The sequence below is a fragment of the Phyllostomus hastatus genome, unplaced genomic scaffold (assembly GCF_019186645.2).
Source record: "Phyllostomus hastatus isolate PE091 unplaced genomic scaffold, TTU_PhHast_1.1 phas_scaffold_78, whole genome shotgun sequence".
Taxonomy (NCBI): Eukaryota; Metazoa; Chordata; class Mammalia; order Chiroptera; family Phyllostomidae; genus Phyllostomus; species Phyllostomus hastatus.
The window spans coordinates 68,694,772-68,766,860 of NW_025334041.1; the positions used below are offsets into that span (position 1 = coordinate 68,694,772).

General features: G+C 46.3%; 1 protein-coding gene and 1 pseudogene across 1 annotated transcript; both read left to right on the forward strand.

Moving 5' to 3' along the window:
* The first annotated feature begins 17,586 nt into the window (after positions 1-17,586).
* On the forward strand, positions 17,587-45,976 carry MALL (mal, T cell differentiation protein like). The gene is made up of 4 exons (XM_045828515.1): positions 17,587-17,793; positions 39,468-39,635; positions 42,214-42,336; positions 44,559-45,976. Exons 1-4 carry the CDS (start codon positions 17,689-17,691, stop codon positions 44,619-44,621), a joined length of 459 nt encoding a protein of 152 aa, XP_045684471.1. The 5' UTR covers positions 17,587-17,688; the 3' UTR covers positions 44,622-45,976.
* LOC123812092 lies at positions 35,376-36,167 on the forward strand (annotated as a pseudogene).
* Positions 45,977-72,089: the final 26,113 nt, after the last annotated feature.

Genomic DNA, 72,089 nt, shown 5'->3' on the forward strand with positions numbered 1-72,089 from the left:
CTCTCAGGGGAGAGTCAGAGCATGCCTATCATTTTTGTTTAATTTGGTATATACTGTCTGCTGCATAAATAGCAGCTGGTTGAACCAGATGAAATCTCCAATTTTCAGTCATTTTTTGATCTTCAAAATGTCAGTTTTATAAAAAGTTCAACTTGCTCTATCAAGGTCAACAACTATTATGAAAACTTCCATGCCTACCAGGCAGATGCTCAGATACCATGGTAGGGGGCTCAGGGGAAGTATGACCCAGGTCCTTGGAGACATGAAGAAGGCAGCAAATGAGGACCAGGAATTGTTTCATTAAAGAGGTCCTGGCTGATACCTGGATGGGGCCACGTCAGATTTTGACAGGCTGAGATGGAAGTGGAAGACACTGCAGGTAGAGGGCTCAGCATGAATGAACAGTTTGTGGCCGGAAGGACTACAGAGTGTTCTTGAGCAGAGCAGTGACCCTGTGGGGCAGGTTGAGTGTTGCTGGTAGATGGGCATGGCCTGTGTGAGTCTCATGTCCAGGTGGGGAGGGTGGTTAGGGGTGTGACCCGTGAAGGTTTTGTCAGGAAAACTCCCGACAGCACAGAGAGGTGAGGAGCATGCTTGCAGGAGGAAGTGAGCTGTGTTGGGAGGTGACTCCTATTGAAAAGGAAGGAGGTCATATGAACCTGACAGACAAATGGAGATTTTTAAGAGATTTTGAAACTGATTTCATGTGCTGATGTGGCTGATGTGGAGGTGTCAACAGTAACAATGCAGTTTTCAAAAAAAATCACTTCAAATGTGCAAGGCATATGATTACCCATGATTTCAGACAAATTCATTTGGCACTGTAGTTAGATGATGCAGAATTTCTCCTTCCCTTATAAAGTCATTAGTATCATAGTGTGTATTCATTATATAGAACATACATACATCGATTCATTTGATAAAGATTTCACGAGAGCCCACTGTGGCTGAGGCACTGTGCTGGCACTGGGAGGTTTCTCTAAGTGTGTAACAGTCAGAGTCTGGGTGTTGGTGTTAGCAGGAACGGAAGGGCTGGTCTAGTCCAAATGCTGCACTTCCTGATGAGCAGACGGCTCAGAGAAGGGCCGTGACCTGGCTGGCCATGCCACACAGCTCTGGGTGAGTCCAGAAATGCCACAGGCTTTTCAAGTAGTGTGAAGCTGTTCACATATACTATTATGTGGAAAACAATGAAGTCCATTTGTTGTATAAGTCAATTTAAGTATATACATTTATATTTATATAGCTGCCCGTGAACAGATCGGGAGAATAGACTCTAGAAAGGCAACAGTGACTACCTGTGTATATTCTTAATTTTTCCACTGCAAATTAGTTGTATAATAAAGGATAAAACAAAAGAGTAGTCTGTTCCCACAGTCGGTCTTGTGCCTTCTCTTGGTGGCACCCTGTATGACTTGGTAGAAGCCAGGCTGTGTGTGGTCACTAGCTCAGGTTCTGCTCCCACTCATGGTGCCTTCCAGCCTGGATCTGTGGAAGGTCCCTCTACACAGTCACCCGTGGGTGCAGGCCAATAGCATCATCTGCATGAGTGGCTCCCTGTGTTCCCAGCTGCCCCTCAGGAAGAGAGAATGGGGACTTGTCCATGGGCTTCCCTCTGCCTGTGCCCCACGGTGGCATGAGCAGCTCTGCTGGCATTTTATTGACCAGAACCAATCGGACCCACTGAACTGGAAGGGAGCTGGGAGGTGGTCTCCTGTTTGCTCCAGAGGAGAGGGGAGCTATCCTGCCCTCCCCCGTGCTTTCCCTGTTCCTGCTGAGTTACAGCATGTGACACACCGGCTGCTTGCTTGTAACTCAGTGAAAAGTGAGCTGGGGCCTTGACTCTTAAAGAACAATGGGCAAATGTCACCAGCGGGTAATAGGTCTAAAGATGCTGAGTGCTATTCGTGTTAAGCCAGATTCCTCACAAAGTTCACACTGTGCCATGTGTGAGCTTCCTACTATTAACTCAGCGAAGTCCAGTTTGTTGTTGGCACTTGGATGCTGATGATGGCACCTGGCTTATTGAGTGAAGCACTCTGGGCTCTAAGGGTCCTCTTCATACTCTCCAGGACCCCAGGTGCAGCATCAGCAGGTTTAGGAGAATACCCCAGAATGTGGCTCCTCCAGGGAGTCACAGAACTTTCTAGGGAAGGCCTCCCTACCGAGGAGGAGCTGATGCATCCACGGAACCCATGCAATCAGGCGCCAGCAAGAGGACACGTACCCGTGAGCCCAGGACCCAGCAGCTTGGAGCCAGGTGACACCTTGCTTACCATGTGTGGAGCTGGCTTGGGAAGCTCGATCCGGACATCTGTGGGGCTAGTGGAACTCTGAGAGGGATTTTATTTCTTAAAAAAGCATTGATGAAGCCTCATGAACAGATTGAAAATATTTGCTTGCAAAGCTGTGCTGCATTTATGTTACCTGACCATTGTCATCCTCCCAGCAGACAGAATTGTAGACAAATGAATTTCCTACCATCTTTACTGTCTCACCTTCAAATACTTCAAATTAAATACTTGCTAGTATTTAATTGTTCGGGTGCCATGTTTGTGCAGTTTGAATACATGTGTTAGTGTTTCACTGATTCTGCTCTTAAACTAGTTTTAACTTGTAAGGCATCTCTCCCTCCCTGGCCAGTATGGTTTCAGGTCATCAGCAATAGGTACTCATAGATTCAGTTCTTTTTTTTTTTTTTAATTTTCACCCAAGGACATTTTTCATTGCTTTTAAAGAGAGGGTGGGGAGAGAGAGAATGAAAGAGAGGCATAGATGTGTGAGAGAAACATTGATCGATTGCCTCCTGTACATGCCCTGTCCTGGGATCCAATCTGCAACCTACATATGTGCCCTGACCAGGAACTGAATCCTCCACCTATCGGTGTATGAGAATCATCTCCAACCAACTGAGCCACCCATCCAGGCCACAGATTCAATTCTGATGTGTATCATTTCTCTGTAACATTTTAAGCCCCATGCATAGGTTCACTTACAGTAAAGTTACAGGTGTGTGGCAAAGACTTGTGAATCCTCAGATTAATATAACATTTCTATTTTTTTAGAGTCCATGGGATGAGAAAGAAAGTACATTAAAAAGATCAGAGAAGGTAATATGCTTTTCCATGAGAATATCATATATACACTGTCAGTGTGTGCTTGTACATTCTAATAATGGCTCTTTTTTTTTAAGCAAAAGTAGCTTTAGTCATAACCCCTCTTAATCTCTTAAAACTGTGTCATTATGCTTGCAAAGATACATTACAGAAAGGGTCTGGGTGACAGATTCCTAATGTGAAAAGACACTTGATCAGGTGACATTTCAGATCAATGCATTCATTTAGCTGAGGGGAAGTTTGTAAACCAGTCTCCCAGTTGACCATCAAATTTTTCTTATTTAAAAAAAATCCCTCTAGCTCTTAAAGTCTATATCAGAAAGAGAAGGAAAAATAAAATTGGCTTCTGACATGTTGTACTTTGATAAAAACACATGTCGGAGACCCAAGATGCTAGAGGAGTAAATAGAAGCTACACTAACCTCTTCCCAGGACCAAATTGGAATTACAACTAAATTATAGAAAAATCATTCTTAATAATCAACTGAACACTAGCTTGAGAGAAGCCTTATTATAACCACAGACAGACAGAAGAAGCCACATCACCACAAGGAGACTGAAAGGGAGTGCAGAAGAAGCAAGAGGGCTGGCTGGACTCCCATGGGTGGAAGCTGAAGCCCTGGAAAGATATTTCAGTGACTGGAGGGTTCCCCCTCAGAAGTGTGGGGTCTAAACCCAAGCTGGGCTCCCCAGCCTACAGCACCAGATCCAGGAAAGCAAAATAGATAACATCCAGCTGTGAAAAGCAGCAAGGTTTCTGTCTAGGGAGAGACAGCTGGAGACACAGCCTCCTAAAGGGCCACAACACAAAATTTTGTTTGCAGCCACTTACCTTGGGCTCTGACAGAGGGAGGGCAGAGTGGACTGGAGACACATGAGGAGAGTCTAGGGCTGGTGGCTCTGGGGAGAGAACTGATGGAACAGCTGCCAGAATCCCTGTGCTGAGTCATTCCCCATACTGCAGGAACCATCTTTTTAGGCAAAGCACTCCCTTCCAAGTAGCATCAGCCTGAGGAGAGTAGCCCCCCACAGGAATTACTCTCACCCACCCAGTGGTGTCTAAGCCCTGTTGCTGAGGAATACAACTAGAAAAATTTCACTCTTTAAGCCTAACATAAACCCTGCAGGCAGAGGAAGACCTTTGGGAGCTCTGAGACTTTAGCTGAGCTCCCCTCAGCTGTGGCATTGGTAAAAGCCAGCCCTGGTGCACAGCCTGATTCTTTCTGCACACAAACAGGCCCAGCAGAGGGAGCCACAAGCTGTGGATTGCTGGTAGCTCCAAACAGGTTGTCCAGGGCCAGTCACATGCAGCATTTGACATAGGGTGGAACCAGAGTTTTTGTACATCTACCTAATATGTAGAAACAAACACAAAGAGACAGCCAAAGTGGAAAGAAAAACAAACAGGTCCCAAATGAAAGAACAAGAGATTCTCCAGAAGAAAAACTAGATGAAATGGAGGCAAGCAATTCATCAAAAAAAGAGTTTAGAGTAATTATTACATGGGTACTCAACAGCATGAAAAAAGACATAGAAACCATAAAAAAAGGACCAGCCAGAAATAAAGAATGCAATATCTGCAATAAATAATACACTGGAAGAAACAAACAGTAGATTAGATGAAGCAGAGGATCAAATCAGTAATTTGGAAGACAAGGTAGAAAAAAACATTTAATCAGAGCAGCAAAAAGAAAAAAGAATTTTAAAAAACAAGGAGAGCTTAAGAAACCTTTGGGACAGTATGAAGTCTAATAATATCTGCATCACGGAAATACCAGGAGAAGAGAGCCAGAGCGTGACCAAGGAATCAAGAACCTACTTGAAGAAATAATCTGGTGACCAAAAACTTCCCTAATCTGGTGAAGGAAGAAGACACACAAGTCCAGGAAGCATAGAGAATCCCAAACAAGCTGGGCCCAAAGAGGCCTGCACTAAGACACATCATAATTAAAATGGCAAGGCTTAAAGATGAAGAGAGAATCTTAAAAATTACAAGAGAAAAGCAAGTAGTTACACACAAGTGAACACCAATTAAACTGTCATCTGATTTCTCAACAGAAACATTTCAGGTGAGAAAGGAGTGGCATGATATATTCACGGTGATGAAAAGCAAGGATGTACAACCAAGGCTACTTTACCTAGCAAAGCTATCATTTAAAATCAAAGGAGAAATAAGGAGCTTCCCAGAGATGAAAAAAGTAAAAGAGTTTGTTAAACCAAACCAGTATTGCAACAGATGTTAAAGGGCTTGTTAGAAGAAGAAGAAGGACAAGAAGGAGGAGGAGGAGGAGGAAGAGGGGAAGGAAATAAAAAAACAGAGGAAAGTAGTCTAACAATGATAAAATGGTACTAAAATGTACCTATCAATAATCACCTTAATTTTAAATGGCTTAAATGCTCCAACCAAAAAACATAGTGTAGATGAATGAATGGATAAGAAAACAAGATCTATATATATGGTGTCTCCAAGAGACCTGAAGAAAGAAATTGAGGAAGATACAAATAACTAGAAGCACATACTGTGTTCACAGATAGGAAGAATTAAGATCATTGAAATGTCCATACTACCCAAAGCAATCTGTAGATTCAATGCAATTCCTATAAATATTCCAATGACATATTTCACAGAACTAGAAAAAATATTTCAAAAATTTTCACAAAAGGTGTTGCATAGCAACAGTGATCCTGAGAAAGAAGAACAAAGTTGGAGGACTCGTGCTACCTAATAACAAACTATATTATGAGGCCATAGTAATCAAAACAGCATGGTACTGGTATAGAAACAGACACACAGATCAATGAAACAGAACAGAGAGCCCAGAAATAAACCCACACAATTATAGCCATTTAGTATTTGACAGAAGCAGCAAACACATACAATGAGCAAAAGATAGTCTAGTCAATAAATGGTGTTGGGAAAATTGGACAGATACACACAGAAAAATGAATCTAGACTACCTTTTTACAGCACACACAAGAGTAAATTCAAAATGGATGAAACACTTAAATGTCAGACCTGAAATCATAAAAATCATAGAAGGAAAGATAGACAGCAAAATCTTGGGCATTGCTTGTAGCAATATTTTATTAGATATATCTCCTCAGGTAAGGGAAACAAATAAAAAACAAACAAATGGGATTACATCAAACTAGTTTTTGCACAGCAAAGGAAAACATCAACAAAATAAAAAGGCAACCCACAGAATTGGAGAACATATTAGCCAATACATCTGATAAGGGGTTAATATCTAAAATTTATAAATAACTTACACAAAAACCCCAAACAATCCAGTTGAAAAATGGGCAAAGGACATGAATAGACACGTCTCCAAAGAGGACATACAGATGGCCAGCAGACATATGAAAAGATGCCCAATGTCACTAATCATCAGAGAAATGCAAATTAAAAGCACAATGAGATACCATCTCACACCTGTCAGAATGACTATCATCAATAAACCAACAAACAACAAGTCCTGGTGAGGATGTGGAGAAAGGGGAACCCTTGTGCACTGTTGGTGGGAATGCAGATTTGTTGCAGCCACTGTGGAAAGCGGTATGGAGATACCTCAAAAAATTAGAAATGGATCTGCCTTTTGACCCAGAGATCCCACTTCTGGGAATATATCCAAAGCAACCCAAAACACTAATTTGAAAGAACATAAGCACCCCTATGTTCATTGCAGTGTTATTTACAATCACCAAGATATGAAAGCAGCCCAAGTGTCCATCAATAGATGAATGGTTAATAGATAAGACATTTACACAATGGAATTCTACTCAGCCATAAAAACAGAAGAACATTTTACCCTTTGCAACAGTATGGATGGGCCTGGAGAACATTATGCTAAGTGAAATAGGCCAATCAGAGAAAGACAAATCCCATAGGATTTCGCTCATGTAGAATCTAATGAACAACCTGAACTAATAAGGAAAATGGGGACGGACTCATAGAGAGCAGGATGACAGCTAAGGGGTAAGGGGAGGGTAGGAGGTAGAGGAAAGGAGCAAAAAGGGAAAAGGACTCATGGACATAATAGTGTGGTGATTGAGGGAGGAAAGAGGATATAGGGGACTAAATGGTAATGGGAAAAATACAATTAAAAAAAAGAGAAAAGGAATAAAAAGAAAGAAGGAAAAAAACACATGGCTCGTGCTCATATTCCTCAGAAGCATGGCCATTGCAAACCGACAGCACCTGCACTGCCAGTGAGCCTCAGCTTGTCTGCTCCAGTCTAGGATTCAACAAACGTTTTCTGTGAAGGGCCACATAGTAAACATTTTTGGCTTTGCAGGCCTTGCAGTCTCTGTCACAGTGACTCAACATTGCCATGGTAACCCAGAAGCAGTGATAGGCAGTATGTAAACGTCTGCGCATGGCCGTCTCTATAGAATGTTGTTTATAAAAAGAGGCAGTGGGCCACAATGGACCCATGGCCCATGGTTTTTGGACTTCTAATCTAAAGTGTTCATTGTCTACAAACTAAAAACCCTGAAAGTTAAAAATATATATACATGAGTACATATAAGGGGGACCCCCAAAAAACCAGAATTTATTTATAAAAAATTGTATGTTTATTCTTACATGTTTAAACTTCAGTCACCTTCAAAGTACTCTCCATCTGATGCAATACACCTATCGAGATGTTTTTTCCACTGCTCAGAACAATTTTTTATCTTGTCGATTTTCAGACCTTTTAGTGCTTCTGCCATTTTTTGTTTCACCTCTTCTGCATTTGCAAAACATTTCCCTTTGAGGGCTTGTTTTCATCCAGGGAAACAAACAAACAAAAAAACTCACTCGGGGTGAGATCTGGTGAATAGGGAGGATAGGGTACAGGGGTCATGCTGTTTTGGGTCAGAAACTGCCAAACACTCAGCGTGGTATGGGCAGGTGCATTGGTAAATCACCCATCATGAATGGGGCAACTAAGTCCAAAGAGTCTTTCAAAAAATTCACTGAAGCCTAATGCAGCCTCTCACAACGACACCAGTTGGTACACTGATACAGATGGGTTCCTAGAACACTCACCTAACAAGGGAAGCCTGTACCACAAGGGGCCCACCCTCCAGAAGATAATTCTGGTTTGGGGGAAGTTTCCCTTTGTACTGTACCCTTACTTGAGCTTCCCTCTGACCAGCACTTCTACATTGACCTTTGCTAGAATTGGCAGAGTTAAGGCTATCCTGGAACAGCTGTGAATGAGTTGTGGGATATGAGCCTGTGGAAATTGCCCTGTACACAGGTGTGCTGGAAGGGGCGGCATCTGTGTGCAGACTCCGCTGTGTCTGGATGCCTCCACCTTCGGGCTGCATGCTCTGTGATTCCCTCTCAGCCTTTCAGTGCCAGGGGCTGAGTGACAGTGTATATACTGCAGACTCTTGTTATCTGTGGAGAGTCTCACAGCAGATCTTACTCCTGGGGTCTGCTTTCTCTGAATTACATGCAGAACACTTGCTGCCTTTCCCTTACAAAAACGTGACAATTCTCTGATGTGCTGTAATCAAACTGTGCAGTTACAGCTGACTTCACATTGTTGCATTTACTTTGACGCATACCCCTGTCATCAGGATTAGACTTCAGCACCCCACTCTCTTTGATGGAAGTGGTGAGACACCCTCAGTGGGGCTCAGGAGAGCCGGGCCTTGAGGAGTCCCCTGTAGACTGAGGGAGAACTGCTGCTCTCTGCTCCACTGTGACTTGGGGTCTCATTTCCACTGAGAGGGGCTGCTTCCTGACTGAGTCCCTGGTGCAGAGCCCATGACCTGCCAGGCACTGTGTCACCTCCACCCCACCCCTAATGGCTTTTAGTTAACAGAGTTCATTGATTTAACACTTAACAAATAATGATGCAGATCCATTCACAATTATTTGTGGTGGTGTTTTTCCAGAGACAGTTCCTGAAGACTGTTTCTCCTGGTTGACCACAACTGCCAGCCCCCATTTCCTCTGCCCAAGGCCCTCCTGAGGCTCCTGCTCCTGCTGGGCAGGAGGCAGGGAAGGTATACCCTCTCTGGGTATACCCAGGGTTAAAGGACTTTAACCCTCTCTGTCATGGAGTTGCTGAGTTGCTTCCACTTAGTCCCCTGCAGTCCTGTCTAAAGGAAAGTGAAACCATGTCATCCCCATTGTGAAGTTATTTTTCTGTAGAATCTTTAATTTCTAAGTTCCATCTTTAAACAAACATCATTTAGCTTATTCTTAGCATTAAGCCAGAACTGGGCATTTTGAATGAAAGAAACTATTGCTGGTGAAGGCCTTGCAATGAATGAAGGGAGAGAGCTTTTTTGGATGTGTTTTTACAGACTGTCTTCCATGTTCATTGAAGGTATTGTGATTGACGAGTGTGGGCCAAAAAGTGCGGCACTTCGGCAGTTAGTGTAAAAGAAGGGGACAGACACGGGGGTGAGAGTTGCTCTGCCATCGAGACTCGAGACTTGTGTTCTCTCCTCAGTCAATGAAATCTTTCTTTTTAACAAGGAAAACTCTCTGGCTTTGAAATGCTACTTTTTAGCTTCCAAAACAGGAAGAGGTTGTCAAGAGCCAAAAACATCCTGGAAATGAGCCCTGGGGGCTGTGTCATTGAGCGAGGCTCAGCGACATGGAATTAATCACAACAGCCATGCTGCGGGCTGCAGCAGGGAGCCCAGGAACACAGGGTCCACCTGCAGGGTCTGGGATGCCCCTCATCAGAACCACCTGGGGCAGTCAGGGCTGGGATTCTAACAGTAAATGATGCGACCACTCTCTCCAAACTCCCAGGCTGTTCTTACTGCCTGACTGCTGTATCCATCAGCCCTGGAGGTGAAAATGCTGCCATAAAATAGCCATTCCCTCACCTGGGTGCTTGGGTGGCAAAGGGACAGGCATGTGCTACAGAGCAGGTACAATCTCTGTCTTTAACAGTTTTATGGTCTAAGGTGTGAGTGAGGCAGAACATCTCACAAGAAACCAGTTGAGATACATAATACACCACATACACACAGAGCAGGGGTGACCTGCAAACCCAGTAGCACTTGGGAGACCTGTCATGTAACACAGGAGGGAGCGGGAAGTCATCCACTGGCTGAGGTCTTTGTCGGTCTGCAGTGCCACAGGTGACCCTTAGCCACGGACTGGCTTGGCTTCGTCTGGGGAAGTATTCAAGCAGGGTGGGCAGGTGAGCTAGGTGGCTGTCACCTAGCTGCTATGTGTTGCTTTCTCAAAAAGAGTCCTAGGCAGAACCCCACTTCCTAAGGCACTGATTATCAGAGCTTTGTAGATGTCCCCCATTCATTCTCCTATTCAATGTGTATCATGCAGCCCCTGGCACAGCATCAGGCCCAGGGAATACAGTGGGAACAGCCCTTACATGATCTCTGTCCTAACTCACGATGCACAAGGTGGTCGGTAATCCCACAAAGGAACCATAAAGGGAGGGTGCAGACTGCTAGAGAGCACGTCATTGTGTCTATTTATTGCTGCTATCATATTTAAATCTGGAATGTACCTAGCACTGAGCCAGCACAAAGAAAGCCGTCGTATACTAAATATGGACATTCATTCCTGTCCACACTCTCCCTCTCTGCACCTTGTTACCTGACTTTGGGGACCTAATCATAGAGACCAGTTTCTGGAGGGGTCCCTTGCTGCCTGAACTCCCAACACTTGCTGTCTCTGAAACTTTGAATGGAGTAGATAACCTGGTACCTCTCCACCCCAGACTTGCTGTCTGAACTCTCAGTGTTTGAGTGCAGGACTCAATAGATTTGGAGAGACAGGGAGGGCTGGGTGGAGCCAGGAATGAGAGCCAGTGAAGGGCTGTGCCTCTCATGTAGGAAACTGGGGCCTCGGGCGCTGTGACTCAGTGGTGACTGACACTGAGCGAAGGCCTGCAGGACTGTTGGCAGAAATATAAAACGGAAATCATTAATGGAATACAGCTCAATCTCAGGACTTTGGTCATGTGGCTGTCATGTAGTCCATTTTGCAGGCTCTAGAGGCAGGATGGACCTTAACCTGCTCGTTTGTGCCTGGCTTTGCCAGCAAAGATAAATTTGCAGGACTTTGTCCTTTTGAAGAGGCCACCTTGGGGGAGACAGAAAAGGCTCCTAAGTTTCTGAGCTCTTCTACAGGTAGCTATGTCTGGATGGCCTTACCCATTGAGTCTTCCTTCTTTCTAGGCAGTTCTGTGTGCATGGGGGTAGCACTGAGCGAGCTTAAAAGTAAAGCTAACTGCAGTAACAGTGACAAGCAGAGCTGACGAACACAAAGGATCAATGTTCTCAGTAGCATTGAGTTGCTGGATCAAGTCTCACCTGAAGCCACTATTCCTCTGAACTCCTAATTTCCCTGAGGTAGTAAACTCCCTCCCATGGTTAAAGCTGGAACTAGTCTTTCTAACCTTTCAGTGGGAAGACTCCTAATGGACACAGGTGTCTGTTCTTTCCCTAAGCATCTCAGGATTTCTCTTGACCTGCCCCTGGTTTGTCAGGAGACTAATAAGTTTTTCTGTAAATTTGTAAAGCAGTTTATGGCAAGGAGAGAGTTGAAGAGGAGGAGGCAGAAAAGAAAGCAGTTATCCACACATCTCTGTGATTGAGAGGGTAGATTCAATTGTTCGAAAATGTGTATTGAGGGTTGGAGGTGGGGATGGGTGGGATGGCAGGGAGGGGGAAAATGGAGACAACTATACTTGAACAACAACAAAAAATAGTGATAAAAAAGAAAACATGTACTGAGTGCCTACTGTGTGCCAGGTAGTATTCACTATGCACTGAGTTACTGTTCTCCCAAAGCCTGGAAGGGGCAGGATCAGGAGACACAAAATACAAATGAATGAGTAAACAAAGGGATTGGGTAGTGACAGCACCACACAGAGAATCACAACAGGCTGGTGGCGTTTCTGTCCCGGTCGAATAGGGGTGGATCCGCCACACTCTCCTCCCACTGAGAGCAGCCAGAAGGCATGGGGCAGCAATCTGAGGACTGGAAGCAATAAATGGAAGCAAGGAGATTTGGGAAGGGAACCAGAATTCAAAATACTACCGAACTGCTGGAGTTTCCCATTTTTGTTCCTCTGGTGTCTCTGGGCATGGCCTCAGAGACAACATGGAACCAGAAACTACACTGAAGAGAGACAAAAACGTCTCCAGGAGAGGCCCTCGGTTGCTGGTCTGAGGACTGGGAAAGAGCCCTGACAGTTGGAGAGAGTATAGGAAACCCTGGTTTATTTCTGTTTTCCACCTTTCCTGCCCAGGCCCCAGGCAGTCACTGACAATAGTGATAACAATGGCAGTGGCAGCCAGACTGATGACCAGAGCACTGAAGGAGGGGACCCTTTGCTCTGCCCAAGGAACTGCAGAGCTAAGAACACGGGGGAAATCCCTGTTGCTTTTTTCCTCTCCCTCTCTATATATCTCATGTTGCTTTTTGACAGAGCACAGAAACAAAAACCCTGTCTTTTTAGGCAAAAGACCAAGGTGAGGTAGGAAGGGACAGTATCCCTTAGAACTGGAAAATGTTGGGGACCTCATGGAAGAGAAGGGCTGAAGAAAGTGACCCCATAACGTGGTATGTGAATGTCTGAACTCACCCCAAAGTTGACCCAGTGCAGCATAGTGAAGGATTTAGAACTGAGCTTCCAGATCTAAGATTAACACACAAACCAAACAGATTGGAATAGCCCCATGAAGTGTTAAGAAGACATTGTTTAGTGCTTATAGCCCAGAGAAGGCAGACAGAAACTTGCAGCCTAAACCTAACCAAGCTCATTGCCTGATTTTTAAAAAATCAACATTTCCATACAAGACCCTCAGTCCCATAACAATAAGCAAAATACCCAGGGTACAAACCAAAATTACTTGATATCTGGAGACCCAGGAAAATCTCAATGTTCGTCAAGGAAAAAGACAAAAAGACAATCAAGAGACAACACCTTTGAGATGACATAGTTGGAACTGAGACATTAAAGCAGCTAATATAATCATGATCCAGGAAGTAAGGGCAAATATCCTCGGAATGAGTAGAGGGATAGTCTAATCAGAAAGACAGGTGATACAAAAATAATAAAATTTAAGTTTTAGAAATAAAAATATATAACCAAATGAAAATAGTCATTGGATGGACTCAATAACAGAATGTAAATGACAGTCAATAAACTTTAAAATAATTAAATAGATCCATATAGGTAGATTGATATAAATTGATCTATGGGTCAATATAAACTATCAAGCTGAAAAAAAAAGAAACAGATTGAAAAATAAACCCTCAGGCACCTGTAGGACCATACCAAAAGGTCTTTCTTGTCATCAGTTTCAGTAGGGGAGGAGAAAGAGTATAGTATAAAAAAATTTTTTAAAGAAATAATGGTTAAAAACTGCTTAAATTTGATGAAAGACATAAAATTACAGATTCAAGAAGCTCAGTGGGCACCAAACAAGATAAGTTCAGGGAAATCCATGCCCACCCACATCATAACCTACTAAATGGAAAGACAAAGAATCCCGCGAGCTGGAGAAAAACAATGCATCAAATATAGGGAACTATATTTAAGTGACTGTGAGTTTCTCATGAGAAAACAAAGGCTAGGAGATAGTAGAACATTTCTAAAGTGCTGGGAGAAAGGGGGGAATAAAACCTGTCAACCCAGAATTCTATATTCTGTAAAAACACCCTTGAGGAATAAAAGTGAAGTAAAGACAGTATCAGATTGTGCATGCTAGGCAGCACATACACTGAAATTGGGATGTTGCTGCGAAGGGCAGCCCGGCCCCTGCAGAAGCCTGACACACAAACCTGTGACGTGTTCCACGGTTTACAGTGTACATCATGGTAACTATAGTTACTCACATAGCATCGCATCTTTGAAAGTTGCTAAGAGAGTGATCTTAGAAGTCCTCATGACAAAAATTTCTGTAATTGTCTGGTGACTATTTCACAATATATACAAATCTTGAATAATTATGTTGTACACATGAAATTAATATAATGTCCTACCTAAGTCAATTATACCTCAATAAAAATAGAAGACATTCTTAGGTGAAAACTAAGAATTCATTGTCAGCAGATTTACTCTAAAAGGCGTACTTAGGGATGCTCCTCAGACAGAAGGGATATGATACCAGTGGGGACGCTGGAACATTAGGAATGAAGGAACAGCAACAGAGGTGGTAAATATCTGGGTGAATGAAATAGATTATTTTTTCTCTTATGTTATTTAAAATAGATATGATGATTGAAAGCAAAAATTGTTGCATTGTTTATTGGGTTTTCAATTTATGTGTATTTAATATATATGACAATTACACCTGGAAAGCAGGAAGGTAAAGAGACCCATATGTCTATAAGGCTTCTACCTTCCATTTGAAGTGGTAAAACATTAATTCTGTTAGACTGAAAAGTTAACTATGTATACTGTAACTCCTAAAGCAGCTTTACATGTCTAAACAATGCAAAGAAACATAGTAAAAAACTCCATACATGAGTTAAAATGGAACACCAAATATATTTTTAAAAATCCCAAAGAATAGAGGAAAAAAAACAAAGAAATGAAAAAGCAAATAAACAAAAACAAAAAAAGGTAGACCTAAATCCAAACATATCAATAATTACATTAAAAGTAAGTGGTGTGAACATACCAATTAAAGGTAGCAAATTTCAGGAAGATCTGAGGGGGATAGAGAGGTCCGACTATATCATAACAACAAAAAAACCCTTTACAAATATAGCTACACTGGTAAGTTAAAAGGGTGGAAAAATACATACTCTGCCAACACCAAGTGTGATAATATACTTGCAAACATCAACTATAAACAATGGGATTTGACTATTTTTGCTGGGACTATAAATGATTTAACCACTTTGTAAACACGATTGACATTATCTGTGAAGAACACATACCATGTCACCCGCAGTCCCCCTCCTAAGATATCCCCAATAGAAATGTACACACAGATGTACCAAAGGATTTGTTCTAGAATGTTCAAGTCCATGTTATAACACCAAACTGAAAGAACCCAAGTGTCTATAAACAATTGAATGGATAAAATGTAGTATATACTACATATATGCATATATGCACTGAATATACTATGCAGCAGTTTGTAACTGAAGCAACACACAAAGACATTGAAGAGTTTTGCAGCCATGTCATTGAGTGACAGAAGCCAGACACAAAGGAGTCCACTCAGAAGGAGACAACACCAGCCTATAGTGTTGGACATCAGGAGAGCAGGTGTTTTGGGAGTAAGATGGGAGAGATGATTGGAAGGAGACTGGAAATGTTCTACTTCTTGTTCTGGGTGGTAGTTTTATGGTCTATGTGTCTTATGCACTTTTCTGTTAGTGTATTATAAATTAATAAAGTTTTGAAAGAAATTTTGAAATTTAAAAATTAGCATGGATGATTTAACAGAAGAGGTTCTGATCTTGCTGCAGGAAGAAAGAAATCCAGAAGAGAAGTGATTAGAGGGTTAGAATTAGGTAAACAAGTGCTTATGAAGCATTTGCCATAAGCCAGAAATGTCCCACCTGGTTTCCGTATATATCATCTTATTTAACCTGTCCCAGTCAATGAACGAGAAAGTGGAGACTATGATTGTGATCAAGCGCTGTTCAAGTGACGTTCAGGATTAAACCTAATTCTCAGTGCCATGAGGTGGGAACCAGGCCCTCTTCTCTTGACATCCTCCCCAACCCCTGGCCTCATTCCAGATTCTGACCTTGTGTCCAAGGGCATTCATACACCCCAGCCCCTGAGATGCATTGATTGTCCTGGAAGGCAAAGATGTTCCTATAGCTCTAATTTGCATCCTTTCTGGAATCTCGCTGCCTGCAGTGCATTGTGAATTACATAGTTTTCTTATAATTAGACCAAGGAGAATGTGCTACACTTTGTTGCACATAATAAAATCATCACTTGGTTGACCATAAAAGTTTAAAGTATGCCCAATTTTTTATAACTTTGTCTCATGACACCTTCATTTCTTAATACATTTAGTGCCTCAGGAGGCAAAAGGAACTCAGTCCTGCCAGTCTCTCAGTGGCTCCAGTCCTATCATTACCTCTGCTTCATGGATAAGAGATACGCCCGGGAAAGGCTTCCCTTTTTGCTTTCCCTTCAGCAGTTCCCACTGTGCCACGCTATAAGGGTGGCACAGGGTTCATTACAACATTCAGGAGAGGAGGCAAGGGCAAGATGCCTGGCCAATACCTTCTTTGGGATCATTGTGCAAACAAGGTGAGGCTGATGGCAGGTGGCCTGGGCCTCACGTCCTCCCTGGATCTCCACAGGCCTGGGAGAAAGGTGGCACCAGGCTGCTTTGAGATTCACTTGGTGGGCCTACTGTTTCTCCTTACAAGGCTTTTGCTTCAAGCTTTGTTCTTTCTAAATCCCCCTCCCCTGACTCTCCCCAGATCAATCAAAAGCCCACCCATCTGTGCCAGGGAGGGCAGGCCTGGTTTCTTGAGGAGGATATCTAATTATCCCAGCACATAAGGCAGTTCTCCCCAAATCCCTCTGTACCAAGGACTGAGGCTGAGGTCATGAGGGCAGGGAGAAGGGACCCAACCCCAAGCAGCCCAGCAAACTTTGGGTGCCAGGACCCAAAGTTTTGGGTGCAGGAGGCAGTCGAAATAAGGTAAAAAGGAAAGGGCTGGTCTCCAGGACCAGCCTGTAGTGGCAAAGGAGCTGCCTGGCCTCTGGGTCACAGTCCCTGTGCTGCGCCAGAAGCTGAAGGGAGGCAGGAAGGAACTGCTTGGCCTGAAGCCCAGCTCCTGGAGGCACTGGCTAGGGGGCCAGGGTGGGGAGGGAAAAGAGGTGGGGCTTGGGACAGCACCCAGCCATCTGGGCCCTGCTCAGGTGCCTGCTGAGACAGATTTTTCCCAGAGGGTGGTCTCCTTCACCTACTGTGTTAGGAGAAGAGGAGAGGAGGATCAGGAAGGGGGAGCAGCGAAAGAAGGAAGCACCAAATCCAGGAAGACAGGAGCTGGAAGTGAGGACTGCTACTTTCCCTCTGGTTTGAGGTTGAGGGTGGCCTCCAGGGGCAGAGAAGGAGGGAGCTAAGCAACAGGTGCAGATACATGTGAGACCCAGCATGTCGGTGGCCAGCACTGTGAACTTGACTTGACCTAGCAGATTCTTGGTCCTGGCCTTTGGAAAGGGCTAACTAGCTATGTGCAGTGCTGTGGGGAGCACCAGAGTGGTCTGCATGTTGCTTGGCTTATAGTATGTCCTAAATAAATGGTCTTTGTCATGGCAAAGGCCTTAGCCTATACTCTGGGTATGGGGAAGGGGGTGGTGGCTGTGGCTGAAGTAATATGCTCCAGGACTCAAAACTTCCTAGGAAGGAAGAGACTAGGAAGACGAGGTGGCCCGCCCAGCTGCTCTGGCTCCACAGGCGAGGCCTGTCTGATGCGCAGGCTGCCTTTCACTGAGGATTTCTGGCTGGAGCAAGTGGAAGGACCTGCTTGGCTGGAACGTATTTTTTTGTCCCTCCCAGGCGACGTCCGATGGGTGTGTCAGGCAGGAGGTGATATTTGACGGGCTGCTGGCCGGCTGCTTCGGAGCCTGGTGCCAGGCAGGGTGCGAGCATGGCCTCCCCCGACCCACCGGCCACCAGCCATGCACCACCTGATGTGCCCCCAGGGTTGGCCCTGTTCTTCACCATCCCCTATGCCTTCTTCCTGCCAGAGCTGGTGAGTAACCCCTGCAGATAGGCTTGGGGCTGGGGGCTGGGGGCTGGGGGCTGGGGGCTGGGGCTGGGGCTGAGGTGCTCCCCTCCCAGGGGAGGAAGGGGGACCTGAGCCAGAGATGTTCCATGGGGTGACCGGGATACTCTCTACTCCCTCCTGCGCTCCCCTCAGCCCCTGCAGCGAGGGTGGGTGGTGACTGGGGGGGTGGGGGGGGGTGCAGTGGTGCTGCTATTATGGATCTTCAGGAAGGTGTTGGAAACTTTTATTTTACGGCTTCTTTTCTACAACTACTTGTTTGTGCTCTTCTAAAGTTCCAAATGGGGGACTCTGTCTTTCCTCCTGAGAGAGGAGGTCTTCCAGTATCTTCTTGTCAAGTCAGCTGACTTTGAACTTTGGCTTAGGTAGACTCCCCAGAGGAGGCGGTTTATGAGACCCTTGGCTATACAATAGTTCGGGGAGCCACCCTGGCTGCACATGAAAACCTATTACCCCATTAGTCACTCTCTGGGGCACCTATGGCTGAATTGTGATCCAATCCCTGACAGAGCACGTAGCGTTCACTGAGCTTGGTCCTTTCTAAGCTGCTATCATCATCCCCTTTTCACGGATGGGGACACTCAAGTCTGGTTAGCAAATCAGGGTGAAGGAGTTTGTTTTTCCGACCCCTTCTGAAATACCTAGCTTGTGGGTGATATTTTCTTACAGGCTCTGAATGTGGCAGTACTGCCCCGGGGCAAAGAGGGAAAGATAGAAAGTGGTTCCAACTTTCAATTGGACCTGGCTAGCCCTCTCACTCTCGTCATCTGCTTAGAAGGCTGGGCCCATTTGAGTGACCTTTTGGCAAACTGGTTAAAGGGCGCCCACTAATGACAATCAGAAAGGGAACTAGGTAGGGCGGGCCCAGAACTTGGGTGGTTCCAGCTAAACCTCACCCAAAAAGCAAGTTTCTACCAGGCCTGCCCCCTAGGGGACACAAGCGTGGGCATCCTGCCAAGCTGATGACATCTTAGTGTTCTTGCAAGTTCACTGTGCCGGGACCCGGGCACATCCCTCACCTCAGAACAGCTACATGAATTGCAGTCATGTGGTTGGCTTGTGACCAGCAGGCATGCCACTGGTGCCACTGCCTTCCCAGGGTCCCTGACTGCTGGAGAGAGACTGGTGAGCACTTCCTCCCCACTAGTCAGACTGTGCTAAAGGAGGTGACCATTCAGGGCTGTGGCACAAGAAAGGAGAGGCCATCTGACCTGGTCAAGTGGGGGAGTAGTCTTCATGGAGAAGGCTACTGTGCATTTGGATCTCAAAGGATAGGCTAGATTTCCAGGCTGGGGCCGGGTGGTGGAGGGGGGCTGGTGGCTAGCAGGGAGTTGGGGGTGGGGACAGAGGGAAGAGAAGGAAAGGCCCAGAGGCAGGAAAAACCAACAGGTAGGAGGCTGGAGGTAGAGGCTTTCTAGAATCCAGAAAGTACCGGGGTGAGAGGGGCCGTCCCTTGCACCCACCGCCGAGATGCTGGCTCCTGCAAGTGGAATTCCTGGGGGAGCCAAGTGCATGCTGTGCTGATTTCCCCACTGACTTCATTTTTCTGGTCCAGGATGCAGTCCTGGGCTCCACACTGCATTTAGTTGTCATGTCTCCTTTTCTCCTTTAATCTAGGGCAATTCCTCAGTCTGTGTTTTAACCCTTCGGAGACGACGGGACAGTTGTTTTGTAATGTTCCTCCGTTTGACATGTCTAATGTTTCCTCATTACAACCTCATTTCTACTTCACTAGTGACCCATACTCATTGTTGAAAACTTCGAAAACACAGAAAGAAATATAACTTACATATTCATATATATATATATATATATATATATATATATATATATGGTGGTCCCCCTTACCCATAGTTTTGCTTTCCATGGATTCAGTTACCCACGGTCAACCATGATCTGAAAATATTAAGTGGAAAATCCCAGAAGTAAACAACTAGTAAGTTTTAAATCTCGCACCATTCTAAGCAGTATAGCACGGTCTCTCAGGGCCCAGGTTCTGTGCAGCCCAGGACAGGAACCGCATCTCCGGCCAGCATCCCCACCCTGCACACATTCCCGCCCATTGCCACTGTCTTGGCTATCAGATGAATGGTCACAGTACCCCGGATAAAGTCACCTTTATTTTACATAAGATTCCAAAACACAGGAGTGGTGATACTACCAATTGAAGATGCCAAAGAGAAGCGATAACATGCTTCCTTTAAGTAAAAAGGTCAAAGTTCTCAATGTAATAAGGAAAGAAACAAGAGAGCATGCTGAGGTTGCTAAGATCTAAAGAACAAATCTATCCAGGAAATTGTAAAGAAGGAAAAAGGTGTTTCATGCTAGTTGCTGAGAGAGACTAATTTCATTACAGTATGTTGTTAGGTGTCCTATTTTATTATTAGCTTCATTGGTAATCAATTACTGTGCCTATTTATAAATTAAACTTTATCATAGGTATGTACAATAAGAAAAAAGACAGTGTATATGTGTGGGGGGAATGTAGACAAATGTAGATGCAGATGTAGATGTGGATATAGATGTAGATGATAGAGATATATAGGTACAGATAGGTGGTTCGGTATTGTCCTGTTTGAGGTCTTAGGCATTCACTGGGGGTCTTGGACTGTGGCCCCCTGGGGTAAGGGGGCACCACTGCACACATGGATGTATTAGTTGGGTTATTCTGTACATGCTGCTCTGCACTGGCTTCTTCATTACACAAGCCTTCCTAGCACAGAATATAGAATCGTGTGTGCCTCACACCTGGGGAGGGCGACGGGGAGGTAACCAGGACAAAAGGGGAGAACGTCTAGGTGAGTGGGTGATTCCTGACCCCATGGAGCAGAAGACAAGCTGGGCTGGAGAGGAAAGTGCAGAGTCAGACAACCGAAGCCCCTCTCTGCCCCTGGTCTCCTGGCTGTGCTGCCCACTGTCACCCACCGGGGCTGACCGAGGAGCACCAGGCCTTGCAGTCCCAGTAGACTCTCTGTCTTGGGACCCAAGGCATCACAGACAACTGTATATTTTCCTAAGGACCGCAAAACGAAGCAGAGGAGGCAAAATCTGTAACCCGGACTAGGTGTCATCCACGGAGTGGCCCAGAGCAGACATGGGTGGTGTCTGTCTGCACATGTCCCTTCAGCCACTGTTTCCTAAGTGCCCGCTGTGAAGTCTGGAAAGCAGGGCCAGTGCTCAGGGAGTGAGAAGAGCAGAGTTAAACAAGGGGCCTCTGCTGAGGCCCCAGCTCTGCTCCTCAGAACCCTGCCCCCCTGCCACCCCTGCTGCCTAGATGGGGGCAGCTCTTCTGTGTGTGGGGGTGATGACAGACTTGGATGTCACAGACTCGGGGGGTCTTATGTTCTCCACCCGCTCTGCTCCCTGCAGCTGCTCTCACAGAATCTTTGCCTAACTTGCTTTATTTTAGAGTCTCTAACATTAAAATTCACACTTCTAAGCTTGATTTTACAGTAAGTATAGATCCATAGGCAGTTGCAAAGCTGGTGTCAGGGAGGAGTGCCCTGCCCTTCACCCAGTGCCCCCACGGTTACGTCTGTGAAGACACTAGTGACGAACCAGGAAACAGATGGTGGCGAGACATGTCTGCGTAGGTGTGTGTGTCTATGTTTTCACTTTACAAAAGGTACGTCAGTACCTGTTCTCCAAGAAAAATCTGAACAGGACTTTTGCTTTTATAAAAAAGGCAAAATTAGTGCTTAGTACTAGTTCTGCAGCAGCTGGTAGAGGCAGCAGCCCCCCAGCAGCCAGAGCGGCCCCACCGCGCTGCTTCCCCAGAACCACCCTCAGCACCGCACACCCAGCGCCAGAGCTCTGAGCCGGGTCTGGGAGCGTCTGGGCCTCAACTCCATTGATTCTGCGTGTCTGTCAGCAAAGTGGGTCCTAAAGCAACAGAAATGCCTAAGAGAGCTCATTGAGGTGTTTCATTTAGCATAAAACTGGACGTAATTAGCGTATTTGGTATGATTTGGTAGGTTATTTTGGGGTCTGTGAACATTCAAAAAGTTTTCAATATAAATTAATGGTAATTTCTTCTTTGCTTTATGGCATTTCAGCTTTGAAAGGTTTCACAGGAACTTCTGCTTCCGGGTAGCGGAGGAATGTGTCCTTCTGTGTCATTTTCTCACATAAGCAGATTCCTGCAACTACAGTCAAGATACAGCACTGTTTCGTCACCACAAAGGCCTTCCCCCTGCTTCCATGTTACAGTCTCTGCCTCCCCACCCCAACCTGCTCCTCCCTGTCCCCGTCCTGAGCCCTGGAAACCACTAATTCTACCTCTACAATTTCGTTATTTTGAGAAAGTGAGATAAATAAATGGGTCACAAAGCATGTGGCCTTTGAGACTGGCTTCTTTCACTCAGCATAGTCCCTGAGGTCCACCCAAGTTGTGGCGAGAGTATCAATGGCTCCTTCCTTTTCATTGCTGCATGGTGTCCCCTGGTGTGGACCTACTGTGTTTGTGTGCCCACTGGCCTGTTGAGGACACTGGTTGCTTACAGTTGTGAGCTACTCTAACTGAGGCTGCTAGGAACACTCATGCACAGGATTTGTGTGGACGCAGTTTTCCCTGCTCTGGGAAAATGCAGAGTGTGATTGCTGGATTGTGTAATAAGTGCATATTTGGTTGTTTTATTAAGACACTGACAAACCCTTCTCAGGACTGACTGTACTCTTTTAAAATTCCCACCAGCAACAGAGAAAGATTTCTGATATTCCAACATTCAAATTTGTATTTTATTTGGTTTATAGTGAAATTCTGATTTCTCATTTGAAAACAATATTGATTTCAAAATATAATCTCCTTCATTCACTGATTGTGAGTGCCTGCTGGTGCCAGCACTACACAGGGCCTGGGGGCCATATGACTCACCCCCACTCCTTCTCTCTGTAGAGCAGACTGCGCTGGAGGGCGGTGTGGGGAGAGGGTGACCTTGTGATTGCCTAATTCCCTGTATGACTCTTCAGCTCTTAGCTCTTTTACAAGCTGAGAGGTGACTCAGGGGACCAGGACTGAGGGAGTATTTTATGAATAAGAGTCTTGAGAAGTCTTGTGACTATTAACCTTTTCACTACTTAACTTACAACTTATATTTTTGATTAATTAAAAAAAATAGCTAAGAAGATTTCTAGAGACTAGACACGTTGAAAGGTGAGATGATTCCTGGTGTTTGGTGTTTTCCTTTGAGCTTCTTACCTGGCCTGCACGGTGGCCAAAGGAAATGCTCCTGCTCCGGGCAGGGCTTCCTGCTGGGGAAGCAGCCCCATTGTCCTGTCCTGCGGTGTCAGCCTGCTGCTCTTTTACTCTGTTTGTATGTAAAAGCCTATCTGAAACTACCTGAGACCCGGATCTCAGGTCAATGGTGAGAGGCTGAGGGCAAGATTAGGGCTCAGTTTAGGACAGGTTTAGGGTAGGCTCCTTCCCCTTTGTTACAACGTTGTCTTAGAAGTTGAGTTTTCCAAAGGAAAAATCCTTTCCTTTGTTCATCTCTGCTCCCTTTCAATTCTCCATGCTTCTGGAAAGTAGCAAAGGTTAACTTCATGAAGCATCATCTCAGTGCTTCGGTCCCTCATTCACTCCTGCTCACCGTCAAGCAGACTTACCTGGCTCCTGCCGTACCACTGAGCCTGTTATAAAAACAGCCAGGATGGCCCTGGGAGGCATGCATTGGGGGGGGAGGGGGCAGGGCAGGGGGGCGGGGGGGGGAGGCCAGGCGGGGGAGTAACATGACACACAGAGTGGGCTGGGCAAGGGGGTGACGTGGACAGGATTGCCTATCAGCAGACCCATGCTGCCTGCACCCTTTGGCTCCCCTGCAGCAGGCCCAGCCCTTACTCTGGGAGGCCCCCAGTGTGTTCAGATGCAGTAGAATAGAGTCCGGGGGACGGTTCTCCTACTTAATCACTGTGAGACCCCAGGCAGGTCACTAAACCACTCTGAGCCTCAGCAATAGAGACAGGAACAGTAAAGACCTCATAAGACAGCTCTGTGGTTTCCATAAGGGTTTTCACAGGAAGCCACAGGACAAGAGTCTGCTCTAGAAATGTCAGCTCTTACTGTTTTATTGCTGTTGGTCATCCAGACCTCTTCCTAGAAAGCGGGGGTCTGTGAGCAGATTGCAGTTGTAAATCCACAAGCATTTATAAAGCCTCAGGCTTTGCTCCTTAGGGGGAAACAAGAACAAGCTGTGATAATCAGGGATAATGTCCAATGGTGAGGTGATGACCACCGGTGGGGCCACCATAGCGAGAAGGTATCTGTAGACCGAAGAATGAAGCAGGCAACCCTCTAGAATATAACAGAGTTTATCTTGGGGCCACTTACTTGCAGGGTCAGAGCAGACAGATGGTCCAGCACCCTGCACAGGCTATTGTCCACTACAGGCCTGTCAGAGTACTTTTTTACACTGTAACTCAGGTATGATGATTGACAAGACAAAGGGACAAAGAATGCAGTAGTGCCAGCAGCCAGTTTGATACTTATCTTAGTTGTCACACCATTGGCCACTGCTAACAAAAATATGTATGACCACATCTTAAGGGACACAGATAATCATCAACTCCAAGCCTTTGATGTGCTTGCTAAGGACAGCAGGAATCCAGGGAGTGAGTTAGGTTCACATCCAGTCTGTACAGATAAGGTAAGACATAACCTCTGCCTTACAGGAGTGATGCAGGAACCTGTGGGGAGCACTGCAAGTTGGGGTTGGGGGGTACTCTGCCACAACTCCCAGAGGCCCCAGGGGCTCATTGGAATGAGCTTACTCAAGGGCCTAGCACTCCAGAAGGGCTTGGATTGAGGGGTGAGATGTTTGCCAAGGACTGGGCACTGCCCAGGAGTAGGAAGCAACGTGTACAGAAAGTCAGGCTGTGGGAAACAGGGACGCGGCCCCCTGGGAATCTCCTGTGTTCACTCAACAGATGTTTAGTGAGCACCTAATCTGTGCCAAGCATGAGGATGTAAAGATAAGAAGGCAGACATGAGCCTGCCTTATGGAGTCTGGAGCCTCACGGGGCAGATGGAGACTAGCCAAGGAGACCAGCGCCTGGTGCTGTGCCCATGAGGGTGTGGGAGGAGCTGGACACCACAGCGGGTGCTGTACTTAGAGGGGGCTTTAATACAGGGGACTGTTCACACCATTGTTGAAAGGCTGGAAGAGCAGAGGACCCCCTGAAGCCAGCAGACAGTGATAAGCACACCTGAGGGCTACCACCAGCGGGTGCTGCTCAGGCCTCCAGATTAAGCCCCACCCAGCTGGTACTGGAGCCTTTGAAGACAGGGGTCACCCTAGAGGAGGAATATAGGGATCTTGGGGTTGGAGCCAACTGCCACTGCTGCTAGATTAACAGTGACAGGACCTGTGAGCCAGGGACTATGGAGACAGAGTGCCAGCCTGCAGCAGAGAAGGAGAGGCTTGAGCTAAGAGACCCTGGGAACTAAATGGCACCATCCATGTCCATAGCCTGGACTCTGAGTCCTCTTCTTCCCCTGATTATCCGGCCAAACCACAAGAAACCTTCCCTGAACTGGTTGCCTCTATCAGGTTCCACAAGAAGGGCAAGCAGGCCTGCGGCAGGCAGGTCGCCCCTGCAGGGTTTCACTAACTAGCTAGTGAGTGCTCTGGAGGGGAGACTTGGCTGGGGCCTCCTGCAGAGGTGGTAGGGAGGAGCCAAGCACATTTTGACCCACTGGACCCCAGCAGCTTCAGATAAGAAGCCTCACTGATAAGAAGTGCCCCACCTGCGCCAGCGCCCTTCCAGGGCTTTTCACATGCAGAACCTTCCCCTGGGGCACTGCGGATCTGTGGAAGGCTGGAGAGCTTTCTAGAGTATTGTCTAGATTGACCAGCAGGAGGAAGGGGCCAGAGAAAGGAGGGGTGAAGGACTCCAGCCAGATTCCTCGGCCTATTTGCCTCTAATCTCAAACCAGCTCTCTGCTCCTCCCATAGCTGCCAGCCAGCCATGTCCCTCAGCTGTCACCACCTGGTCGATCTTCCCCTTCTCGACCGACCAACGAGGTCTGCTGCTGGGGGCCCACACATGCCTGACCCCGTAGCAGCAGAGCCACGTTCACCTGCGTCACACAGCCACTCCCCTTGACACCCAACTCCCCACCCTCCTGCCTCAAGCGGCACCTAGAAGGCACCTGGGGGACCCTGGAGTAGGGTTGCAGTAGGCTCCCCATCCAGTGGAGCCAGATATCATGGGTGTCAGGCCCCAGAATCTTCTGTCTCGTCTCAAAGAAGTCCATCCATCTCAGCCCCTCACCATGGCTGGAGTCTCAGAGCTGTGCTTTTTCTGCCTCTGCTCTCTGCCTCTGCTCTGCTTGCATCCCCCACCTGCCCATCTGGACCCTCTCCCTGCCCAAGTGATGCAGGCTGAGGGGCGTGGGGGGCAGTATTCACTTGAACATCATCCTCTCTGCCAGCATATTTTTGTGTAGTTCTTCCAGTGTGCCAGGTCATGTGGTATTGTAGGACACGAAGGGTGAGAGTAGGGTGGGGAGGAGGCGGGGAGATGGGAAAGCCTCCCAGCAAATCCGTCTGCAGGTGATGGCACAGGAGTTGGGTAAGGATGAAACCAGTGGTGTTTGTCCTCCCTGGTCCAGGCTTCTGGAGGAAATGTCCATCTGTGGCTAGGCCACAGTGGCTGGCCCGGAGGTGCCAGGTGGCGCCATCTGCATGGGAATTGGGCCCAGGAAGGTGAGACTGAACAGCAAGTAGAGAGTTCAGCAACTGCCTCCTGCTCCTTTCTTGAGTTAGTCAGCTGCTCCTATCAAGTAGCTGCTTTGTGCCAGGCTCTGTGCCCCATGCTGGGCACACGAAGACCACAGGGCAGAGTCCTGCATCCAGGAGCTCAGGGTCTGGGAAGGAGGCAGTGAAAGGAGACGGTGACCATGAGGAAGGCCACCAAGGGGTGCCTTGGGGACTTGTTAGTTAGGAGAGGCTTCCTGGAGGAGGTAACATTGGTCTGGCCCTTGCCCTTGAGGGTCTGGTCATAGACAGGGTGGAGAAGGGGAGAGCTGACCAGGCTGTTAACCAGGACTATAATGAATGGTGGCGTCCTTGGGTCCTCAGTGCCTCACGACAGACAGGAACATGGTCACCAGTCACAAAACATCTGTGGATTCCTGGGGGAAGGAGGAGGTGGGGGGACCTTCCTGAGCCCAACTCTAGGACTCATCTGATGACTTCCAGGAAGCATGTGAAGGGACATAAGGTTAATGAAATAGAGGCCAAAGAGAAGAGACCGGGATAGGAAGCCCCACGAGTGGGGGAACTGCCCACTGGCCTCTGTGGGGACAGGATGCACCTTCCTGCTTCTTTGCATGTTTTCAGTACTTTCTAACTTTTCTAAGGTGTATAAGTGCATAACTAAAAAAAAAATTAAAAAGTGAAAAAAAAGCTTGCCTACCCCCCAAATGCTTAGTTTTAAGGGGTTTTTTTTGTTGTTTTTTTTTAAGAGACAAGAAGGAAGAGTCCTTTAGACTTTGGCTGGACGGGAATGTTTTTATTGTTCTATTTTTATGTCACACTGTAAACCTGGACTGTTAGTCAGTAAAAGGCTGGGTTAGTGGGAGCCAGGGGCTGAATGAGTGGGTGTGGTCCTGGGAAGGAAACCAGTGGCTGGGTGAGAGGAAGGCAGAGGAGGCCTGGCTCTGACTCACCACCCTCCCGCTGGGGCATCCTGCTCCTCCTGGCCTAGCACGCCCCAGGGTGGGCCTGGATTTCCTTGGCAGGCAGCCAGCCTGGTCCTGAGAGCCCTTATGGGCACCAAGTTCTCCTCACATGACCTGGTCAGCCAGCAGCAGCCTGGACGGAGCTCAGCAAGCACTATTGTTCCTGGTGTGGACCGGATGAGACAAGGGCCCTCACTGGGGACCAGGGGACCAGGCTGGCAATTTCCTGCAAGCCTTAAAGCCACAGAGAGAAATTCTCACTCTGTGAGTCAGAATAAGTAAGTGGGTATTTGTGGGTGTCCCAGGTTGAAATATGGAGCATAGAACTTCCATATAAATGCTAGTTGCTTGAGGGCCTTGAATTTGGGCCCAGGCCTGCCATGTCCCAGTGGCAACTGGGGAAGAAATCACTTGGCCTCTCAGAACTGGTTTAGAAGGTGACGATGCCCAGAAAGCGTCCCAAGGCTGCCACTCCTCAGACGCAGGGGTAGGAGCTGCCTGCGGGCGATAAACAGTACCCCATTCTCATCAAGGTCTCTGAGCTGCCACAGGGAGGCCTGCGGCAGGGGGAGGGCTGCCCAGAGTGCCTGGCTCCTTGGGGCTTGGTTTGGGCCTTTTCCTCTCAGCTAAAGGTTTTGGAGGCTTGGTGGTGGCGGCACAGCCTGTATTCACCTGAGTATGAGGAAAGGGAAGGAGAGGCAAAGCTGTTGTGATAATTAAGACGGGTGGTAAAAGGAATGCAGTATCGATGGTGGGTGAGACCCACCATGCTGAAATCCTGCCAGCTATGCAGAAAAACCTGCCACTTGTATTGCCTGTGGAGCTCCTCCCCGGCTCTCAGCTCCTGGCCGGCCACACCCGAGCCCACAACCCCAAGCCTTGGCTAGAAGCCTGGGCTCTGCACAGCGGAGATCAGGCATCTTTAGGGCTTCTCCTTTGTGTTGCACATGGGGTCATCGCTCTGGCAGTGTCTGTCTTCAGAACCTGGTGGTGCTTGAAGTTCACTCTGCTGTGGCAGCTCAGCCCTGCCCATCAGTCTCTCAGCCCAACTGCTCCAACCAGGTGGATAGATCGTCCCAAAGCAAAGGCAGTCCTCTCCCATCTCTCCCGTTCAAAAGTCTTTTGTGCATCTCTGTGGTCCAGCACAGTCTCTTATGTCTTTCTCCTTTCTTTTTCAGTTATTAATTTTAGAGAGAGGAAGGGGAGGGGAAAGAGAGAAGCATTGATTTGCTGTTCCACCTATTTATGCATTCTTGGTTGCTTCTTATATGTGCCCTGACCAGAGATCAGACCCACAACCTACAACTTTGGCCTACCGGGATAACTCTCTAAACAACTGAGCTACTTGACCAGGGCTCTTCTTGCTTTTCAAACTTACATATTGGTTGTTTGGGGTTAGTTTAAAACCCTGCCACTGAGCCACACAGTTCTTCCCGGAGGCCAGGTCACTGATTGATTGACTGGGTCTCATTTCAGAAATGTTCCGTGCACCTATAGACAAGTGCACACACACACACACACACACGCATACATACCTTTTCTTTTTCTATAGATCATAGCGCATTGGGCTCACTGGTCTATGCCTCCCACAATTTTTAGACATTGTTTCATTGTGGTATAAAAAAAGCATTTCATTCTTCTGAAAGCTGCTGAGTGTCCCACTGTGCAGCCCTCACTGCTCTCACTGGTCCCCACTGGGTGGACATTGAGGAAGTTTCCTCTCTCCTCTGTAACTGGCAGGGCTGCAGCAAACAGTCCTGCACATTTGTCACTTTGCTCGTGTGCATTATTTGCAGGACAAATTCCCAAAAGTGAAATTGCTGGGTGGAACAAGGTGTGCACTTAATGTTTTGATTGATATTGTCAAAATGGTGAAGCAGTTGGTGACACCATTATTTAACCTGGGATGACAATGGACTTCAATTGGAGGACTCTAGTTGGACTTGAGTGTCTGAGCGTCCCCAGATTTGTAGACAAAAATTGTGCATATACATAGGTACATTTTTTTAGGTGACCAAAGCCTTCATCAACTCTGTACAAGGTTGTATCCTACTCACCCTGCTGATTGGTCTCCAAGCTCCTCCAGAATCAACTTCCCATCCCTCAGGAAGACCAGCCTTGGAAATTCCCCTCCTCTGAGTCTTTTTAAAAATATATATATTTTATTGATTATGCTATTACAGTTGTCCCATTTTCCCTCCCTCACTCCCCTCTGCCCTGCACATCCCCTCCCACCCACATTCCCCCCTTTAGTTCATGTCCATGGGTCGTACATATAAGTTCTTTGGCTTCTACATTTCCCATACTATTCTTACCCTCCCCCTTTCTATTTTCTACCTACCATCTATGCTGCTTATTCTCTGTGCCCTTTCCCCCCTCCCCCTCTCTCCACCTCTCTCCTCCTCCCACTCGCCTATTGCTAACCTTCCATGTGATCTCCATTTCTGTGGTTCTGTTTCTGTTTTAGTTGTTTGCTTAGTTTACTTTTGTTTTTGTTTTAGGTGTGGTTGTTAATAATTATGAGTTTGTTGTCATTTTACTGTTCATATTTTTTATCTTCATTTTCCTTAGATAAGTCCCTTTAACACTTCATATAATAGGGGCTTGGAAGCCCTGGCTGGCGTAGCTCAGTGGATTGAGCGCGGGCTGGGAACCAAAGTGTCCCAGGTTCGATTCCCAGCCAGGGTACATTCCTGGGTTGCAGGCCATAACCCCCAGCAACCGCACATTGATGTCTCCCTCTCTCTTTCTCTCTCTCTCTCTCTCTCTCCCCCCGCCCCCCGTCCCTCCCTGAAAATGGATGAATAAAATCTTCAAAAAAAAAAAATAGGGGCTTGGTAATGATGAACTCCTTTAACTAGATCTTATCTGAGAAGCACTTTATCTGCCCTTCCATTCTAAATGGTAGCTTTGCTGGATAGAATAATCTTGGATGTAGGTCCATGCCTTTCATGACTTAGAATACTTCTTTCCAGGCCCTTCTTGCCTATAAGGTCTCTTTTGAGAAATCAGCTGACAGTCTTATGGGAGCTCCTTTGTAGGTAACTGTCTTCTTTTCTCTTGCTGCTTCTAGGATTCTCTCCTTATTTTTAATCTTGGGTAATGTAATGATGATGTACCTATGTGTGTTCCTCTTGGGTCCAAATTCTTTGGGACTCTGAGCTTCCTGGACTTCCTGGAAGTCTATTTCCTTTGCCAGATTGGGGAAGTTCTCCATTATTATTTGTTCAAATAACTTTTCAATTTGTTGCTGTTCCTCTTCTCCTTCTGGTACCCCTATAATTTGGATGTTGGAACATTCAAAGATGTTCTGGAGGTTCCTAAGCCTTTCCTCTTTTTTCTGAATTCTTGTTTCTTCATTCTTTTCTGTTTGGTTGTTTCTTTCTTCCTTCTGGTCCACATTGTTGATTTGAGTCCCAGTTTCCTCCCCATCACAATTGGTTCCCTGGACATTTTCCTTTATTTCTCTTAGCATAGTCTTCATTTTTTTCATCTAATTTGTGACCAAATTCAACCAATTCTGTGAGCACACTGATTACCAGTGTTTTGAACTGTGCATCTGATAGGTTGGCTATCTCTTCATCACTTAGTCATATTTTTTCTGGAGCTTTGATCTGTTCTTTTATTTGGACCATTTTTTTTGGTCTTGCCACATCTGTTACATAGTGAGGGATGGAGCCCTAGGTGTTCACCAGGGTAGGGTAACCCAGTCACTGTGTTGTGACGCTGTGTGTGGGGAAGGGGTTCGAGAGGGAACAATGGCGCTTGTTCTCCTCTCTTCCGGATTTCAGTTACTTCCCCTGCTTCCCACAAGCAAATTGGGCCCTTCTGGTGCTGATTCCTGGGTGGGTAGGTTTGTGTACATGCTAGGACCCTGTGGGTCTCTCCAACAAACTCTCCTGTGAGGCTGGGAGTTTTTCCCACTGCTTCAGCCCCCCACAGGTATTTTCAGTCAGAAGCTTTGAGGCTTTATTTTCCCACGCTGGAACCCTGGGTAGTGCAGTCTGTCTCGCTCCACAGTTGTTTCTCCCAGTTTATCTGCACGCAAATGTGGGACTGCCCAGTTCACAATCTGCCACCTGGTCAGGTCTGCCAGCTGCTGCCTTGCACGCCCCCCTCCACAATCCACCACCTCACTGGGTCCGCCAACCACTGCCTTGCTGCTGGTCCTCTCTGCCTTGCTGCCCATCTCTGCCCCTCCTACCGGTCAGGATGAATGTGTCTTCTTTAACTCCCTGGTTGTTGGACTTCCATAGAGTTCAGTTTCCTGTCAGTTCTGGTTGTTTTTTTGTTTTTAAATTATTGTTGTCTTTTTGGTTGTGCCAGGAGGCACAGTGTGTCTACCTATGCCTCCATCTTGGCCAGAAGTCTCCTCTGAGTCTTTCTTAGAGAACGTCACCCTCCATCTTCTCCATCATTCCAAATGACTATGGCTAGCATGGCCAACAAGGTTACCCAGCACTCACCATTCTCACGAAAACCAGATGAGAAAAATCAGTGCAATCCCTGGTGCCTCTATCACATGGGCATGGACATGGAGGCACAGAGTTAAGTAACCTCCCCAACAGTCAGCACTGGGGTTCGAACCCAGGAGGAATGGCGTTGCCCTGCTCTGCAGTGGTTACACCATTAGAGTGGGAATGAGGAGATGGGCTCTGGGGGCCCTTGTCCTGGCTGCATCACTGGGGGAACATCTAACAAGGCACCCTCATGATCAACCAGAATCTCTGGACAGGACCCAGACCTGGAGGTTTTCTCAAAGTCCCCAATGATTCCAAGACTTTGAGGAAGGGGGACAGCACTCAGTGTGCTGCCCTGAGGGGAAGACTCGGGGTCTATGAATTTCTGAAGCTCCTTATCCTTTTGCCATATTTCTAGCTTCTTTTCCTTTATTAAGCACCCCCCCAACCACCCAAAATAGTAAGGATTGATGGCACAGTGGTGAGCACAGCTGTCTTCCAAAGTAAAATCCCCCCATAACTGACAAAAGAAGGTTTTTTTAAAAAAAAATACATCATTTTATATTCATAGATATCAACTTAGTTGATATAAATATTTCAATATATTGTGGCTTTTATACTTATTTGAAACTCAATTGTCCCACCTTTGGTCAGCAGGAAACTTCTGAGTCTTTTGACCAAACCCAGGAATCTTTGAAAGTGTTTTTCACTCTCTGGTGTGGTGAGCTGCCTGGGCCCCGCGTCCTCACCCCCGACCTGGGATCAGCCATCGGCCCCAGACTCCGCCCGGGGCTGCTGCTCCAGTGCTGATACGCAGGTTGTTCAACCAGCTTCCTAAACTTGAGGGAGCTGTCCCCCATGTCCTCGAGGAAGACAAGTGACCAGGCCTGTTGTTAAGCTTCATCCTCCCTGAAGAGATTCTATCAAGTTTCAGCTCTGCCTTGCAAAAAATGCGTAGATGAGCATTCCGCGTTTGTCCATAAGAAAGAGACTCTGCCTAAATTGTACTTGAAATATGCTCAATCGCCACACACAGCGATAATGCAACATCCTTCCACTTAGAGGGCCAGGCCCAAATATCTAAAAATGTCTCCTGCCCAAAATGGGAAATGTATTTCCCATTTTGGGAAATACAAAATGGGGATTAAAAGGAGAGAGCAGGTGAGGCTGCCAAGAAAATGTGGAAAGCTTAAAGGGTTTTTTAAAATGGGGGGAAAGACAAACACTCGACATTGCCTAACCTGTAAAGAACCAACCCAGACTGCTTGACGTGAAATGAGAAAACGCACTTCACTGGGCTTCACTTCACTGGGTTTGTCCTTGGCCCCGATTCCTTCTACTGTTCAGAAGGGGAGGGCATGGAAATGAAAGTCAATAACATTCCTTTGTGTCTTGTGGATTGGGCAACACTGAAGCTGCTTCACTAGATTCCCATGCAATCCGAGTAGATTCCCAAATGCTCAGAGGCCAGGTGTGAAATCCGATTCTGTGCAGAGACCCTCAGTGTCCTGCCTGGTGTCCTGTGTGACCTCAGTCTCTGCCAGCACGCTCCACTTCACAGTCTGTGGTGAGAATTAAGTGTGGATGTGTAAGTAATGTGCGTCTGGTCAGGGCAGCCTCTGACGGCAGGTGGAGGCAGGCACTGGCAGGCATGGCGGGGTGGAGGCACCTTTGCCCACCGGGGCCTGGCACAGGTGAGCTGCCAGTAAGTGGCAGCAGATATCAAGTGGCAGCTCTCTGGTCTTAGAAAGTTTGCAAAGGAGTTAGAATTGCTGTACAGTCTCATTGAGGTTGTCTGAGTGAATGCATTTTACAAATTGTAAACACCTGGTGAATGTGAGGTGGTAGTGGTGTTATCTCTGTTCATTCAGCAAAATGTTCTTAGACCCCTCCCCACGTTCTTTGTTCCAGGACCTAACTGGGCACAAGGAGTGCAGATCATTCTCTTCCCTCAGAGGTCTAATGTGAGCCTAAAATATTACATGTTCTGGTGAAGTCACTAAATCCTGACTGCCACCTCCACTGAGAGCCAGCGTTGTCAGGGTGCTGGTTGTGTGACAGCATTTGTATGCACTTCCCATGCTATGGCAGGCAGGACACTTGCCAGGTGCCCTAAAGCTAAGCCCTGGTGCCTCCCTGGAGCAACAGCAGCCCCTGTCACTGGGATTGACATGCAAGGGCCCAGTTCAGGGGAAACAGAAGCCCAGGTCCCTCCACACCACTTCCTTAGGACAAGGCAACACTAACTTGCTCATAGCCTAGGCCCAACCTCGGACTTCCAAAATCCAGTTAAAGCCTGTATTTCCTGTTAAAGTCTCCCAGAGGGGGTGCTTCAAGAGATGCCAGGCTTCTGGAGATGTTGCTCAGCCCTGTAAGAGCCTTTGCCTTGTGGTCAATCTCCTGTTCCTTCTCCCTCCTTTAGAGCCCATGGATTCTCCATAAGTTCAAAAGCACTTTCCTCTCCAGGACAACAGCAGTGGAAGCCTCATCAGGGATGGGTGACGTATCTAGGTTAGAGAATTCTGGGGCTTTTTTGTAAGGTGAGAACTGCTTGTCCCAGAAAGCCGGGGGTATGTTATGAAAAGCAGGACCTGAAAGTGTATCTTTTAGCTGAGCTGGGCAGAAGCAGCATTGTTAGTCCAGAGGGTCTCTGAGAGCGTCATTCAGAACCCAGCTGCCTCCACATCATGTGCTCACAACCAAAGTCACTAATCATAAAAGGGAAGACTTGAACTGGACTGAACATTAACAAAAGCCACAAACTACAGAAGCAGGCTACAGAGCCTGAGCTAATGGTATGATCAATACTGAATGTAAAGTGAATACAAGCAAAGTTAATAAAGATCCCCACACCTCAATACATTGTATCACCACTACACAAGCTGCAGAACAGCAAAGAGAGAATGGACTGTCTAAAAGCACTGGAAACCAAAAGCAGAGTCCTGCAAAGGGGCAGCAGTTCAGCTGACCACAACAACAGTGGAAGCCCAGACACACTGGGAAGATGTGGAAAGACACAGAACACAATAGGAGAACATCTAGAACTGATGAGAGCCAATACCTGTCGTGGGGCAAGTGGCATGGGGCACGGAGATAAAAACATCTTCTGATAAATCAAACTGCCCACTAACAACTGACCTTCCCAAAGAAACAACCCATGGCAGCTGCAGGAGGTGACGACTGCCCCTAGCCACTCTCCCACCCTCCACAGCAGGTGCCCACTGACCCAGGGCGGCAGGCAGCCAGCAAGGAGCCAGGTTTTGTTGCCATGGCACCTGGTGGTCCGGAGCCTGCCACCTTTCCTGTGGTCTAACCTGCAGAGATGAGTTGAGTCTAGGCTTGAAGACTTCTCCCCTGTCACTGGGCCACTGCTTCAGTATAGCTAACAGCCAGGAGAAATAGAGTAGAAAATGCAAAACAAAGAAATTATAAAACCTGCCATATACTTCTCAGAACTGGGAAAGAGCATCCTGTTTGCTTTAGTAGAAAAGTACAGGTATGTGCTGGAATGTAAGAAGTGATGCACTAATTATTGCACTCAAGCAAATACCTGGCAGGCAGGCGCTTGCTCACAAGCACAACTCTCAGCCAAACGTATCACTAAGGGGTCTCAAACAGCTGAAGAAGTGCTGGGAGAACATCAAGGCAGGGACAGAAAAAATCATGGCCCATAAAGGGAGAGAGAAAGTGAAATGGAGTGTCAGCGGGCTTCTGAGAACTTCCTCCCTAGGCAAGAAGAAGATTGTGCACGTTCTGTCCAGGCAGCTCTACTTCCTGCAGAGCCCTTGGGAGAAGGGCCTGGGATGCTGCAGCCTGAACATCTGTGCTGGTTCCTATAAGAACTGTGCAATGAGAATGAGTGCATACATTTCCCAGCATGTGAGGGGACCTTTCAACCTGAACGCTGGGGTTCAGCTGTCAAAATGACAGCCAACAAAAGTAAGGGAGCAAAACCTCTCAGGAAGATGCTTTTAAGAAGGCTCATGAGGAAGAACACTATTGACAACTGCAACGGCTACAAGTGAATGAGGTGCAGGTGTCCAAAATCCAGCAGATAGAGCCAGAGTGTGAGAAGGCAGAGGAGGAACTCAGATAAAAATGGAAGTGCTCAATAAAAAGATGAATTTGGAAGGAAAACTAAAACTTGTACCAAGGATTGGCCTGTTTCTTCATTTAACCGGCCCTTTCCCAATTCATCTTAAGACTGTGAGGGTGGCTCACTTGTAATTAATCTGTGTTGGCAAAGTAAGTCTGGAACATGAACTTGAGGTCAGTAACCTCTAACAGAGCTTCAACTAGGAAAATTAGAGTGGTAGTCACTCACTTACAAACACATTCAGGTAGCCCTGACTGGGTAGCTCAGTTGGTTAGAGCATTCTCTGATGCACCAAGGTTTTGGGTTCAGTCAGGGCACATACAAAAAGCAACCAATAAATGCATAAATAACTAGTATAATAAATTGATGTCTCTCTCTCCCCTTCCTCTTTCTCTCTAAAAATCAATACACTAAAATTTTTTTTGCTTTTAAAATATTTTATTTATTTAGTTTTAGAGAGAGGGAAAGGGAGGGAGAAAGAGAAGGAGAGGAACATCAATGTGTGGTTGCCTCCTGCACACTCCCTACTTGGTACCTGGTCTGTAACCCTGGTATGTGCCCGGACTGGGAATCGAACCAGCAGCCCTTTGGTTCATAGGCTGGCACTCAATCCACTGAGCCACACCAGCCAGGGCTAAAAAAATTCTTTTAAAGAACACATTCAGGCAAATAGGTGTACCCTCTGTACCCCAAACTGGCAAAGAAGCTGTTAATAGTCTTCTGAAAATTATCACTATGAGTACTATAATTCTGAATGTAATGTTTCCTAATTAGAATTTATAGAAGAACAAGAAAGAAAGAAAGAAAGAAAGAAAGAAAGTTAGTTGTACTTCAAAGAGAAAGAAAATATTCCCAAATGAACATGTGAGATGCAAGAATATCCTCATAACTCAAGATAGGAAAAGATTTCTTAAACTTGACCCAAAAAGCACAGTATATAATAAAAACGATGAGCATATTTAATTATATTAAAATTAAAAACTCAGTTCATCAAAAGATACCACAAACTGTGTGAGACATGCTGGCAAAATACATTTGTGATTTTATAGTAGTCAATGAGAGCCACATTATTAGAAAGAACCTCTGTGAATCAATAAGAAAAGATAAACATAAGAAGTTGGGAAAAAATTAAAAATTTCACAGAAAAGGAAATACATGAAAATAAGCTCAATCTCATTAGTAATATACACAGAAAATCCCAAGGAATATACCAAACTACCACCAAAAATTAAAAAACCAAAAACCCCTCTTGAACTAACAATAAGTGAGTTCAGCAAGTGACAGGATACACTTGTGTGGCCAACACATGAAATCAACCCTGTTTCTGTCCACTAGCAATGAGCAACTGGGGAATTTCTTTAAATGTTAAGCAATACTATTTGCAGTAGCTCCCCCAAAATCAAATACTAAGGCATGAATATAAGAAAATGTGCCCAGCATCTGTAATGCCCCAAACTTAAAAAATACTGATTTAAAAAATTCAAAGAGCATCTTAGTAATTGGAGAGGCATGCCTTGTTCATGGACTGGAAGACTCGATGTAGAACAGATGTTAGTTCTCTCCCAATTGATTTCGGATTCAGCACAACCAAAATCCCATTCGGACATTGACAAGCTGATTCTGAACTTTGTGTGGAAAAGTGACAGACCTGGGAAAGAGGGGAGCTGTCTTCGAAGGTGGGCAGAAATATGTCACCTGCACCGACAACTCTTTTGATTGCAGTGACTCTATAGAAAGTTCAAAAGCTGGTGATGTGACTTCTCCAAATACAAACCCAGGAGAAAACCTCGGCTCCCCGCCATCAACCCAGACCTCCAATGGTCATACCCAACAAGGTCTTCCTCTTTGCCGAATTATTTTATTACTTTATAAAAGATAAATCCCTGTGTACTCACTGTGCAGTGCAAGCAATGGGGCATTATCAGTATCTTTGGAGGCCTCTGTGCACCCGTTCCCAGCTCCACAGTTCTTTGTCCCTCAGGAGGGCCATTCTCAGCAGATGCTGGAGAAGGTGGGTTCTGAAAGAATTTGGGAGTGACAATGAGTTCAGGTTTTGTACCTGTTGGATTTGAGGTGCTTGAGTCAAGTGAGGTGTAATGAGGAACTCACTTTCAGCATCAGGCAAGTGCAGGGGTACCCTCTACAGAGTGTAGAGACATCTGGTAGGCAAATGGGTGAATGTGTGGGGCTGAAGGTTTTCCCCACTGAGGGAAATGGACTGGCAGTTGGTTCTTGGGATCCAGCCTATGTGGTCCTTTAAAGCACAGATTTAACAGGAGTGAAGAGAGGGAGAGGCCTGGCTGAGCAGCTCTGTTGATTGGAGCATCGTTCCAGACACCAAAAGGTTGCGGGTTCAATCCCTGGTTGTGGCACATATGGGAGGCAACCAATTGATATTTCTCTCTCATGCTGATGTTTTTCTCCCTCTCAAATCAATAAACATATCCTTCTGTGAAGACTAAAAATAAAGAGAAAGAAAGAGAATGAGGAGGCTAGCAAGGACATCCTAAGGAGGCCCCAGGAAGGAGAGTTACTCAGAGAACCAGAGACAAACCAACAACAAAACCACTTGGAACCTTTCTGACCCTCTCCTCGAGGCTTCTAACTAGACATGTATCTAGTGAAATGTAGTTCCTCCCTTGGGCTCACCAACAGGGGTACAGGCCCAGTCCAAAAGCAAAGGCAGAGCCCAGAGAAGACAGGAAAAAGGTTTTGTTCTCACCAAGGGGGCAATAAATGGCTGAACATGGTTGAGAAGTGATTGAACTGGAACTGTATTGCCCAGCTGGTAATGGACCCCAGGGCATCCGATACTGTAACCTGGGGGAAGGGGCACCAAACCAAGTGCCCACAGGGCCAGGCAGTCACTGTCAGTGGGTGGAAGGAGCCAGGATAAGGAGAGTACTCTTCCACAGTGAAAGTGAGCGACAGAATGTGCCACACAATGGCGTGGGGCTGCAGTGGAGGGGGATGTGGTCCCCTGAGGACACTGGGTCATTTCAGCCTATGCTTGCCTGGGAAAAGGGTTTACTCTAGCCAGAACTATGGATTTCTCAAGAAATGGCTGAAATCTGGATTTCTCATGTGAAATATCTCATTTTAAATGTTGACCATTCTTTCAGACACATTTGAAACAGTAGATGCCAACACTGTTTGGGCCAAGCAGATATGTCCCCAGGCCAAATTTAGCCAAGTCCTTCTGTGGGCAATCTCTGTGCTAACCCCTTGGTTTTCTAACAAAGTTTACTGTGACTCAGGGGGCCAGCCTTCCTCCCCGCTTCCCTCAATTTCCATCTAACTTCTCCTGAAGAACTTTTAACCAGAGACAGTGGAGAGAGACCCCATGTAGGGAAATGCTCCTCACACAAGCTAATGAAGCCTCTCCTTCAACTGTTTTCTCTTGCAGGCATCCGGGTGCTGGGTCTGGATCCTGGTGGCCGCCACCCAAGTGGCAAACCCGCTGCTGCAAGGATGGGTGATCTATGTCTCACTGACCTCGTTCCTCATCTCCCTCATGTTCCTGCTGTCTTACTTGTTCGGATTTTACAAGAGATTTGAGTCCTGGAGAGTCCTGGTAAGAACCAGCGAGGGGACTCAGGCCCGTGGGCTCCCCTAAGACTGGTGTCCTGGGTGTCGTGGGGACAATGGGCCTTCTAGGTGCAGAGGGAGAAAGAGACAGCTTTCTGGGGCGGCCCCCATAGAACCAAGACTTTTTGTGTTAATGCTTTTACTGCTAAACTGGAATGAAAGCACTGCTCTGCCAGAACAAATCTGATTGTGCTCCCCTCCTATGACTTCCTCGACAGGCATGTACACATTCTGTGTACAGGTGACCCTTCAGCAGCATGGGCTTAGGGACCCCCAGCTCCCACACAGTTGAAAACCTACTAACAACTTTTGACTCCACAAAATGTAATTACTAATAGCCTACTGTTGACCAGAGGCCTTACCAATAACATAGATGATTAACACATAGTTTGTATGTTATAGGTATGATATACTATATTCTTACAATAAATTAAGCTAGAGAAAAGAAAATGTTATTAAGAAAAGCATAAGAAAGAGAAAATATATTTGCACGATTTATTGAGGAATACACGTTTAAGGGGACCCACACAGTTCCAATCTGTGTCAGTCAAAGGTTGACTGTATTCCTGTGTCACACACATCCTAACATGTTTTCCCCCAATTTTTTTTGGATAAAATCAGTGGGGCAACATCGAAGGAAATGCTAGCAGGAGAAAAGTCTCCCCAGTCTCAAGGTCCTATCACAATCACTGGGTTCACTCCTCCATATTCTGCACAAGTTTTGCACAAAATGTGTATATATTTTAATCACACTGAACCAATAATTTGGGTGTACATTCTTTAATTTAATATTATATCATTAATTTTTTCATGTTGTCACACCTTAATAACCATTAAATTTTTTCTATATTGAACAACTTAAAATATACACAAAAGTTTAGAGAGTTATATTACAGACCCTCATGTCCCATAACCCTGATTCCAGCATTATCAAGATTTACCACACTTGCCCTCCTTGCTTTTGTTTTTCCCTGAAGAATTGTAAAGCAAACCCCAAATCTCATGTTATTCCATTCCATACACTTCACTACACCTCCAAAAATACTCAGTTTTCTTGCATTTCCACACGTATACAATGTTAACAGTAATTCCTCGGTGTCATCTAACACCCAGGTCACTCTCAGATTTCCCCAGTCATATCTGAAACACCTCTTTTCACGCTGGCTGTCTGAGCCAGAAGCCTCAGCAGGGCTATGTGTCACACGCGGCAGCCACAGTTCCTGGGTACCATTAGTCTCGAATGGTTCCCCCTGCCCATGACCTGTTGAAGAAACGGGGTCAGTTGTCCTGTAGGAGTTCCCCCATTTTTGGATTTGTCTGTTTGCTTCTTCCTGACATAACTCGACTTGTCCCTCTAGTCCCTAAACTTTCTGTAAGCTGGAAGTTAGTATTAAAGGCTTATTGAAAATGGGTTGAAACTTGAGGGCAAGAATGCTCCATAAGTGACTTCAAGTCACATCTCACACAGTGTCTGGTGGCACTTCTCTTGGAGAGTGTGACAGTCTTACCCCATCAACTTTTTCTCTAATGCTTTTTTTCATCTTCTGGTGAGTTTTCCTGAACTGAATATTCCTTTCAGAGATGCAAAATACCGATTCGCCTATGATGACTTTCCTTCCAGAGATGATAACCATTTTTAATGGCTGCATGACATTCTTGTTGAGCTAAAGAACACTGATTAGAGGTCAGTATAGAAGTTCCAATATTGAAATCTCAGGTCAGATTAGCCAACTCCACCAACTCTACCGTGCGTGAGCTCAGCCTCAATTTCCTTCTCTGTAAACAGAGATGATAATGGAGCAGCCTCATGAGATTAGCTGTGAAATGAAATGAGATAATACATGTATATTGTTGGGACAGTGCCCAGCACACAGTGTGTCTTCATAACACTAATGGTTGAGAGCATAGGCTTGGAGTTAGTATGGCCTGGGATCAAATCCTGGCTCAGCCATTTATTTATTTATTTATTTATTTATTTATTTATTTACTTATTTATAATCTTCACCTGAGGATATGTTCATTGATTTTTAGAGAAAGACAAAGGGGAAGAGAGAGAGAGAAACATTGATCAGTTGCCTCACATACATGGCCCGACTGGGAGTTGAACCCACAACCTAGATATGTGCCCTGACTGGGAATCAAACCCACAACCTTTTGATGTATGGGACGACACTCCAACCAACCAAGCAACCCAGCAGAGTTCAGACATCTGTTCATTGATCTGAACCTTGCTTCCATTTCCTTGAAATGTTACTAATGATAAATAGGAACTATCTTATTGCTGACAAAGTTAAATGAGAGAAATGAGAAAAATGCTTAACCTAGAGTTCGGCACAGAATAGGCTATCAATCGATGTTGGCTAGTATTGATATTATTACTGTTGTTTATTAATCCACTATTATTCATTACATAGATATTCATTAGAAACACTGCAAAAACAAAAGAGGCAGGAGCTGGGGGGCATGCCTGTCTCTTTTTCTCACTCTTCCCAGTGGTGTATTCAGAGGAAAGTGCTCACTGGCATAAGTGCCCACATGACGTGGTCTCTGCTCTGCCCTTCCAGGACAGCCTGTACCATGGGACCACCGGCATCCTGTACATGAGTGCGGCTGTCCTGCAGGCCCATGCCACCATTGTTTCTGAGACCCAGGACCTAAACAACTACTTCATAAACACTGCAGCCTCGGTGCGTGCTGGACCGGAGACCTGACGGCCATAGGGAGGGGCCCCAGGAGGCTTGGTTCTGCCTCCTGAGCCCTTGGGCTGATGGAGGCCTGGAGGACGGGAGGAGGTGTGGGTGTGTGTGTGTGTGTGTGTGTGAGAGAGAGAGCATGTATTCCAGGCCCATGCACAGGTGTCACCTCTTGTCTTCCATTTTTCCTACCTCTGACCTCTTTTACCCACTTCACTACCCTCAGGTTTTGGGGGATTTTTTGGTTTGTTTTTTTTTTGTAAAACACAGATTGGGGTGCCCATCTCTCCCACTGAAGATCCTTCAGTGGGTCTCACTGCTTGTGGAGTGGAGTCCAGGTTCCTCAGCATGGCTGAACTGTCCAGGTGTCCTTTTATTTCAGTGACAGAGTCCACGGCAGTAACTTATCAGCTGAGGGGACCCAAGGCAAACTAGCCCAGCCAAATGGTGGGACAAGTAGGACCCCTAGACCTTAGGTCCAAAGGACCAGACTCCAGGTCCCTTTGCTGTCCCTCCAGGTCTCTCCACTGCGGCCTCCTCTCTCCCTTTGTGGTATGGTGCCCTCGCGTGGCAGGAAGCTCACAGCCAGCAGATTATTCCTCCAACAGGACTAACATTCCTTAACCTCACCTTGAAAACTTCCAAGGCAGGACTCTGGTGCCCAGCTGGCTCCAAGTCACTGTGGCCAGTCACTATGGCCAGAAAGGTCAAGTCTGTTTCATTGGGGGCTCCCATAGGATTAGGTGTCAAAGGGCACAGTATGGGGTGCTATCCTAGCATAAGAATGGGATGCCAAGCAAGCACCATGACACACTCGGGTGGCCACAAGGATTCAGCTGCCTTTCCAGCCTGTCTGCCTGCTTGCCCTTCTCACTGAACTATTTTACCTCCCTTCAACTGCCACCCCGGTGATGGGCCCTGGCCCTTCAAGGCCTGGCCCAGCACCACTCACTCTCAGCTGCTCCAGCCACACTGGCCTCCATGCTGCCCCTGGAACACACAAGATGTGCTCTGGCCTCAAGACCTTGGCAAGGACACCCTTGGTCCTGGAAGACAACAGTTTTTGAATGGTCACTCTTACAGCCCTGTAGCTTTTGAAGTATAGCAGGTGCCTAAAAGATATCTGTTGAATGAATGAATGAATGAATGAATGAAAACAGAGTGTGAGTGGACAGCAGGACTCAGGCTGGAGCATTTGGCCAGGTCTTGAATGTGTGTTAACGGCAAGGGACTCTATCCTGAGAAGTGGGAATCATCATAAAGATTTTTTTATGTTAATTTGAGAGAGAGAGAGAGAAACATCAATTTGTTGTTCCATTTATTTGAGCATTCATTGGTTGATTCTTGTATGTGCCTAGACCAGGGATTGAACCTGCAGCCTTGGGATATCAGGACAATGCTCTAACCAACTGAGCTACCAGGCCAGGGCCCATCATATGTTTTTAATCACATGCTGGTTAAACAAGCTCACATACTCATTTCGGGCAGATTGGAGGGGCAGGGTGGGCAGAAGTGGACAAGTTGAGGTCATGAGAAGTCCCGGCGAGGGATGACGGCACTGAGGCGAGAGAGAAGTTGATGCAGCACAAGACCATCCGGCAGTGCAGTCAGATGACTTTTGACTGTGGCTGTGGCAGGGAGGGGAGGGAGGAGTCAGTGGGGGCGAGGTCACAGATTTCTGGTGTGTGGAGCTGGAGAGGATGAGGGTCCTGAAGTAGACTGAGCTCATCCAGCTTATGGGGAAATCTCAGGAGCTCAGTCTGGACTACTGAGAGCTGAAGGGGCCTCTGAGACTTTGTTGAGGAGCTGATCACAGGCTCTCAGAGTGGATTCTGGGCTGGTGGGTGAAACTGTGGGAGTCGTCAGAGCACAGATGGTGACAGAAGGTAATAGGGGGAGATACTATGACTAGAGGACAGCATGAGAGAGAGGGTCCATGGCAGGGAGGGAGACAAGCTGCTCTGTGGCCGGTAGAGAAGTACAGGCCTGCACTTGAGGCCAAGTAGGATGCCGGGAGTGCAGTGTCAGGGTACCCACAGTGGGCAGTTTCAGGGAGGAGGGAGCAGTTGGCCAGTGGCTGCTGTCCTCAGGTGGACAGGGGACACAGCAGGGTCAGAGAACATGGTCACCTGGGCTTCAGGGGCTGAGCGCCCCTCAGAGGGGCGGGCAGCATCTGGCACTGTCTGTCTGTAACAGTTACTCTCATCCCCTTCCAGTTCTTCGCCTTCATCACCACCCTGCTCTACATCCTCCACGCCTTCAGCATCTATTACCACTGAGGAACCAAGGAGTCCTGCCCTGTGCAAAATGCTCCTTTAAAGCCTGGGTCATTGGCTCCCAAAGGTCGTTTCAGCATTTGCCATCTGGATGATAAGTAGATCAACAAAACGTCAGTGGGACTAACAGACCATCTTTTCAGACTGAGTGATGAAGTCACACTCTGCATGTCCTCTTGGACATTTTAATCCATTATGATGAAAATGAAAAGGCTGTTATTGTCTTTTGCCTGGGAAACCAACCAGCTCTTAGGATTATCTGACAATGAATGTAGCTCTTCCAGGAAACTAGCCTCCAAAGCCCTTACCATTGAGAATCCTGACCCACCAGCGTCACACCTTGACAGAGACTCGGTCTCAGCAATTAGGGTCTCCAGAGCAGGTGTATGGGAGCATCCAGTCTTAGTTTCTTAAAGCCAGAATGGTGCCATCAGTGCCCCCACACCTCTGTGCAGATGTGGCCCCTTCCCTGTCTGGCAGAGAGGCTCGGGTTTGCAGCATGCTGCCACCCGCCATTCCAAGTCCCGTCCCCTTCCTCCCCGGCTTTGGGATACGATTTGGGACGGTGGATTTGCAGGAAAATGAGTGATTGACTCTACAAAATTGTTATACAGAGAGACTGGTGGGGAGGAGAGGGGAGGCCATCTCAGAAAACCGCATGACTGCCGAACACCTGAGTCAAGCCTCCAGGACCCCACGCCGCAAGGGCCAGAAGCCGCCTCATCTCTCACAAAACTTCAAGGAAGCAGGCAGGATGTTTTGTGCGAGGATTCTCCTCTAGGCTACTGTCAAGGTATGCGGGACATTTTGGGAGGCTGAGAAAGGACCCCCACTCTGCTGCCTCCTGAAGTGAGGGGCTCGCACAGGCTGGACACATGGCGGCATTTGGCTTTTGGACCATTCTCAACAAAAAGACTGGTGTTGTGCACACAGAGACATAAAATCGAGGTGCTTGGTTTCACAGTAAATGTTTTTCATGAGAAAGCTGTGCATCTGGGATTTCTCCACACTGTTCAGCCCCACCGTGGGTCTCCTGGCCTCGTGAGTCAGGCATAGTCCATAACTGCACGCACCTGCTGTCACTTTGCATGAAATAAGTTATGACGTGGAGTAACATGTCTCAGCTAATTCAAGGGCTCACAGTTACTGTCTTCTTCTATCTGCTCCTGGGGTGGGGGTGGGGACAGGGAGTCACTGGAGAGAAAACTGGCTTCACTACCACTGACTGCACTTCCTAATTGCCCCGCTGTCTTGAAAAACCACCACTTCTCTCTTTCGCCCGGCAGCTGTCTGGGGTGAGCACTGTTCAATACTTACTGAGTAGCCACATCCAAATAAACGGTGTTCATACAGTAACACATAACGAGTGGGTCACTTTGGCGATGTAAAAGCTGGAACTAGCCTGTTTCAGGTCCCGGCAGCAGTTTCCACACAAGCCCAGTGGAGGTTTCCAGGGCCCAGCCCACTGGTCAGCCATGTGGGGAGGCTACATTTGTCTCCAGGGTTTGGGCTTGTGGCAGCATCTCCACCTTAGGAAGGATAGTCTGGGTACAAGTCCTAGAACCAAACTCATACAGCTGAGGCAAAGTTGGAGGCACCCTGGCTGGGCCGGTGGGGCCGGGGCTGGAGGAGCTCCAGTGGGCAGGGAGCAGGCCCTGGGCCAGCTCTCTGCCTGCTGCTGCTGCTCTTCTCCCTAGGGCGCAGTCCTCTCCCAGTGCCCTGCAGGCCCCACATTCTCTGGGCAGACACTATGGGCCCAGCCCATAGTTACATAGTTCCCCTGTAACTGATACAGTTCCCAGCTCGCTGCCACCTTCCTACCTTAAGGAATGGTCCCCTCCTGGCCCTCCCCAGCCTCCCATCTTCTGCAGGGAAGACCCCAAGGCGCCCCAGCAGGAGTGCACCCCATGGGCCAGGGCATAATCTTTAGCTCATCTGGACCCCACTTTCCATATGCACCCCGCTCTCCCAGGGGGCTCCCGGCATCCTGCACCCAAGTTCATGGCTCAGGGTGTCATACAACTTCAGACCAAGACACCCCACACCACTTCCTGAGCACCACGCATGTGGTCGCAGGGGCCTGCCAGTCACACCCCTGCGCCATGCTAAGCAAGCTGGGAGTAGGTTGGATTTGCAGCTCTGACCCAGGAAGTCAGCAACTGGGCTACAATCTTTCAGAGATGAAACAATAAAAAAACATTACAATGTGAAAAACAGCATTTCTCTGGGGTTGGGCAGAGCCAGACTGGAAAAGCCCTAAACAACAGGTGTGGGTCCCCTGCCCCGCTCCTAAATCTGCCACTGGCCTCCAGGTTACGGATGTGGAGTGGAGCCCATCTCAAGGAAAGCTGGACGCAGATCTTGGAGAACCACACGCAGGCTCAGGTCAACCTGATGGGCGGGGAGAAAGCAGCACCAATCTGCTGATTTCCCCCAAAACCTGCAGAGCTAGATGCTTCCTAGCTGGTCCTTCCGGGGATGTTAGAGGAGGAACAGCCCCCTGCTCCCACACCCCTGGCCCTCTGTCTCCATCCCCAGGCTGTATGTCTTGGCCTCTGTCCAAGACCAGACAGTACACAGCAGCAGTTCACCTGTCAGCAGCTTCCGGCTGGGGAAATGTGTGGCTTATCCATGGTGATGCCAGGGCACCCTGTCAAAGGCTTAGCTCCCAGGAACTAAGTTACTTGACTCTTCCTGACCTAACAGACCTCATCCTCATTGTGCTGGGGCTTATCTCTGTAGCTTAAGCCCAGATTGTCAGCCCGTCTCTGCCCTACGTGTGTATTTTATCACAGGAGACTGTTGGGTTTAGTGATAAAGCACCTGGGGTGACTCAAAGCCCCACCTCGATGCCTCCTCACTGTGACACACCTACCAGGGGCATCCAGGAAGCACACTGGTTTCCACCAGCCCTATAGTATCCCTGTGACCTGAGTCCACTGACTCACCCCTGCTCCAGAGCCTGTCCCTGTGTCTCCCAGGGGATCTGAGCAGCGGGGCAGTCCCTGCCCATCTGCCTCTCCCATCCCTGCCGTTGCTGCCGTGCAGCTCTGCCCCACCCCCCAGTCTCCCGCACCAGGCCCGCTCCTGTATCTGCAGCTCAGTGACACCACATCCTCACCTCACAGAGGAGACTGTTCCGATTGCATGCCAGACGCTGCATGCTCAGGTCATAGGTCAGGGTCTTAAACGTCAGTCACCCTGAGTGTTTCTCCACATTTTCTTCCTTACTTTGACCCTAAAGCTAAGGAAAAACTTGCAAAGCATGGAGCACAGAAAATATGACCCATTTATCAAAACATTCAGAATGATATCCCAGGAATGTCCGCCAGTCCTGAGCCACTCTCTTCCCACTTTTGCATTAGCTCCAGGCTGAAAAATTAAGGTATGTGACAGGCAGGACCCCTGACACCCATTTCTGGCTTCTTCATTGCTCCCTTGGTCCTGCTATTGGTGAGGGTTAATTCTGGCCACTGAGAAGGAAGTGGACATTGGCAGGAGGTAGGGCGGGGGTCAAGGGTCTGGGAAACATTTGCTTTCCTGATGAAAGAGTCAGACATGACTGTGTGTCTTAAATTAAGTTCCTGGGGACAGACTCTGAGCCTGGGGCTATGTGTGTGCTGGTTTACTGAGGAGCCTCTGGGGAGAAGAACTGGAACGGGCGAGGGAGGTAGGATAAGCAGAGGGGAGCTGGCCTGTGGTGAGATTGCGGCTTTGGCCCCATGAACAGGCTGCCCTTACAGAGCTGTCCTGCCTGACTGAGTCAAAAGGGTGGGGTCTTTGTCTCCCACGTCAGTGTCATTGGTGCCAGGTCATTTCCAGGGATGGGGGCACACAAGGTGATAGTGGCGACTGCTCTCCCTAGCACTGAGGGGACCATTCACCTAAAGTGGTGCCCCGGGCAGACACCATCACACCCACCACTCTGCCCTCTCCTCCTCCTGCCTTGAACAAGGACGTCATGGCCGGGGCTACCACCAAGGAGGTAGCACAGACGTTGGCCAGGCACTGGTAACTGCTGGACCAACACCGGCTACTACTTCCTCGGCATTTTCATTTTATGTGAGGAAGATGACTCCCAGTGTGGATGGCTTGCTACGCAGCAGTGAATGCCCTGGCTCTGAGAGGTGCCCTCTTTCCACCTTCCTCTCCCCCTCCAGAGCCCAGCCTTCCCTCGGCCTGACCCCGGAGGACCCACCTGCTGAGAGGGTCTGGAGTCCACCTTCTCCTTGCTACTCTAGGCCATCACTGGAATTGCACACAGGACCCACATCCCCAGAGTCAGGTACTGCTTTTGGGAACCCCCAGCCTGTCCCCCAGCCACAGATCAGATTCTGTCCCTCCTTGGCCCAGAGTCCTTCACTGCCCTCGGAATAAAGTCCAACCTCCTTGGGAAGTGGGCCCTCAGTGCAGGTATGACCCTGCCTTGTGTGCAGCTGCGTTGCTGCCCCACCCCAGCCCTGACAGTCCTTCCTACATCAGCATGGCTGCTGTGGCCAGCTCGGCCTTGCTGCTGTGTTTGTGCACGTGGGGAACATTCTGTCCCCTCTTCCTGGGCACAGGAAGCCCTGAGCCACTTGTTGACATGAACAACTCTTGTTTGTCTTGCATGTTGTCTTCCCCAACTCCTCTCTCCCCACCCACCCCCTCGGTGCCTCTGCACCTGGGTATTTGCTGCTGTCCGCCACTGTGTATATGTTCTCCAAATCTGGGGTCTGGCTCTTGGATGTTTCTATTATCTATTAACCTGTCCCTACCCTGTCTGGCCCAGACCCACCAACCTCAGCTCCTAGTGCTCTTCCCAGCACTGTGGGCAGGGACAGGAACTTGCAAAGGCCATAGCCACCCTGCAGGGACTGATAGCACAGCTGGATCTGCCCTCCCAGTCCTTGTCTCCATCCCAAGGTCTGACATCCTGGGAGAAAAAGGTGTTCTATACCTGTCCCTTTACTTCCATGTGACCATCCAGCTCCTTCTACACTCGACCATCATCTGCAATGAGGAAGAGCCCCGCTCACCACCACCAGGGTCTCAGCCAACTCTGGTGGCCTCTTAGGGCCCTGCTGTGGGTTCTACTATGGACAGCTGGAGCTACCAGGGCTAGCCAGCATGCCTTCCAGGCCTCCCCTGGTTCTGGGCCCAGCACACAGTAGGGTTAATACACAGGGACTCAGTGCCCCCACAGCCTGTGTGTCAGGGAAGTCTTCTAAGAGAACTACTAAAACCACAGCTCCAAAATGTCACAACTAAACTGGAGAGGCGCATGGACTAGGGACCAGGAGGGACAACAGTGGCCTTTGAGTGTAATGGGCAGGGGTTCTCCCCATTCTCTGTGTGGAGGAGGGTGGCAGTGGGCTGCTGCCGCTCTCTTCAGGGCACCTTCTGCCTCACACCCTTGTTTCTCTCTGCGGAGACCCGCTCTCACCTTTGGGAAGAAGGGATGCTGCAGACGACTCTCCTGGGGCCAACTCTGCCAGGTAGCTTGTTCAGCCCAAATGTGGGGACCATGAGCACAGAGGAGGCTGTGAACTCAGGCAAGGCATGTCAATTCTTCAATACTTGTTTCATATCCACAACTTGGCGTGATGCTGACCCTACACTGTAATGATATCCAGGTACAGGTACTTCACCCTGGAGATAGGCCAACGTGGATGATGTCAGATACAGTTTGGTTATAGTGCACAGGTGGCAAACACAAGGCCCACGGGCCGAATCCAACCCTCCACCATGTTTTATCAGGCCTGGCACCTTGTTTCTATCTGGCAGCAGCACTGAGATCTTGCTTGACTGTTAAGGAGTAGTTACATTTGTACAGTACTAAAATTACATTCAGTCCTGTGAAGGCAACTGTGAGGCTGATGTGGCTCCCAGTGAAGATGAGTTTGACACCCCTGTTATACTGTGATTATGTGCCAAGGTTAGTAATGTCAGGTGCATTTGTGTCACCTCTCCAGGTGCACTGAGGGGATGACAGCCATGACACACCTGTAACAACCATGGCTGCAGGTTTGGGAACCTATGAAATGTGATCACCACTGACTTGCACAATCAAACCTAGAGGGAACCCCGGGGGGGCTCCAGGTAACATCCCTTTCTTCAGCAACCATAGGGAGCAGTCCCACCACTGTTAAGATGATGGAACTATTTCTCCTCTCCAAGTTAAGACTGCATTTAAGGGAAAATAATTCAGGAGCCACCTTTAGGTAAGACACCCGTTGACAGTTCAGTGCACTTACCTGAGTTGCTCCACTAGGTGGCAGATGGGCTGCTTGAGTGCCAGAGGAGTGGTCCTCCAGGTGGTATGGGGGTCAGGGCTGGAAGTGGTGGGGACAGGCTGAGGAGGGTTCTTGACCCCAGCAGGGTCCTAGGGAATCTTGCCAGGGAAGGCTGACCCTGCCGAAGAGGGTGACAGAGAGGTGCCCCTTGCGTCACACACATGGGGAAATTGAGGCCACAGAGCAGAATGTTCCCAACCCAGAATGTGGAATCAGGGCTGAAAGAAAGGGCTGGTATGCACAGAAGGCTCTTCTGTCCATCCCCTGTTGCTGTGGTGGGGTGATGGCTGGGACCGAGCCATGGAGAAAGATCTGCTTTGTGTGGAAGGGGTCAGGAGGGGTTGTGTCTCCACCACGTTTGCCCCTTTGTGCTCAGCTTTGCTCACCAAGTGCCCACAGCCTTCTGGGCCCCTGGGTGAGGCGGTGTGGCAACAAGACATATGCTGGGCAGGAGCTGAGCTGTGGCAGCTCCCAGGACAGCTAAAGGAGAAAGGAAAGGGTGAGGCTGTATGGTCACAGGGCTATAGGAAAGTTGCAGCTGTCAGCACATTGTTAATGCCAACCTGTGCCCTTAATCAGTCTCTGCCTGTCCAGTATATGCCCAGGTTTCCAGAAACTTCCAGTGGCACCCCTGACCTGCCTAGTTCTCCAGCCTCCTCAGGGACCCTGAGAAGACAGGTTTACACAGGTGTTCAGGGCCCCAGCCCTGTTATCTGGCTCTACTTTTTGCTGAAATTCTGCTGCTGGATGTGGAAGGACTGTCCCAGCTGCATAATGTCCACAGTCCTAGACACCTGTCTCTCTCTGTGTCTCAGTCTATTTCTCTGAGGACTAACATGTATGCAAAGAGGCCCTCAAAGGCCCTCTGAGGCCACAATCCCCTCCTAGAGAGGGGGACTGGGATGGTGGAGAATAAAATCAAGGCGGGGGTGGGCAGCAAGGCCACTTTTGTGCAGTAAGAGGTCAGGTTATGAGGCCCAGGTCAAGCCTGGGGACCTTCCCTTCCAGGCTCCCTTAATGTGGATTCAGGAGACAGGGGGCATAAGCAAGGAGCAAAGATCTGTTTTGGTAGGTGCCTTTTGAGAGCCTCCATGGTGCTTGCCTTAAGCAAAAACTCTCAGGTTTGGTTCTGTTGCATGCAGGTTTGCTGAAGGGCTGCTCTATGCCTGGCCCTGGGCAGATTCCCCATCTCAAGAACCTGCAAGAGTGTTGTGGCAGGGGCCAGAGGGCTCACATCTTAGGGCAACAAGGCACTGATTCCAACTGGAAGTAGGGGGAAGAGATTTGCAAAGGGCTTCCTAGAAAGTGGGGTCTCCAGAGGTTACCAGAATGATCAGCAGTTGATTACATGCCCTTCCCAGCCTAATGTGGCCCTGGCTGGAGTTCTAAAGGGTGAGATGCAGCCAGGTGTGAAGGGCAGTCATGCTGGAAGCCACATAAGGAAAGGTTCCTAGGCTAGAAGCAATTGTGATTTTAGGAGCCAATAGCAGCCAGGCTGGGGTGATTGGTGACAGGATCTGGGCTGTCAGAGAGTAGCCATTACTATGATTCTACAGAGAATGAGGAGCTCAGGATGCAGGTGGACAGTTAAACAGGGACTGGCAGATCCTTTTGCCTACTCTGGCCACCCTGGCCTCCCGAACAGGTGGGAGGACACTCAGAAAGTTGACCAGAGCCACTCTGGGGTCTTGTGTCCATGTCAAGAATCTGTGTACTGTGAATCCTTAAAGAACTAAAAATTGTCATTTTGGATTTCAAATCATGATGCATATATAAGAGAAATTAGACTTTTCATATTAGTAATAAATGTATTAGTATTAAATAAGTAAATATTTTGTTTGTTTGTTTATTTTAGAGAGAGGGTAAAGGAGGGAGAAAAGGGGGGAACACATGCAAGGGAAACATAGATCAGTTGGCTCCTGCATGCCCCCAACTGGCTTACAACACAGGCATGTGCCCTGATGAGGAATCGAACCTGTGACCTTTCAATACACAGGCTGTTGTGCAATCCACTGATCCACACCAGCCATGGTGAAACCAAATGTTAATCAACAGCCCATTAAGAGTGATTGTTGGCTGTACACTAGGACTGAATAATCCAAAAATAAAATTAAAGACTTCTGGTCAAGATGGTGGTGTAGGTAAACATGGTACTCTCATTCTCTCACAACTATATAAAAATACAACTAAACTACCGAACAACCATCATTAAGAACCACCTGAAATCTAGCTAAATAAAAGTCTCACAACTAGGGATTTAAAGAACACACATTGAAACTGGTAGGAGGAGCAGAGATGCAGAACAAGCTGGTCCCACACTCACATGTGGCAGATAAAAGTTGAGAGGGATATCTCAGCTGCAGAGGTCCCCCCTGAGGAGTAAAGGGTCCCAGCCCCACACCAGGCCCCCAAGCCCAGGGTTCCAGTGCTGAGAAGACAAGTCCCTATAACTTCTGGCTGTAAAAAAAACAACAACAACAACAACAACAAAAAAACAATGAAAATTGAGGCTCAGTGAGACAGAAGGCTTCTGAAGTCCCAGGCAGACCCTCTTCTAGGGCCTGAACATAAACTTACTCTGAGCTCCAGCACTGGGATAGCAGCTTGAAATGCACCAGGGACATATGGGGAGTGTCTTGCAGCCTGTTAAGGCCTGGGAGGCCCACTCTAGATTTGGGCAGATGGAAGAAAATTTGCGGAGCCATGGGAATGCCTCACATGCCTTTATTCAAGGGTGGGAGATCCATACACTCTGCAAGCCACATGTTCCCCAGCAGGAAGCCCCTAGCTCCCTTATATACAAAATGCACACAAAGCCAGCAGGGAGCCAAAATATTGTATAAAACAACATGATTCTGCACATGCAGGCCCACTCAATGTTATGAGAATACAGTTTATTGAACCCAGACTCAAGGCTATGAGAACATAGCTTATCTTAGTTCCCCAGACATCTCAGTGAGGGAGCCAGACTGACTTTGTTTACCCTACAGGAAGGAATTGAAGCATCTAGCATCAGGGCCAAGCTGGGGGTTGGCAGCTTTCTCCCAGACAAGTGCTAGCAGAGGCCATTTCTCCTCTTCTGAGCCCTACCCCTAGCAGAGATGCAGGCTGGAGCCATATCTGAGACTCTATTAACCTGGCTCACACCATTTGCCCCACTCTGGTGATTCCCTGAAACCAAGGCCCGCCAAATTTGCAGGCCCACCCAGAGGTGGTTTCAGTGCCTTTTCCATATGAGTAACCTGCCTTGACTCATGCTTCAGACTTTCCTAAAATCTCTCAAACAAGCAGCATCTGATCTCAGCATGCTCTGTATTTATCACTAAGTGCCTCCAAGCTCAGCACTAGCAGCAGCTAGCCATGTTCACAGATTAGACTCTTCTGTGCACCACCAAGCCCAGCACAATCATTCTGTAGTAGATCATTTTGTAGCTTATGCTGTGTGACCTTGGACAGAACAAAGGCAGTGGTTGATCTTGGCCATCACTTCCCAGGAGGCCCCAGAGCCAGCTGACAGAGTGGGCAGCTTCAGACTACATCAAAACACCACTTGAGATTTACAGTGCCACACACAAGGGGCTGACTCAACAGGCACCAGAGCCCCACAGAAGTAAGTCCTCCTCTGTGGGGTAGACCCCTGCACAGCTGACCCTCCACAGTAGTCAGTGATTGCAGCTAATCCCTACAGTGGATCAGTCTGGAGGTAAATCTCTCCCACTGATGCACCAACAGCAATCAAGACTCAACTACAATGGGAGAGTATACACAATCCACATGGGGGTGGGGGAGAGGGTAACACAACTGGAGTGCCAAGCTTGGGTGATCAGGGAGGCTGTGCCACTGGACCCCACAGGACACCTACTACATTAGGCCACTCTACCAAGGCTGAGAGAAGTAGCAACTCTACCTAGTACATAGAAACAAACACAGGGAGGCTGCCCAAATGAGGACACAAAGAAAAATGTCCCAAATGAAAGAATAGAATAAAACTCCAGAAAAATAACTAAACAAAATGGAGACAAGCAATCTATTAAATGTAGAATTTGAGAATTTGAGACACTGCTTCTAAGGACACTCACTGGATTTAGGGGAAGGGTAGTTGTTCTTAGAGAGAACTCTAACAGCATAAGAAAGGACATAGAAACCACAAAAAAAAGAGATATGAAAACCATAAAAAAGAACCAGTCAGAAATTAAGGATACACTAACTGAAATGAAGAACAATTTACAAGGAATCAACAATAACATAGATGAAGCCAAGGATCACATCAGCAATTTGGAATATAAGGAAGCAAAAACACACCCAATTAGAATAGCAAAAATAAAAAAGAATTTTAAAAAATGAAGAAAGTGTAAGGAGCCTCTGGGACAACTTCAAGCATACCAACACTCACATCATGAGGGGTGCCAGAAGGAAAAGAGAGACAGCAAGAAATTGAAAACCTATTTGAAAAAAATAGTGACAGAAAACTTTCCTAACCTGGCGATGAAAACAGACATACATGTTCAGGAAACACAAAGAGTCCCAAACAAGAAGAACCCAAAGAGGCTCACACCAAGACACATCATAATGAAAATGCCAAAGGTTAAAGACACAGAGAGAATCTTAAAAGCAGCAAGAGAAAAGCAGTTAGTTACCTACAAGTGAACTCCTATAAGACTATAGCTGATTTCTCCACAGAAACTTTGCAGGCCAGAAGGGATTGGCAAGATATATTCAAAGTGATGAAAAGCAAGAACCTACAACCAAGATTACTCTACCAAGCAAAGCTATCATCTACAATGAAAGGACATATAAATAGCTTCCCAGATGAGGAAAAGGTAAGGGAGTTCATCACCACCAAACCAGTATTATGTGAAATGTTAAAGGGTCTTCTTTAAGAAGAGAGGAAAAAAGATAAAAAATATAAACAATAAAATGGTAATTAATACTTATCTATCAACAAGTGAATCTTTAAAGAAAACAAAATAAAGAAGCAGAACAGAAACAGACTCATAGGTATAGAGAACATTTTGGTGCTTACCAGATGCATGGGGGGTTGGGGGTGGGTGAAAAAGGTGAAGGAAATAAATTGGTTATTACAGAATAGTTATAGGGATGTAAAGCATAAGGAATATAGTCAATAATATTCTAATAACTATGTATGGTGTCAGATGGGTACTAGATTTATCAGAATGATCATTTCATAAGTTATATGATGTCTAATCACTGCTGTACACCTGAAACTAATATAATATTGTATGTCAACTGTAATTAAAGAATAGGAAATAATTTAAATTAAAAAATAAAATCTATTTTGTAAAAAAATTTTAATAAACAAAATTAGGAAAACAATTCTATATACAATAGCATCATAAAGAATAAAATACTTAGGAATAAATTTAAGTTAAAAAGTGCAAGACTTGTACACTGAAAACTACAAAGCATTGTTGAAAGAAAATTTAGAAGATCTAAATAAATAGAAAAACATCCTGCATTTATGGATCCAAAGACAATATTGTTAAGAGGGCAATATTCCTCCAATTAAACAACACATTGAGTGTAATGCCTATCAAAATCTCACTGACAGTTTTTGCTGAAATTGAGAAGCTGACCCCAAAATTCATATGGAAATGCAAAGGACCCAGAATTAGCCAAAACAAAGTTGAAAAAGAAAAACAGGCCTTGGCCAGATAGCTCACAGATTACAGCATTGTCCTGATACACCAAGGTTTCAGGTTCAGTCCTTGATCAGGGCACATGCAAGGAGCAACCAATGAATAGATAAATAAGAAAGAATTGATGATTCTCATTCTCTCTCTCTCTCCCCCCCTACCCCTTCTCCTTCTCTTCAAATCAATACATTAAAAAAAATTAAAACAGAAGGAAAGACAAAGTTGGAAGACCCACATTTCCCTATTTCAAAACTTAATACAGCCCTAGTTGGTTGGAGCATCGTTCCATACACTAAAAGGTTGCAGGTTTGAGTCCTAGTCAGGACAAACGCCTAGGTTGCAAGTTCAATCCTCAGTCAGGAACACAGGAGGCAACTGATAGATGTATCCCTTACACTGATGTTCCTCTCTCTCCCACCCCCTTTCTCTCTCTCTAAAATCAATGAACATATCCTTGGGTGAGGATTTTTTTTTTTAAACGTAATACAAAGTCAGTAATCAATACAGTATGGTTCTGGCAAAAGTTTAGACAGATTGAGCAAAGAAATAGAATTAAAAGTCCAGAAGTAAATCTTCACATTTATAGTCCATTGATTTTTGGCATGTGTGCTAAAATAATTCAATGGTGAAAGAATCATATTTTTAACTAGTGGTGCTGGAACAACTGGATTTCCATACACAAAACAATGATGGTGGAGCCCTACTTCATATCAGATAAAAAAATGAACTCAATATGGATCAATTATGTAAATATAAAAGGTAAAACTACTCAAGTCTTAGGGTAAAATGTAGGAGTAATGACCTTGTATTAAACAATGATTTCTTCAATATGACATCAAAAGCACAAGCAAAAATAAAAAATAAACTGGACTTGGTCAAAATCTAAAATATTATACTTCAAAGGACACTATTAAAAGAGTGAAATGACCACTCACAAAAGGGGGAAGGTATTTGCAAATTCTATATCCGATAAGGAATTTATATCTAGAATATATAAAGACTCCTTCCAGCTCAATAATAAAAAGAAAATCCAATTTTAAAAAATGGACAAAGGATCTAAATGAAAAGTAGATGTACAAGTGGCCAATAAGCACATGCAAAGTTGTTTAACTTCACTCACTACTAGTAAAATGCAAATTAAACCCTTAAATCTATCAGAATGGCTAAAATTTAAAATAATGGCAACACCAAAACCTGATAAGGATGTGGAAAAACTGGATCACTTATGCATTGTTGATGAGAATGTATGTAAAATAGAATAGCACTCTATAAAACTAAACATGCAAATGACATGCAAATGATCCAGTAGTTGCACTCTTGAGAATTAAAAACAGACATTCACACAACAACCTGTTCACTAACTTTCACAGCAGTTTTATTTGCAACAGCCCCAAACTGGAAACAACCCAGATGTCATTCAACAGTGACTGACTGGCTAAACCAGCTATGGTACTGCTTGATAATTAAAAGAAACAAACTATTGATACACATAAGAACCTGAAGAAATTTCTAGAGAATTATGTGGATTTAAAAAAAACAATCCACAAATACTACACACTGTATGATTCAATGGAAATAATATTCTTGAAATCACAAAATTATAGAAATGGAGAACGGATTAGTGAGCCAAGGCTAAGAAGGAGGTGGGGCAGGAAGAATGTGACTATTAAAGGAAAAAGGAGTGGTGGAAATATTCTGCATCTTGTGTCTGACAGTGGGACAAAGGCATAATTGCCACTGTAACGAGAAGGTATCTTGAGACCAAAAAATGAAGCAGACAACCCCATAGAATATAACAGAATTTATTATGGGATCATTTACTTTTAGGGATTCAGGGTCAGAGCAGACAGATGACCCAGCACTGTGCACAGATTATTCTCCTCTAACAGATCTATTATTTGTTTTCTGCAGTGGATCTTGGGATCCAATTTTTTAAATTGTTGTTCAAGTACAACTGTCTCCATTTTCCCCAAAAAACTCCCCCCACCCCAGCCATTCCTACCTCCCACCCTCAATCCTACCTCCCTTTGGTTTTGTCCATGTGTCCTTTATAGATGTTACTGAAAACCCTTCCCTTCCCCACACTGTCCCCTCCACCTCCGAGCTGGTTACTGTCAGTTTGTTCTTAATTTCAATGTCTCTGGTTATATTTTGCTTGCTTGTTTGTTTTGTTGATTAGGTTCCACTTAAAGGTGAGATCATATGGTATTTGTCTTTCACTGCCTGGCTTATTTCACTCAGCATAATGCTCTCCAGTTCCATCCATGCTGTCCCAAAGGGTAGGAGCTCCTTCTTTCTTTCTGCTGCGTAGTATTCCATTGTGTAAATGTACGATAGTTTTTTGATCCATTCATTTACTGATGAGCCTTAGGTTGCTTCCAGCACTTGGCTATTGTAAATTGTGCTGCTATGAACATTGAGGTGCATAAATTCTTTTGAATTGGTGTTTCAGGGTTCTTAGGGTATAATCCCAGCAGTGGAATTGCCAGGTCAAAGGCAGTTCCCAATTTAGTTCTTTGAAGAAATTCCATACTGCTTTCCACAGTGGCTTCACAGTCTGCATTCTCACCAACAATACACTAGGCTTTCCTTTTCTCCACATCCTCTCCCATCCTCTCCAACATTTGTTATTTGTTGATTTGTTTATGATGGCCATTCTGACTGGTCTGAAGTGGTGTCCCATTTGGTTTTAATTTGCATCTCTCTGATGGCTAGGATGCTCAGCATCTTTTCATATGTCTCTGGGCCCTCTGTATATCCTCCTTGGAGAAGTGTCTGTTCAGTTCCTTTGCCCATTTTTTTTAATTGGGTCGTTTGTCTTCCTGGAGTGGAGTCATGTGAGCTCTTTATATATTTTGGAGATCAAACCCTTGTCCAAGGTATCATTGGCAAATATGTTTTCCCATGCAGTTGGTTCTCTTTTCATTTTAATGCTGTTTTCTTCAGGCATGCAGAAGCTTTTTATTTTGATGAGATCCCATTTGTTTATTTTTTCCTTTATCTTGCTACTTCTAGGGGGCATATGGTGAAAATACTGCTGCATGGAATATCTGAGATTTTCTTGCCTATGTTCTCCCCTAGGACTTTTATGGTTTCACGACTTATATTTAAGTCTTTTATCCGCCTTGAATTTATTTTTGTGTATGGTGTAAGTTGGTGATCAAGTTTCATTTTTTTGCTTGTAGCTGTCCAGCTTGCCCAACACCCTTTGTTAAAGAGGCTATTTTTACTCCATTTTATGCTTCTGCCCCCTTTGTCGAGTATTAATTGACCAGAGAGACTTGGGTTTATTTTTGGTCTCTCTAATCTGTACCATTTGTCTATGTGTCTGTTCTTATGCCAGTACCAGGCTGTTTTGATTACAGTGGCCTTGTAATACAATTTGATATCAGGAATTGTGATCCCTCCTACTTTGTCCTCTTTCTCAAAATTGCTGAGACTATTTGAGGTCATTTATGGTTCCATGTAAATTTTTGAAATGTTTTTTCTATATCTATGAAATATGTCATTGGTACTTTAATAGGTATTGCACAGAATCTATAAATTGCTTTGGGTAGTACGGACATTTTGATGATGCTAATTTTTCCAATCCATGAACATGGTACATGCTTCCATTTGTTCATGTCTTTCTTAATTTCTTTCTTCAGTGTTGTGTAGTTTTCTGAGTACAGGTCTTTTACCTCCTTGGTTAGGCTTATTCCTAGATACTTTATTTTTCTTGTTGCTATATCAGATGGGATTTTCCCCCAATTTCTGTTTCTGATATCTCATTGTTGGTGTACAAAAATGCCTTTGATTTCTGAATATTGACTTTGTACCTGCTGTTTTGTCAAATTCACTTAGTATGTCAAGTACTTTTTTGGTGGAGTCTATAGGATTTTGTATGTACACTGTCATGTCACCCTCAAACAATGACAGTTTTGTTTCCTCTTTTCCAATTTGGATGCCTTTTATTTCTTTTTCTTGTCTGAATGTTGTGGCTAGGACTTCCAATACTATGTTAAATAGAAGTAGTAAAAGCAGACATCCTTGTCTTGTTCCTGATCTTAGTGGGAAAGCTTTTAGTCTTTGCCCATTGAGTGTGATGTTGGCTGTAGGTCTCTCATATATGGCGTTTATTATGTTGAGGAATGTTCCCTCTATTTCCACTTTGCTGAGTGCTTTTATCATAAATGTACCTTATCAAATGCTTTTTCTGCATCTATTGATATGATCATGTGATTTTTGTCTTTGCTTTTGTTTATGTGATATATTACATGTATTGATTTGCGAATATTGTACCATCCTGGCATCCCTGGGATGAACCTCACTTGATCCTGGTGTATGATCTTTTTAATATATTGCTGGATGTGGTTTGCCAATATTTGGTTGAGGATTTTAGCGTCTGTGTTCATCAGTGATATTGGCCTGTAGTTTTCTTTCTTTGTTGTGTCTTTATCTAGTTTTGGGATGAGGATGATGCTGGCTTCATAAAAAGAATTTGGAATTCTTCCTTCTTCTTGGATTTTTTTTGAATAGTCTGTTAAGGATAGGGATTAGTTCTTCCTTAAATGTTTTGTAAAATTCTCCTGTGAAACCATCCGATCCAGGGCTTTCATGTGCTGAGAGTTTTTTGATTACTGCTTCGATTTCATCAGCTGTTATTGTTCTGTTCAGGCTTTCCGCTCCTTCTTCATGCAGTTTTGGAAGATTATATTTTTCTAGAAATTTGTCCATTTCACCTACGTTTTCAAATTTGTTGGCATATAGTTCTTTATAGTAATTTCTTACAATCCTTTATATTTCTGTGGTATCAGTTGTGATCTCCCCTCTTTCATTTCTGATTGTGTTTATTTGGATTCTTTCTCTTTTTTTCACAATGAGTCTGCTTAAAGGCTTGTTTATTTTATTTATCTTTTCAAAGAATCAGCTCCTGGATTTATTGATCCTCAGAATTGTTCCTTTAGTCTCCATATCATTCAGTTCTGCTCTGACCTTCCTTCTACTTTCTCTGGCCTGTCTTTATTATTGTTTCTCCAGTTCTTGTAGATCTAGTGTTAGGTTGTTTAGAACAGATGTATTATCTATTATTGTACTTTTTTTAAAAAATTGATTTTTAGAGAGAAAGAAAGGGGGAGGGAGGGGGGAAGGGAGGGAGGGAGAGAGAGATATTTGTTGTTTCACTTATTTATACATTCTTTGGCTGACTACTGTATGTGCCCTGACTGCAGATCCAACCTCCAACCTTGGTGTATCAGGAGAATGCTCTAACAAACTGAGCTACCTGGCCAGGAATACAGTCCTTTTAATTCAGGTACTAATGATTGTCAAAACAAAGAATGTAGTATGCACCAGGGTCTATACCTCCTAATGGCCTGGTGGTAGATATTGTTTCTGATACTATCATCAGTTTGATATTTATGTTGGTTGTCATGCCATTCCAGTCCTCATTAAAAAATATTCATGGATGCATTGTATAAGTTTCAGGAACACAGGTAATCCTCAACTTGGGTGTGCTTGTTAAGGACAGTGAGGGATCCAAAACAGAGAGATGGAGCCACAGCTATATAATACTGACTCTGGTGGTAAATACACTAATTCACCCATGATAAAATTGTAAAGAACTAAATACACATACTACTTCTGACTTCTGCACATGCACACACACTCAAACAAATAGGGATGAGTATAATGGGAACAGGATCAGTGGACTGTATCCATGTGTGTATCCTGGTTGTGATGTTGCACGATGGTTTTGAAAGATGTTATTACTCAGGGAAACTGGGCATAGAATCCACAGATCTCTTAGCATCATTTCTTACAACTTCAGGGGGAAACTACAATGACCTAAGATAAAAAGTTATGTTTTTCTATGGTTGTTCCATCAAGTCACTGTGTGACCCTGGGCAGATCACTTCCCTGTGCTTCTGTGTTATTTTTGTTTCCGTATCCTAAAGACAAAGGTTTAATGTCCCAAAGGTGTCTTTCAGTGTGGACAGTCTGGAGTCATGAGTGTGGTGTTGGTTTGGCCTGAGGCCACAGGACCCTTAGGTGTACAGAACAGAGAGACTTATAGGGCATGCCCTGTCCTGGAGCTGCAGAGCTAGAGTGGCAGGGGGTGTCTCAAGGCCAGGAAGTACTAAAGATCAGGAGTCCTGGCCAGAGGGCTCACTTGCCCAGAAGGCAAGTCTGGCCTGGGGCCAGAGATTTATGTTAAGATTACGTACCTGCCCCCTGTGGGAGCCAGCCAGGAGCCTCAGGGTGAAAGGTGAGAAAAGGAGGCTGAACTCACACAGCACTGTTATTGGACATGGACTGGGACCAAGGTGGGTCTGGTGGACTGGTCTGAAAATGGGTTCTTATGAAGTCACCAGGAAAGAATTTCAGGGGCTTATTCATGGTAGGATTTGAGAGTGGCAAGATTTAATGGAAGGGTGCACAGGACATAGATGCCCCTGAAGAGGCTGCCACACTGCCTTATCCATGACCAGGTGGCTCAGCTCTGTCTCACTACATAAGAAGACCAGCCTCTGGGGGCCCACCAAGCACAGCAACAGGGCCAGGACCCAGACCTGCCATGTCATTACCCTGCCATTTGAAACTAGTGTCCAACACAGTCTCTGTTCCCACCTGGCCCACATTTAGCAATTTGCTTTAGCCGTGTGGCTGCCATACACAAACCTGCTTGGCTGCTATGGAGAAAGAATGCACCTGGGGCCTTTGTTAAACTTTGATTACATTTTCTCGGGCTTAGGAGAGAGTAGGCTTTCTTTCAAACTAACTAATCTTCTTCCTAATCCTTCGCAGGCTTGTGCTGGGCCCTCCACCTATCCAATCCCTTTCTTGGATCTTCTGGGGTTCCATGCCCTCAACCTATCCAGTCTTCTTCCCAGGTTTTCCCATGCTAGCTCCTCCCCTTTATGGGCTCCATAATATCTCCTACTGTATAACCCTCACAGTTCTGCTTTGTCATCTGACTTTGCACCTGGCAAAGGAATTTCCCCTTTACCATTTATCCTTCTCCACAACCCCTCCCCTCTATGGGAAAGGGCTGGTTGTTCCATGGGAAGATTAGAAAGTTGGCCTTTTCAGGACTTCCAGTCAGGATGGCAGTGTAGGCAGACATGGCTCACCCCTCAGCACAATCACATCAAAATTACAACTAAACTATAGGACCACCATCACTCAGAACTGTCAGAAACTGAGTTGAATGGAAGTCTAACAAATATGGAATTAAAGAACCCACATCCATATAGACTGGTGGAGTGGTGCAGATGTGCAGTGGGTTGGTCCCACAGCCATATGTGGTGGGCAAAAATTCAGAAGGGATGTCTCAGGAGTGAGGAATCCTAACTGCACACCAGGTTCCCCAGCCCAGGATTCCAGTGCAAGGGAAATAAGTCCCCCCAACTTCTGGCTTCAAAAACCAGTGGGGAGTGAGTCAATAGAAGAAACTGCTGGAGCTGCAAGCAGATCCTCTTAAAGAACCCACACATGGACTCACCTTCTCAGACTTACTCCCTCTGAGCTCTAGCACTGGGGTAGCAACTTGAAAGGCACCAGTGGCATACAGGCAGAAACTGAAGGGTCTGGTGGCCACAACATGCTTGGGGAGGAGGTCCCTGCTGGGCGGGGGCAGGTGCAGGGGGGCAGTGAGCGGTGGGCAATGGGAGATTAAGAAAGACACAGACACAGATAGTTTAAGGAAAAGCAGGGACCAGGTAGGACATCGTCCTCTGATGACTAGACAATGATCCTGAACATGGTCTCCGTGTTTATTTTATAAGAGTTAGTCAATAAAGCTCAAGGACGTTTCACAGGCTCAGGGAAAAACTGCAGGCATAGTTGTTCCATTCCCAGGCTATCTAGATGATAAATATTTCTTTTGCAAAAGTTACAGTCCCATTCAGATGAAGCTTGTGGTTAACTATTTAACTATCTCCTTCTTAACCCCTGTGGGTTCCAGCTGTATGATGCCAGCCTTCACCATCCTCCACAGTCTGGCATCAAGGTAAGCAGAGGTCATTGCCCCTTTTCTAAACCTTCCCACCACAAAGCCAGCCAGCTGGTGCCAGATCGGAGACTCCATTAATTGACTAACACTGTTTCACCCCCTCTTGGAGATTCCCAGAGACTTCTCCCTACCTAACTTATGGGACCACCCAAGCTGCTTTTCCATATGAATGGCTGGCCTTGAATCATGTTTCACAACTTCCTAAGGCCTATCAAACAAGAAGCAGGTGGGCTTAGTCAGCCTCAGGCCTGGCACTAGCAGCAGCCAGCCTATATTCACATTTTGGCTTTGCCTGGAAATCTCCAAGCCTAGCATGAGTAGCAGCCACCTCAAATTACTTTATAGCTCAGGCAGGATGGTCCCAGGCAAAATGCAGGAGAGGCTGGACTTGGCCTGCACCACCCAGGAAACCCCAGAGCCTGGGCACCCAGTGGACAGCTACAGACTAGGTCAGAGCACAACCACCCTGCCCCTGAAAGCTGTCCCTCCATAGAGGGTGGAAGCTGGTGGTAAGTGGTCACATCCAATCCCCACAGCTGACTAGACTGAATAAATCCCTCTCATCAATATATCAATAGCAACCAAGGATCAACTACAAGAGGAGGGTGTACTCAATTGACATGAAGGAAGCACTTCGAGTACCCAGCTTGGGTGATAGGGGAGGCTGTGCCACCAGACCCTACAGGACACCTACTACATTAGGCCACACCATTAAGACACAGAATCAAAGCAGCTATACCTAATACATAGAAACAAACACAGGGAGGCTGCCAAAATGCAGAGACCAAGAAACATTGCCCAGTGGATGAAGCTGGGAATCAAATCAATGATTTGGAACATAAGAAAGCAAAAAACAACCTCACAGGACAACAAGAAGAAGAAAGAACCCAAGAAAATGAGGAAAATAAAAGCAGTCTCTGGGACAACTTCAAGACGTCCAACATCTGCATCATAGAGGTCCCACAAGGAGAAGAGAAAGAACAAGAAATGGAAAATCTTGAAAAAATAATGAAAGAAAACTATCCTAATTTGATGAAGGAAACAGACATGCAAGTCCAGGAAGCACAGAGAATCCCAAACAAGATGGATGCAAAGAGGCCCACTCCAAGTCACACCATAATTAAAATGCCAAAGGTTAAAGATAAAAGAGAGAATCTTAAAAGCATCAAGAGAAAAAGAAGTTAGTTACTTACAGGGGGAGCCCTAATAAGACTGTCAGCTGACTTCTCAAAAGAAATTTTGCAAACTAGAAGAGATTGGCAAGAAATACTTAGAGTCATGAAGAGAAGGGACCTGAAGTGAATATTGCTCTACCTTACAAAGCTATCATTTAAAATCAAAAGGCAGATAAAGAGCTCCCTAGACAAGAAAAAACTAAAGCAGTTCGTCATCACCAAACCATTATTCTATGAAATTTTAAAGGGACTTATTTAAGAAAAAGAAGATCACACTATGAACAATAAAATGCCAATAAATACATATGTACTACCAATTAAATCTAAAAAATAAACTAAGGGCCAAGAAGAACAGAGACAGAATCATAGATACAGAGGGTGTTTTGATGGTTACTAGATGGAAGAAGTGTGTGGGGGGATGGGTGAAGAAGTGAGGGAATTAAGGAGTACAAGTAAGTAGTTACAGAATAGCCAGGGAGATGTAAATTTCAGTATAGGAAATGGCCAGAGAACATATGCATGACACATGGACATGAACAATGGTGGGGGAATTGCCTGAGGGAGTGGGGGGTGCTGGGTAGAGAGGGCAAGGGGCAAAATCAGTATAACTATAATAGCATAATCAATAAAAACAAAAACAATTTTTTAAAAGTGTGTCTTGGACTTCCGGCAAGATTGAGGAATAGGTGGACGCACCGTACCTCCTCGCACAACCAAGATTAGAACAACAATAAAATACAGTCAGCATAACTCCCAGAACCGACAGGGGATTCATCTGAATGGAAGTCGGACAGCCAAGAAGTTGAAGTAGACCCGTACATCCAGACTGGTAGGAGACAACGAGCCGAGCGGGCGCGGGGCTGGCGCGGGTCGGCAGCGCACGGAGGTCGGGGGGAAATTTGGCACGGAATCGGGCGCGACAGCCATCGGGCGCAGGAACGCAGCGGTGGACCCTGAGTACGCAAGCTGCGGCTGCCGGACCCAGTGGGGCAGCGATTGTGGACCAGGGCAGAGCTCGCAGCCCAGGAGCCCCGGGAGGGGTCTGGGCCCAGGAGAATTGAACTGCCGCCATTGATTCGCCCCCGCCCCGCCCCCGCCCCCGCCCCCACATATAACGTCACAATCTAGCGACTGGGGCGCCCAGCCCCAGTGAACACCTAAGGCTCCGCCCCCCACCTTAACAAGAGCGACCAGTCCGGGGAAAAGGAGAGACAGGGAAAGACATAAGACATGTGTGCAACAGAGCAGATCAGTCCCCCAGGACTCATCCTTTTGAGCGACCAAGAAATAGCCAATCTATCAGATGCACAGTTCAAAACGCTGGTGATTAGAAAGCTCACGGAATTGGTTGATTTTGGGTGCAATTTAGATGAAAGGATGCAGGTTACCATAAAAGAGATGCAGGAAGATACGCGGAGAGCCAATAGAGAAAGGAAGGAATCTGAGTCTCAAAACAATACAGTGGACCAGAAGGAAGATAGAATCAACCAAGCAGGAAAGCATGATGAAATAAGAATTAAAAAAAATTGAGGAGAGCCTTGGGAACATCCAGGACACCTTTAAACGTTCCAACATTTGAATTATAGGGGGTACCAGAAGGGGAGGAGCAACAAGTGGAAAAGTTATTTGAACAAATAATAAAGGAGAACTTCCCCAATCTGGCAAAGGAAACAGTCTTCCAAGAAATCCAAGAAGCTCAGAGAGCCCCAAAGAAGTTGGACCCAAGAAGAAACACACCAAGGCACATCATAATTACATTAGCCAAGGTAAAAACGAAGGAGAGAATCCTAGAAGCAGCAAGAGATAAGGGGACAGTAACCTACAAAGGAGTTCCCATCAGACTGTCAGCTGATTTCTCCAAAGAGACCTTACAGGCAAGAAGGGGCTGGAAAGAAATATTCCAAGTCATGAAAGACAAGGACCTACATCCCAGATTGCTCTATCCAGCAAAGCTGTCATTTAGAATGGAAGGGAAGATAAAGTGCTTTGCAGATAAGGTCAAATTAAAGGAGTTCATCATCACCAAGCCTTTATTTTATGAAATGCTAAAGGGACTTATCTAAGAAAAGAAGATAAAGAAAAAGACATGTATAGTAAAAGGACAGCAAACTCACAATTATTAACAATTACACCTAAAGCAAAACCAAAAGAAACTAAGTAAACAACTAGAACAGGAACAGAACCACAGAAATGGAGGGCACATGGAGGGCTAGCGACAGGGGGGTGGGAGGAGGGGAGGGGGGAAAGGTATAGAGAATAAGTAGCATAGAATGTAGGTTGAAAATAGATAGGGGGAGGGCAAGAATAGTACGGGAAAGGTAGAAGCTAAAGAACTCATAAGAATTGCACATGGAAGTGAACTAAAGCGGGGGGAATGTGGGTGGGAGAGGGGGTACAGGGTGGAGGGGAGGGAAGGGGAGAAAAGGGACAAATGTAATAGCATAATCAATAAATTAAAAAAAAAAAGTGTGTCTTTTCTGCCTGCTTGGGGATTAATATTCCTTTGGCAGAGGATGTAGCTGTCCCTGGCTTAGCTGCTTTAGCTCCCTTCTCTTTTGTTAATACCTAAATAGCTGCCTATGCTAACAGCACCAGGATGATGGTAAAAAAGTGTTTGGTTACTAGATTAGCTAAATACAGTTTGGAAGACAGAAACCAGGTTACACATTTCAGATAGATGGGATTTAATTCGGGGAGGTAGTTACAAATAGTTCAAAGGGCTGAAGGAGTAAAAAAGAGGAATGAAAGGGAACCCAGAGATTAATAATTGCAGGAAGTCAGAACTGCCTTTAGTACTGGGGGACACAAGATGAGGAGGGACAAGGGCCAGAGGAAACTGCCAGAGGCACCTGGAGCCCAGATCCAGAGCAGCCACCAGTAACAGAGAAAGAACAATTGCTGATTCCTCCACTTCCCTTTCAGTGCCCTGCAGGGGAGAACCACAGGCCACATAACAAAGCAGTAGCACTAGAAGCCTGGGGGTTGGCACACAGCAGAGCAAGGCAGGAGAGCTGCTGTTTGAGAAGTTTTACTCTCCAAATATGCAGCATTCTGTTCACATGTGTGTGCACACACACCACACACTAAAACCTGCTAGTTATTCACCCTTTATGTATATTTTCCCTAGAATTTCTTATTCTTATCTGACATCAGGAGTTAAGAGTTTCCCCACCGCCCCCCGCAAAATTCTCAATATAGAAATGATTAATTTTAGACATTTAAAAATATTTTAGAAAATCCCAAGGTGTCAAAAGTGAAAATAAAAATCACATGGAATGCTTCTACCCAGGGGCTGCCAATGGTAATATTTTGGTGATGGGCATGCTCTCCCTGGCTGTATTTGTAAAGGTTGAAGGGTGATAATGGGGTCTTGGCGTCTCCAGGGAGGTCAGTAGCTAACAAGAAGTCCAGCCACCCAGAGGGTGTTCTGCCACTATTGCTAGCCCATCACCTGCTTTGATGAAAGTGGAAGGGTGGCCTCAAGCAAATAAAGAGGCAACAGAGGACTGGCAATATGGGGATGGGTACCAGGGTGCAGCACCACGTTTGTGCCTGGAAAATCTAAGAACAAGAGATGTGGCTGTGGTAGGCAGTCAGACAGACATGAGCTGAGCAAGGATGATGCGCTAGCTACAGAAGGTCACAAGGGCAGAAAGCCCTGGGTGCCTAGCAAAGGGAAAAACTGGGAAAATAAGGATCTCACCCCTAGTTCCTCCCCTAGTACAGCGTTAGTCCGGTGGTTTAGACCCCCTAACTTTTCATATTACTAGTCACTCCCTGGATCTTTCCTTCACTGGCATAGCACTGGTTATGCTGTAGACCCCCTTAGAGAAATAAGAGGTTGAAGGGTAGCCTCATGAGACTCTCATGTGGGCCCTGGCACAACCACTCTCTTAAGCTAAGCATTAACCCCTAGTAATGCTTAGGCTTCAGTTTTGTTTCAGCTCCAGGCCCACAAAAGCAGCAAAACTAAATAAATGATGCCATCACTGACATCAGGACCAGCACCATTGACTAATGACCCCCTGCCCTGGTGCCAACCAATCAGTAGAGACTACAACCCTGAAAGGACACATCAGGAAAGCTGGTGAATATTCTATGGCGATCCTCCCCTGGGACTGCCCCTAGAATCCCTGCCCTTAAAAGCCTTTAGGCTGGAAGACCCCATGCAGCTTTCCCTCTCAGGAGTATGCCCACACCTTTCCTAACCCCACTTCAACCTAGACCCCCACCCTGGGCACATTACCATTCGCTCTCCTAAGTTCCAACCGTCCCTTCTTTTGCCTCTGTAATTTGTTTCCTGAACCCATTTCTTCTACAACTCACTTCCACCTCTGTGACTTCATAAATAAAGCTTCTTTTATAGTATGAGCCTAGGGTCTGAATTCTTTCTTAGCCAGAACTCAAGTACCAAGGTTGCTGAACCAAGGTTGGGTCTGACTCCACTGGTCTAACACCTGGTGCTGTTTTTGCCACTGCCAACATGCTCAGAACCACTTCTCCATCTGAGAAGCAGAGTGACAGAGGGGTGCACTGCCTTCCACAACAGCAGGGGCAGTGGTGTAAACAGGCATCTCGAAGGGACCCAGGAGGCCTTGAAAAGCAAGGTGACCTCCTCAGAGGAACCAGGGTGGGGTGGAGAGTCAGCAGCCCAGAGCTGATCTGCGAACAAGAAGCAACCACAGCTCTGAGTGGTGGAGCTCAGTGGATTGGGCATTGTCCCACAGACAGGGCACATGCCTGGGGTATGGGCCAGGTCCCCAGATGGGGTTGTGCAAAAGGCAACCACACATTGATGTTTCTCTCCCTCTCTTTCTCCTTTCCTTCCCCTCTCTAAAAAGTAAATACATAAAATCTTTTAAAAAGAAGGAACCATAGGCATAAAGCTCCAGTTGAAGGAATGGCTGCCTAGGGTCTCTCCCCAGCATAAACAACTCAGGGGGACCCCACTGAGAACTCTGTCCTTGTCCTTTAATTGATTATCCCACCCTGGGCAGAGGATGAGGTGTGAGATGGAGGTGCAGAAAGAATAGCTATCAAGTGGAAGAAAAGGTAAAGGGAGGGGAGAGAATAGTCTCTGCCAGGTGCCCTTCCACTGCAGGGTTGACTTGGATAAAAGATAGCAGTTTTGGCTTCAGACTGGACTGTACATTTTAGTACCTTTATGTCTGACCACCACCTGCAGCTGCTGAGCTCTTGAAACAAGGCTGGTCTGAAGCAGGATAAGCTGTCAGTGTAAAATGCACACACATTTCCAAGACTTAGTGTGAAAAAAAAAGAACATCAAATACCTCAATGAAAAAGGATATGTGGGTGTCATTGGTTTTAAGAAAATTTTTCCCTATCAGGTGAATTGAAGCAGATTTGATTAGCAAAGATATATATTGACCTGTAGCATTCCCTACTTGAAAGGAGCAACTTCTGATTTAAAATAAGACATTGGGAGAGAGGACTTCCTGCCAAGATGGAGGCATAGGTAGATATACGTTACCACCTCACACAACCTAAAGGACAACAACAAATTTAAAAACAAAAACAACCAGAACTGACAGAAAATCAAACTGTGTGGAAGTCTGACAACCAAGGAGCTAAAGAAGAAACATTGATCCAAACATCCGGTAGGAGGGGCAGACATGGCCAGCCGAGGCAGAGAGGACACATGGCAAGGTGGCAGCTGGAGGACCAGGTGATCCCACATTTGTGTGCAGATAAACCGGGAGCAACCTGGGGAGTGAGAGAGACCACACAACCAGGGTCCCAGAGTGGGGAAATAAAGCCTCAATCTCTGGCTATAAAAATCTGTGGGGATTGCAGTGGCAAGAGAAACTCCCAGCCTCACAGGAGAATTCATTGGAGAGATCCACAGGGTCCTAGAATATACACAAGCCCACCCACCTGGGAATCAGCACCAGAAGGGCCCAATTCGCTTGTGGAAAGCAGGGGAAGTGACTGAAAGCTGGCGGAGAGCTGAGCAAGAGTCACTGTTTCCCCTTGGACCACTTCCCCACATATAGTGCCACAATGCAGTGATGTGGGTTGCACTGTCCTGGTAAATACCTAAGGCTCCTCCCCTTACTATATAATAGGTGCACCAAGACAAAAAAAATGGCCCAAATGAAAGAATAGATCAAAACTCCAAAAAGAGAACTAAACAATAAAGAGATAGTCAACCTATCAGATGCACAGTTCAAAACACTGGTAATTAGGATGCTCACAGAAATGGTTGAGTATGGTCACAAAATAAAGGAAAAAGTGAAGGCTATGCAAAGTGAAATAAAGGAAAATGAATAGGGAACCAACAGTGAGGTCAAGGAAGCCAGGATTCAAATCAACACTTTGGACCAGAAGAAAGACATGAACATTCAACCAGAACA

Bases quoted from the DNA above. Each gene is read 5' to 3' on its own strand.
- MALL (XM_045828515.1), top strand. From the start codon at position 17,689: ATGGCCTCCCCCGACCCACCGGCCACCAGCCATGCACCACCTGATGTG. The intron at 39,636-42,213 runs GTAAGAACCAGC...CTGCCCTTCCAG, and splicing joins TTGAGTCCTGGAGAGTCCTG to GACAGCCTGTACCATGGGAC. The intron at 42,337-44,558 runs GTGCGTGCTGGA...ATCCCCTTCCAG, and splicing joins TCATAAACACTGCAGCCTCG to TTCTTCGCCTTCATCACCAC.